Source organism: Aspergillus fumigatus, chromosome 5 (assembly GCF_000002655.1).
Source record: "Aspergillus fumigatus Af293 chromosome 5, whole genome shotgun sequence".
Classification (NCBI taxonomy): Eukaryota; Fungi; Ascomycota; class Eurotiomycetes; order Eurotiales; family Aspergillaceae; genus Aspergillus; species Aspergillus fumigatus.
This window is the reverse complement of record NC_007198.1, coordinates 1-55885: the sequence shown is the minus strand read 5'-3', so window position 1 is coordinate 55885 and position 55885 is coordinate 1. Positions and strand designations below refer to the sequence as shown.

Sequence of the window (55885 nt, the reverse complement as noted above, 5' to 3'; positions counted from 1 at the left end):
CCTGAGCCTCACGTACGGACCCGTGGTGGCTATGTGGTGTGACGCCTGTACTGGTGGGTCACATGGCACACTGATTAGGGCAGTTCTACTCATCTCTGTTGAGCAGGGCCCTTTCTGGGCCACCACTGCCTGGATATGCTACCAATATTGATCGCGCAAAAACCATATACTTGTGGTCAAATGCTCTATTCCGTAGGTCGCGCTCCTCCGTTACATATACTCCTGGACAGATTAGGGTTACAGATATTTAGGTTCAATTTGCCATCAGGGAGCGTTTTCCAGCGTCAAATCCTCTTTCATCGCGCGTTTAGTGTGCTCTCGAACAAGAAGGAGAAAAAATTATCGCCATGCCGCCCCCTGGATTATTCGGACGTCTGATCCAGAATAAACGCAGACTACTCTGGGAGAAGAGAGAGGGGGTGGATGCCACCCTCATTGTGGCCGATGTGAAGTTTGGGGTTCATAGCATGATTCTCGGGGCAGAAAGTCCTATACTACAATCGCGCTTTCAGGCAAGCCTTCGCAAATCAGGGCTACGGGAGATTATCATCGAAGAAGCGGATATACACACGGTGTGGAGAACTCTGATGCTCATATACCTCGGGTACTACTCCACAAGCCCATGCCCAAAAGTTGCTACGTCAGGTGCGTTCATATCCTCGTCCCACAGTGCTATACTAACAAATAATGCAAGACACACTGCGAGGTGAATCTCTTCATGCATCGGTATACTTTTTGGCTCAGCGCTGGGGCTTATCACAAGGCCTGCAGAAGCTAGCTCTGCGAAATTGCACCGTTAAAGGTCAAAGTCATAGCAGATATACACGACGGAGGGAAAGGTTAGAGGTATTAGATCCTCACTAAACTCTACATTTATCTGATGCGAATGGACTGTTCACTATCGCGTTCTCCTTTTTACTACGGGGTATTATCCTGTTCTTCCTCCTCAGAACTCGTCTGGGTGAAATTTGGCCGAACGCTGTACGAGACATTGCAAATGTAGAATCAAATGAAACTTTACGGGCAGTAGAGCAGGCCCGCAATCTGAGTGATATATTCGTCCTCTTCGTGGGAGGCAATTTCCGTTGTGATGTCCTTCTATCCTATAACTATTGATTTATATGAGCACTAGACCAACACAACTGCGGAACGGCCTGGTGTCTTTGTATCGGCTTGACATCGTATCCGTATAGTCTTCTTGTTACACAAAGTAGTTTCAGCCTACGAGGTGGAATATAGATGGCATTTGGTACTGACGTTTCAATGAACCCATGTTACCACAAAGGGCGAAACAGTTCAAAATATGTATAGTTACAGCAGCAATTGATTCCTAAGATTACGCCTTAAGAGTCAACGCTGTATATGACCCGTCTTTACGAGGCTCGGTGGGAAGAGAAAGAACTCCATCCTCTACATATGCACTAGTAGCTGGGAAGCCCGTCTTCTCAAATCTTGTCATACATGAACTCACCCGCTCTGCTGCTCCGATGATCAACTCCCGGGGACTATTTAAGATCGCGCGAGGATGTTCAACCGTGTGGATATCCAATTGACCTCGGGATATCCCTAGCTATTTGTGTAAGCTCAAGAATGCTGTGCCCAATAGTACGACACACTTGCATGTGCCATTTGCTTGCCCTCCTTGACTAGAGTTGTTGTTTCATGCTGGAGCTACAGTAGCATCTGGTCAACATATCATCAATGACAATGTCAGCCTACTTTGTGGGCAATGTTCGTAAGATAATAATATTTCTCGAAACCATTTTCGAATGTAGAATTAAATAGAGTGAGACTATCATCTGCACTGTTACCCTAGGAAACCCTGGTAGAACAAACTGGAATGTCTGATGAGCCACTTCCTTTCCATCAGGCCAAAAGGTGCTATAGGCAAAGGCTCTGGAAGACAGGCGAGGGTGCTGATGCATCCATTATCATTGGCGGCTTCAGAATTCCGGTCCACTCTTCGATCTTGGAGGAAGAGAGCCGATATTTTTAGAGCCAATTTCGCCGGAGTTTCCAGAAGAGAGGCAGACCAGAGTTGCATTTCGATATTAAAAATGTCAATACGGTGTGGCGAACTTTGGAACTTATGTATCTCGGAACATACTCGAATGAGCTCTGTCCCTCATCTTACCTTTCTGGTAGGTTCCTGTTCTCCTCCATGTCGCTAACCATACTAACAAATACCATAGACGAAGCAAATGAGCTTGCGCTGCATGGGTCGGTATACAACCTGGCGGTGTCCTGGGGATTACCGAACAACCTTCAAGAGATTATCTTTCAAAATTATAAGAATACAGTCGAGAATACCTGGCAGCCTCTCGCCTTTCTGGAGTCCGTTAACATAATTTTCAGTCTTCTGGGGGAGAGCGGTACGGTCCACGGACACGGAATGTCTATTATAACCAGTGATTGGTCAGACCCAGATCGGCTACGAGAAGACAGAATCGCGCAACTCGTTGTCCAGCAACTCGAAACCAGGCGCGAGTCTTTTGAAGACGATTCATCAATAACGTTGTGCCGGTCACTGCAGAATTCCCCCGTATTACTGAGGTTATTTTTGCAGCGTTGGCTAGTATCCCCGGCCCAGGCACCAAAATGTACCTGCCAGGCGTGATGTGCTTGTACTAGTTAGTTTCATTATGGTGACACTAGGGTTATGCAGCTTCCAGACGCTTAGCTATTCGCTTACTGATAGTATACCACCTTTAAAATTTCGAGCAGCACCGTTTTTAGCTACAGTAATTGCTGTCGGGTTAGATCATCATAGATTTGTCTGCCGGTGGACAGTCTACACTCTCCCAAATCGTTTGCCATTACCTTGGTCCAACGACACCGCGACAGGTACCGATTGAGTGGCGATTTGTTTGTAGAGTGAAATTGAGCCTCTATGCCTAATTTGACAATAGAACAGATATTGTTCGACGTATATACATGCTGGTGAAAACCGCCTTACTTAACAACGCAATACGTACCATTCGAAGGGGAGACACAGAACGGGTTCAAGACATTCAAGACATGGGCGGAAAGACAATGTTTCATGAGAGTAAACAGGTGCCCATAATGTATAAGATTGGACAGGGTAATCCCAAAAAACCAAGGGGAGATTGCGACGTGTGTTAATAGACATGAATTTAAATTGGCCTCCTCTAACAGGGAGCGTAATGGAGACGACGGTGGGTAACACGCTCCATAAAAATAGATGCACCAAGAAGAGGCAGGCTCGGTCTAACACCGCGGTGTACCTAGTTGAGAAGCTTATTTTGCTGCCTCTTGTTGCGTTTAGGGCACAAGTCTGAAGCGGAAGTGCCTAAGCCATCCCTATGCCTCGATTGATTGGTGCAGTGGAGTTGCTCTAGGAGGGGAAGGGAGGAAACCGGGAGGCAGAGTTCTTTCCCTGATTCGCGGGGTAGTCGCTGCGCTTTGCGGCGTACGTCCAATTGCCTCTCTTCTTGCGGTATTGTAGCGAAGGTCTGCGTTGGTGGATGAGGGCGTTTCTCTATTTCCACCTCGTGACATGTGAGTTTGGATTTGAGCTTCAATCATCGACCCCACATTTATCGTCAATTTTGCCATCTCATCGGCGATACTAGAGGCCACCGCCGCTGACAGTTCTGTGGAAAAGTCTGCAAATCTCCTGTCCACGTAGGTCTGGACTCTTCCAAATAAAGCGTCCTCATCGATCCCCTGCTGCTCCTGTTGCCCATGGGGCAATGCCGTCGAGGCTCTACTGTCATCTAGTAACTCCAATTCTTCGGCGTTGTCGGGACACGCTTGGTTTGTATACCAAATCCTTTTTGCTTCGGTCCTAGCGGGTATGAGCTGCCCATCCCTTGCGCAAACTCGGCTGATGAGCAACTTTCCCTTCTTGTCGCCAACACCGCGTGCTCGTTTGAATTGTGACGTGACTAAGAACACCGGTTTGTCATATCCTTGAGCGTATATGACACATTCGGCCTCGGAGGTCAGTGATGACGGCGAATCCCCATTCTTTGATAACCGTGTCAAGGGAGCTACGAATTCCAGCCGTAGAAATGTGTAATTCTTGCCGTCCCTCATCCCTGCTGGATCCGTCGCCGTAAAAACACATCTCTCTTGTCCTGTTTCCTCTGATATCCTTTTCCATTCGTCAATTTCAGTTGGGTAGTCACTATACCGTACCAGCTTATGCTGATACAACGTAACAGCCGCACCGTCCTTCTCTTGCTGCACTGGAATTTCAACAAGGTAATAGCTAATAGGAGCCGACCGCCGCCTGTCCGTTCTTTGGGTCTTCTTCTCAGCCATAATCGCGCCGCTGTTGGGCAGCGGATAAGTCCACCACGGCCAATCGTGTGGGTCCCCTTTTGTCCAGGGAATATTCTCCGTTTCAAACGCTTCAGCAGTTTCCCCGGCAGGAAATCTCCTTCCCTTTCCGTAAGTACGGACGCCGGATCTCGGTTGCAGTTTAGGTGAAGCCACGCCAGGCGCCTTGTCTTCGGATGAAGCCACGCCAGGTGCTTCCTCTTCGGGTGATTCCTCTTCTGGTATTTCCTCTTCTGGTATTTCCTCTTCTGGTATTTCCTCTTCGGGTGAAGCTGCGCCAGGTGCTTCGTCTTCGCGTGATTCCTCTTCAGGTTTTGTTTCCTTCACTTGCGCTGCTGCTGCGCCCATGGGTGCCGCTGGCTCTGATATCCCTGGTTGCGGTGCGTCACTAACCTCAATGTCCTCTGTTTCAAGCGCAGCAGGACTGAATGAATTCACCTCTGAACACTTTTAGCACATGAGATGTTCAGGACGAAAGTCAGAGCCTTACTTTTGAGCGCTGCATGCGCATTGTCAATGTTCGCTTTCTCTGCTAGCTCAAGAATCTCCTGCAGAAATTTCTTTGCATCTTCGCTCGTGCCTTTGTATTTGGGCCCCATATCCAGGACTGCAGATTGCCCTTCGAGTATTCGGTTAACTTCGTTCTCTAGATGCTTTTTGATCCTGTCGTTTTGGTTTTTAGTCAGGTCTTGGGTCGCATTTTGTACCCCAGCAGGCAGACTTGCTGGCTTCCCACCCTGCCCAATATGTTCGATCAGACCGGCATTCACGAACTTCGCATAAGCAGCAGTAAGGGGATATTCGCGAGGCGCCATGATGTGATACTGCTTGGTAAGTTGTAGCTGATTATAGGACGATGCTTTTTCTGTTGTTGAAGTTGCGAGTATACAGGGGGACACGGCGTATATTTATGATCGTTGTAGAGATTTGGATCGGTCTTAATGCTGCTTATTGTACGTCCGGTTTTTGCGGGCATGAGAAGATTTATGATTCGTTTTGACTGCAGTGGGAAGGAAAGAAGCAAAATCTATCAGAATGTTGTGTTGGGGCTGCTAGTAATAGTGCAGTTGTTCTTTATGATGCCCACGCATTTCTCGGCACCTGAGGTCAACGATCATATCACAAATGGCTGTCCAGCGGTTACGAGGACGTTTTAGCGCATGTTCCAAGGGAAGAAAATGAATGTTTGCTAGAAAGCGTACTGTGCGGACAAGAACAAAGAAAAATTGTAGAGAAATGAATTTAAACAATAATACACAGCGAGCCCATGCTGATCTATGATTTGGTACGGCTTTGTCTTGACTGACCCTCTTCCCATTCATTCAATCCCTCCGAAAATAAAGGGGACTTGGATTGGAGGGCTCCGATTGTACTCGGCTGTGTTTAAAATATACTGTGCATGTCTCAACTGATCTACAGCTCAATAAGCTTTCTAGGATCACTGGCCCACCGGCTATCGGTCCTGCAGTTACAGCAATATGTTCCCACTGCACGCCCACCACCTGTAGTAAACTGAGATTCCAGTCTTCACTGAGTCTGTCGCGCACAATACAACGACATATGAACTAACGTGATGCTATTCCCACACTACTGTCAAGCTTTCAAAGGCGGAATATTTCATTCAAAATGTAGAATATACACCATAGATATGAACAAAGTTCATAGAGACAGAAATACGGATAATATCATGAAGAGTGACCAATGTGGAATCGAGTTCGCTAATCAGCCAACTAGATAAACAGTAACAGATTCGCTTCCTCCAAGAGGGCGACAGCGCCCGATGGGGAGCATTAGCAGACACATGCAGGACTTCTTGGAGGTAACGAGACCTCCCTTGAAGTCGTCCATTGAAATGATAAGGTCAGAGGAGCAGAATCCGAGCCGTATACCGTACCGTGCTCTCATGGTCGGTCGCTGAAAGGGTCCTGAAATTTTTCCGTAGCTGCTCGGTTCATTCGGGTACGTAACGCAATTGGGGACCCCAAAGGTCTCATGATGCCTTCAGACGAATGGATCGAGTCGCATAATGCGTACGCAGTGGCAATAAGGGAACCACCAGAGGAAGATATATCGACTTGTAGCCATCCTTCTCTCACCCGGTGAGCGGTCAAAAGCACCAATGCACCGGGAGTCAAGGCGCTCTCGTCTTTGTAGTAGTAGGTATTCACGTTGCGAATAGGGCCACCAAAACTGATTTGCTGTATGGCTTTGCTGAGGAGCATATTGAGGAAAGCCCAGTCTCCAGTGGAATCCCTAGTGGTAGGAAACCGGACTTTGGTTCTGAAGTAGGAGTCTGTGGCATCATGAGGCTCTAGAGGTTCAAACATGAAGTCCGACGAAGTGCTGGGAGCGGGAAAAAGAGAGATCCGAGCAGGTTTCCGTAGATTTTGCAATTCAGGTTTCTTCGTAAAATCAAAGTTCACAGTTCTAGGGGATGGGAGATCTGATTCGCTTCTGTGAGACATAGCTTGTTTGACGCCACGATAACTTGAACTTGTAGGATCTAGCTCGCCTTGGGAGTGAAGGGATGAAAGGGTGAAAGTAGGAAATTTGATAAATAGCCGAACTGAATGGGAAGTTGACAAGGATTTCCTTCCTTTATGTGTCGAGAGGTTCCTTCTCGATTAACGAAAGTATTGCTACTAGCATATGGCCTGTGCTCTTTCTGGAATAATATTGAAATAATAGGAAAGGCTATTGGTTAGGGTAGGTATGAAGAAAAGGCGTTATTGATTTTTTTTGACAGACACCTGTTCAATCGACGCTGTTGAGGTAGCTTACCAGCTCAACAGGAAACCACCAGTGGGTGTGGCGCCGTGCTATAGTGTGCCTATTACGGCGACCGGAACTCTCCTAACGGCGACGCACTCATTTTAAACATGGTCAACGCGATCTTTGATCAATCCCTTGTGGTTAGATAGTGCTTTCCCCGGTTTTTGAAAAAGACCTTGGGCTGTGATCTTCTTCCATTAATACCCTGCCGGTTACACTTTATTTCAGTAACGGACTGCTAAGAATACTATCAGATAATGACCATGTTGGAGGCTCTTCCTCTTCCTATACTCGAAACCGTACTGACTCAAGTGAGATACCCTGTAACGATATGCTTTATTGCCTGGCTAATGCGGATCTAGCTTGATATTCAAGACCGGTGGGCGCTCGCGCGAGTCTCAAGGGCCGTGAATTCTTCCGTGCTGCTAATCCTTTATTTCAACTTGCGGATCCAAATGCCCCCCTGGGATCCTCTTTTCGGCATTCGCAGTTTTCTCCACCACCATGGAGAGGGAAACGCGGGGGAGCGACTGAAGCTGGTCAGGCAGCTTGAATTTGCCGGCGGCCTCTGGAGAGGATGCCATTGTTCGCGACTTCGGATCGTATCTCACAAGTCGTACCTTTTTTCTAAAAGCCTGGAGCTCAGCATAAAGCCCATTTTAGACGGACTTTGCGTGGGAAAATTAGAGTCCTTTGTGTACGTTTGTGTATTCTCCACCAGAGACTGCAGCATTCGAGCTGACTTTGCAGTTGGTGTTTTGCCGAAATTCCTAGGGGTATACTAGGCATTCACGGATATATCCCAAACTACCAATCAGGCATACGGAGCTTGAAATTGTTGGCGCCCGATCAGGGTTTTTGTGAAAAGAGAAGACATGGCATGTTTCTGGAAGGGAACGTTGATGGGCTTGTGAGATTGAAGCACTTGAAGTCTCTGAGCTGGACCGGCATCCACAGCCTGAGGCAGCTTAGAGTACTTAGTGCATGTGTCAAGCAGAACGCCGCGCACCTAGAGACCCTGGAACTTGGGTTTGCAGAGCCCGCTCAAGTTGATTCTGCGTGGATAAGCTGTTTGCATGACCGATCAGCATTCCCTAATCTGCGAAAATTGTCCATAGATGGATTATTGTTTCTTCTGACGGACCACGAAAGTGCAACCGCGTCTGCAATATCACTCCCAGGGTCTTAGAACTCAGGTAGATCACTAAGCAAGCTCACATAGTACAATAAACTACTCGAGCATGGACAAACGACTACAGAGCACGGACTGGATCAATAAGAGTTCGCCCGCGCAAGCTCCTAGTGTTTCTTTTACGGCCCTAATGTTACTAATTAGCCTATTCTGTCGATTTAGCCTTGTTAATGGCCCTTATGAATTGGCTACCCGAGACGATACTGTTTGCCATCTCCTTTTTCAGACCGACTGACTACCAGACCTTACCAATCCAGCAGGTTTCATCATCAAAATTTGGGGTTTCAGAAAACCGACCCTCAACCGTCTGTCCCCTTAGATACCGCGATTTCACGCACCCAACCCGCGGTTTGTGTCTGGCTAGGACTACTATGATACATGTATGACAATCCAAGAGCATACACCACTATGATGCTAGTGACCTGCGACGCCTTTTTGAATACGGGCTGGCTTCAACAATCCTGAGGGGTTTTGAAGTGGTATGCTATCTAATACTTGCGGGCAAGGTGCAAGAAAGCTGCGCGTCAGGCGTAACAGCGAATGCATCACTAGCTAAGAGTTAAGTAGCATTTAAGGAAGGAAAGGACCGGTCTTCCAAAGATATTGGGTCTGAAACGTATATGCGCAATGATGAGACATGAGCAAAAAGCATATACTGCCAGTGAGCGTGAGATAGACTTGATACGAGAAATCAGCTGGCACCGTGGCAGAAATCGTTTCTACCGAGCTTGCTACCAACTACTTAAAGAGTTGCAAGAGGTCGTTAGCGAAGTCACAGATGTTCTTCTAGGTCTATATCATTTCAACCCGTCACCCTTTGCCCAGATTGATTATAGCCCTGTAACCGACATCGCTTTCAGGATGCAGGAGATTCTGAGAACTCTGAGTGACCGAGAATCAGAAGCCCTCAATGCTTGGAACGATCTCTGGACAACGGAGGGTGAATTCGATGTCGAACATAAGAGAGCATGATGTTTGAACTTGACTGATTGATAATATAGTTTTCTATCATGTATTCTATTGTACACAAAGCTGATCTTCCTTAGGTGATGTACACATGTTGCGATCTTGACTATTCCCACTCCATTCCCAATAATGTACAGTACTACACTCATGGCTACTTCGCGATTATGATGGTTGCGTAGGAACATTGCAGTGCTGTTCCATCGCATCGGTCCTCGCCACTCATGAAGCGCTACCGTTTGTTCAGCAAATTGTATGTAATCGGTACAGATGCAGAGACTCACACATGTGACGTAGGGACCTCACCGCCGTCACTGACTCTGACGTTTGTTAGGGCGACAGTAAGCCCTCTAACCTCATCGTCCTCCCTTAGCGACTGTAGGCTGTATCTGAGACGTTAGTATTGGGCTCGTAGCATCGCTCCGGAGCGACCGATGCCGAACCTTTCCCTCAAGGGCAAGATTTCTGGGCCCACGAAAGACCCTCCATTTCTGTCTCCATGAATGGTACTAAGGCGGCGATTTCGTCTCTACTCCAGCAATGGGATCTCCACATGACTCTCGTGGGTAGCGGATAGCGGGCAAGTGGCCGAAATTAGTAAATGTCCGAAAGAGAATCTCAACGATTGATTAGGATAAAACTTTGCTGTAGTAAGAGCAACCTCAGTGAAGCGGGTCTTGGAATTGCGCTCTGTTCGTTTCTTTCACACTCTGCTCCCGACCAACCATAGTAGTTTACAAAATACGCAGCTCTTGCGACGGTTCAACTGGGACCGAGGCCAGCGCAATGTGGCTTGCTAAGCCAGACCCGTTTTGGAATAGTATGACGGCTCTACACTGCGATGAAGGTAAGTTGAACATTGACACTAGTGTAGCGCGGTTCAACGTCCTGGAGCCACTCCGGCGTCTCGACCTGTACCCACATCCAGCACCCCAGCTGCGCCTATTATACATACTATGAGTATGCTTTAAAACAAAGTACGTAATACGACGCCCAAGTCTCTCACACTGGTCAATAGTGTGCAGGCTACAGAATTTCCACCGCATAGGAGAATCTTTCTCAGCATAGCTGAATTCTGGCCGGGATGTATTTTCCGAAGTTGGACCTCTGGGCAACAACACATGACAAGAGTAGACGTGCTATCCCCGGTGACTGTCGCAGAACTCTACAGCTTACGTTTGGCTTGGCGACCAAAGTGGATTCTGTAGTGATCTCCGAGTTTCTCTGCGCGAGTCAGAATCAAGCACCGCACGCTTTTTGACCCGCTCGAAAAGAAAAAAACAACAGCCAAAAAAATGAACAGAGACGGAAGAGCGACATTCTCTTTCGTTGCCATTGGAGCTCTTACGCAGATTCCACATACTCACAGGTGCACCAGGTGCACATCTTGAATATAATCCACTTGACAACGCCGATACCATCCAAGACCGAATTAGATCAGTCTCGCTTCAACACTAATTACAATCACAGCTATTAGCTAGACAGGGTAACTACCGTTCGGATTAGAAAAGACAGGTGCAGCTTCCCTGGCGCCAATGACCTCGGGCTTATAAGAAACTTGAATTATGGTTAATTTAACGGGTACCAGGCAGACGTGGCATTCTGAATAGGTATCCTGCTCGCTTGCCGAACCCCTCCAACAGTACAAGCGTCTTCAATACCAATCCAAAAAGATTGAGAGGGTAAGCGCAGGCTTAATGTAGGCCCCCGGTACGGTAAGTCGCTACGCTTCTGGCTACCTCCGCAAGCGTATGTGCGACGGATACCTTTGTTTGTTGGGATGCCGGAGTGATAGGCATGAATACAGTTCAGTACCCCATCCCTCGTGGGGTGCCTAGGAGCTATACCGTCATCCGTAGCTAATCGACAGTCTCGCTTCATCTCGGCCTAAAGCGACACGCGATGGTACACTTAGCCTCGGCATTTCACACGGCCGCGGGGGGAGATATGGGTTTTCAGTCCAAACCAGTCCGTTGGGAACCCCCGGAGGATGAGCAATGCTGGCGCCGTGGTGGGGGGACGACTTGAGACTCGCCGTCAGCAAACGGCAACATTGCCTCAATGCGGGAAGGTTGGCAGCAAGGATAATAAGACTGCATTCGATCCCTCTATAAGCTAATGCTGAGTATCCGTCGGTAACCTTGTGGTGAGAGATCCCGCATATGCTTACACTAACAAAGCAACAGGTGCAATTTCGTACGTCAAGTCAATAGACCCTAGCATAGGCACAGTCACTCGGAGCCGAATGGCGCTCGCGACGAATGTGCTGCGTGTTACATGAATAGGGGTGCGCGATTTACTAGGAGGGCTTTAACAGGGACTCACATGCAGATGAGGACCAAAAGAATAGTAAACCTGAACTTCTCAGCTCGAGGAAGGTGCAACTCATAGATAATCGGGGCAGGTAACGCGATTAGAAGAATGTCCGAAACGATGTTTTGAACTGCTACCGCTATGAATATGGCTGTTCGATCGATGCATTTGCCCGCCAAAGTGACGTTCCATGACTTCGAGATCGGCCGGCAAGCAAAAACAAAACAACACACTATCGTGGTTGACCCAACAATGGTGAGAGCGGTAACCCCTAATAGAGCGCGGCGGAGCCATTTCTTTGCAGTCATTAGGCGATTAAGGAAAATCAAGTGGCTGACCCTAGCTAGACATAGGCCTGTTACAAACAGACATGCGGCGGCAAGAAAGAGCTGATTGTCAGTCTGCTTTAGCGTTGGCTTCAAGCACAGACGAGGGGTGGAAATCATACCTTTTCGTATGTATTTATGGTACTTTCCGCCAGGTACCGTATGTGTTTTCCTAGCCCAGCATGATTGAGAGCATCTGTCCGTTTAGCTTCCTGCGCATAAAACCAAAGCTTGGGCCTTCCGCGACGTACACAGAATCAATGTTTGTGTAGCAGTGCATAAGACCTATCGGGAAGTCAGCTTCAGTTCCTCCGCTCGGCCCGACAGTCGCGTACCCAAGCTGTTGACAAGCACACTAGAATCGCTGTCCCTTTAGTGCGTATCCCACGGAGTCTCCGCATGGCAATGTATGCATTGAGCACGGGAAACGTACAGTCCTCGATGTAGAGCTTTTTGCATGCATGATACTTGGCCCACAAACGTAGCGTCAAGCTGGCTGCACTCACTATTATACCCACAGTTAGTACAACCTGTATGGCGTGATGTAGATGTCTCGTCGGCTCCGTGAGGTCTGTCCCTGCCGCGACTGCGGAGATGCTTCGATGCCTTGAGAGGAACATTTTAACAGGCGAACGACGCGTGACACGACGCAGGAATCACTCACAGCAGAATATCGCAGCCTTTAAATCTCTATATGAGTGCACTATAGCGCTTATTCCATTATTCACTCAGATAGCAACGGACTCTTCGTGCGTAATGATGTGCTTAGCCATGTTAAACGCATGAATTAAAACTTTCAGCGACAATATCTCACCGATAGATCCGTGGAATTGCATCGGATGGTAAAGCCCCTTTTAGTGTCTGCCTGATCCTCGGTCCGTTCAACCAATTGGTAAGTCTAATCGACTCTGGTTTTGGAGGTCTCGTGCAGTCGGAAAGTCGTGACGAACGGAGGATCAACGGCATTCGTCGCATCTCACAATTCACAGTTGAGGAGATCTCGCGCGATTCACAAGCCAATGGGTGCACTCTAGGCTTGCAGCTTCTGGACATGCTGTCTCTTCCCAATTCTTTTACCTTTGGACGACGACAGTTGATCGCCTGAAGATCTACCTACGATCAATTTCATAGTTCTTGGTATTTTATAGATGCTGCACAGCATTTATTGGGCCAGCCATCCTCAACCTCGTCCTCTGCTTGGAGCGGCCTTCAGTGCGCGCATGTGCTTCAAATATGTCCCGGGTTTTTCGGATGCGGGATTCCACGGGACATAATTTGTTGTCGTCTTCGGGCAATCCAACTAGCCTGGACCACGCTGTCGTGTACCAAATGGCGCCGTCGAACGGCTGACTGCTTACAACTGAACCATATCTGAACAGTACTGATCGCCCTGGAGACTAGACAAGAGCCCTCCCTCGATAAAATATATATATGTGTAGGCGCGCAGGGACTTAGGTTATGCTGTCTTGATAAGATTTCTCATACATTCTGCTGGGTTTATGTCCGGACTGCGCAAATGGCCCATTCGGAGTTTCATTTCGAACCGTTCGAGCCACTTCGCGAGGGCATGCATGAGACGTCACATCATGGTACAGCAAAGATACTGATGCTTCATGGTGTGTATTTGATTTACCTGGCTTGCGTGCATCATTGACTGCCTTTATTGACCAAATTGATATAGGCCATGGGCAGTCGGGCAAGAATTTCTATTACAAAACGAAGCATTTTGTCGGTCCTCTTCAACAACTTGCCCTGCAGGAGAAATTTTCAGGTGATGTGGAGCTGTTCTACCCAGATGGTCCTTGGCCTGCTCCTGGAGGTGAGGAATTGGATGTCCGGGCATGGGGTTTCGGTGATTTTGAACACGGTTTGATTAAAGGCTTGGATATATCCATCCTGAAGATTTTAGACATACTAGATCTGTACGGGCCTTTCAGCGGGGTAATGGGATTCTCAACCGGGGCGGCTGTTGCCGCAATTATTGCTTCTATATTGGAGCGGCACGAACGGATCCAGATGTTCATCGGGGACACATCCACGAAGGCAAGCTAGTGCAAGTCTTCAGGGATTTCGGCAAACTCACTGACGCGATGTAGATTGCTCATCCTCCACTCCAGTTTGTTGTCTGTTTCAGTGGCTTCAGACTTGGAAATCTTCAATACGGTTCCCTTTATTCCCCCAAGCTAGAAACACCGTCTCTGCACCTCATTGGTGTACTGGATGCAATGATAGCAGGGCATTTAACGGAAGACTTCAGCGCACAGTTCATGAGTCCAAAAATACAGCGATTTTTTGGTGCTCATTATGTTCCGAAGACGGACAGGACAAATCAAGCTGTCGGCAAGTTCATTCTTTATTGGTGCCGGCAGTCGCTATCAAGGTCCCGTACATACCTGTTGCCGTGGAACTCCATTTAAGTAATGGTAGAACACGAGAAATTCTGATGCAGCCCAAATACAAGGATCCAAAATGACTCTTTGGCACTAGTTCGTATAGCTCTGTTCCGCCTATCCCTTCCTTTCCATTCCTCGTTTATACCCACGCACCAAGTACCAGCAAAATGGCCGTAGAAGCATAATGATCCGCATCGGAGGACGTCGTAATGGTGTATGCCTACTGACCGCCGGCGAGCACCCTGGCTGGTAGTCAACCTGTCCCTCAGTTGAGCTAAGGAGACCGAGAGCTATATGGGGGAGAAGCCCTAGTGCTGGCGGGCCAAAGCCTGGGCCGTACACTCGTCGGTTCGCATTTTACGTGGACCCAAACGAAATGTATGAACGGTTTGGATCCTCCCAGAACTGGTTGCTTATCCAAATCCTTCGGCGCTTTCTCTTCCGGTGCCGCACTGCGATGAGAAATATACCAAGGAAACCACAAGTCCCTCCAGCAACCGCCCCTACCATCACACCGATGGACCTCCCAGACATTCCTTTGTCAAGCTGATCGGATGCTGATGAACTTATGCTGCCTGAATATAACCTGTGTGTTGAAGTAGTGACAGTGATATGGAGTTGCTGGCTGTGAGCAGTAGTCAGTCTCTGTAAGCTCTGAAGTAATGGTGTCGTAATGTGGCCTTGCGGCACCAAGAAATCCGTCTGCACTGGTTTGTCCGCATCTGTTGCTATGTTGATAGAATATTCCGCTGACAATGTACCGACAATCGCCGTCGACTCTGAGGCTACCACCCGGTCTTTGAGGAAAAAATAGGCGTTGTCCGCTGGTGTAGTAATTTGGAGGGAGCCTGACCCAGTCTCTACGAGAGAGAGATTAATGATTGATTTCACTCCAGATTGGCCTACGAGTGAGGGTTCTGGCGTAAATGTCATTGAAAGCCCTCCCAGTACCCCCGCGGTGAGGCCCACACGTTGAGTGGAAGAGGGTTGTTTCCTACCGCTGGGACTTGGCAATATAGATGCCTGGCCTAACCCCGCGGCAGAGGGCGAATGAGCTCCTAACTCAACATTCATATGTTCCGTCCCCTGCATTGTACTTGTCGCCGGAATTTGAAGTACAAATCTGCGATCACTCGGTAAACTGCTGTCCGGAATTCCTTTGGAGCGAGTGATGGGTATATTGTGTCCTTGGGCGCGCGTTCCTCCTGTCGTTGTCACTCCTCTGGAAGAGCCGTAGGGAACGCCTTGACTCAGCTCTACTTGATCAGCATTGGACTTGCTTGTCTGTTGATGCACCTCGTACACTCTAAATTTGGTGTCCCGCCAAGACGAAGAGTCTGAACCGTCCGTGGATTGCGAGACGGAGTATGTGTTGGTATTTGGTATGACATCTCCAAAAGCTAGTGATGATATGTTGGAGAACAGGCTAAGAGGCTGAGGTAGCTGTGTTGGCTGACGCAAGTGCCCCAAGGCCGTAGAACCAATCTCAACATTAACAGACGTGGGCGCTGGACGTATATTAGTAGCACCGGTGCCACCATTGTGGTGGTTAGTTTTGTGAACTCCCGTTGATATGGAAGACAGACGAGGTAACTGGGTGCCACCGGTCACGCTTTTGTCTTCTTGGCTAAAATCCACATGTGAGTGAAATTCTGATAAAGCCGGTGGCGAAGCTTGCTGCCAACTAAGAGGAACTAAGGCAGAATTAGATTCATAAGAGGGTTTTTTTCAATTTGAGCTACATTTGGTATGTACCTGAGGTGGAAGATAATAATTCATGGGTAAAATCGTTCAGAGACGTTGGTGACGAAAAGCAGATTTGTTCCTTGTGAGCGTTAGCAATGACCAGCTTGCGGTCTTTCGTGAGAAATCGGCTGGATCTAATAGCGCTCGCACTGACATTCTGACATAAGTAAATTGGTGCAGGCGTTGGTACCTCATATAGCGGGAACCTTGGCCGGGTCGAATGTGAGATAAGATTAGGCGTGCATATCTTGCAGACAGCCAGAGTTGTAGACCAAGTGCTGGGTGTCTCTGCAGTCATCGGCTGCAAGACCTGAATGCTGAGTTCAGCTACAACGATTTTGAAACTAGCCAAACACCAATAGATACGGTGCAGCACCATTTCAAGCTTACATGCCTGAACGATGCGCCACTGTAGTCCTTCCTTTGAGTAGAATCGTCTCCAAGGGAGAGAGTGTAGGTTTAAATACCCTTCAGCATCTCATAGCTCAGCACTGTAGGCTTTGCAAATGCACAGGGTGCTTGAAAATGATGGGTGACAGTATCAGCTGTGTTTGCGGTTATAGCTTCAAAAACCAAATGCTTAGCTTAAGACTCAAATTACTATGGTAGGCCCGGAATACTAAACTTGACAACGTTGTCCAGGACAAACCCTATCTATGACTAGCAATATGAACAATTCTGCGGTATCCTTAGGAGCCAACATAGCACCGGTAGTCTAGTGAGATATTCATAAATGGGTACAGCCCTGGGGTCATACCCACAGCAGCGAGGTAAGTTTATCGCGCGTGCCTTAAGCGAAGGCGAAATGTGGACAAAATCAAGAATTTACCGAGGCTCTCAACCTACGGATAAAATTGACAGTTTTGACTAGATTATACAAGGATTCTGCAACGTTGACTTTACCGAACCATTAGCAATATTGTAATTGCCCTGTGTCCATATTCCTCATATAGAGAGGGCCCACGAAGATATACTACAGTATACTGAGAAAAGCCCGATCTGAGTCAAGCAGACATCATACTGAGCATAGGTTGAACTCACTGATATTAGCACATGAATTTTTGGATTGTCAAAGGGGTATAAAACCATGACGACTTTGTTATTCTGAGGGGTGGCGTAGGCGATCAGGTTGGGGCCTCGTGGCCACAAAAAAATTGAACGTTTCAACCCGAAGATAATTCAATCGAAGTTGGACTGTTGTCTCCACTAATCTTATGACTCACAGCACATTGGTGCCTGCCATATAGAACCACGAAGCGGACCTCCATATCGGCCTTCGGCAGATTATCAACATAACTCAGGTATTTGATGAGCACGGAATCACAGCCTGAACCAGCCCACCAATGCCAAATCGGGGCGGAAGTTGGTCAAAAGGGTTGAAACACACTCTACCAGCTTGGTCAGAACAGTATTCACCCTAAGCCAGTCTGGGGATTGTATACTTTCTTGGCGGCTGTTGCACAATTGGTGGGTGGGGTGGGAGGAGGTTTAAGCCTGGCCTCGGTCCAAGTTTCAGAGCTAAGGTTGACTACATTTAAAGGGTCCGAAGTTAAGAGTTGCGGAAAACTACACTTCGCTTGCCATCAGTTGTAATACCCCACCGGCCGGACACCATGGAAAGTGGTTCTGAGGAAGAAATTGACATCCAGTACACCGACTGGGAATCTGAGACGGACCCAACGGCTTCGGAGTCCGACGAGGCGTTCATTGTTTATGACGACGAACCTATTGAGATGGAAGACTACGACTCGAGTTATGTCCCTACAGAAAGCGAGGAAGTCGCCTCGTTCACTACCGTCTCAGACTATGGAGAAACATTCAACGAGGTAAGATGACCCTTCCTCGCGGGCTTGCCAGCTACTTATGATGTACAACCCAGAGGGACTTAGGTGAATACATCACAGTACTCGATGAGCGTGAAATAGAGGGTAATGACGGTAGGATGACGGAGCTCCTGTTGAATTTCTGGGCCGAGGAGCGTGTCGCTGAGGAGATCCGAGATCTGCTTCACGTTTCCCGCAATGGGCCAGTTGGATGAGCCAATGATGGGCGCTTAAAACTGGTTCGAGGCTCATTTGCGGAACTCGCAGTTTTCCGACCCGAGATCGAGCGCACATACCCGTCTATTGTACTGGTGAATGGTCTGAGAATTCATATGGTATATGTCCAGGTCTCCCCGCGAGAAATGGGAATGGAGAGTTAAAATATGCGGTATTATTGCTTCCGAGCGGGAAGACACATTTGCGCAAGGGCAACTTCGTGTTTTATGAATATTTTCCGCGTGCATCGTAATAACTTCTTGCAGCATTTCAAGTGCAAGGCACAGTGCCTATGTAGTCATTCTCCAAATCAGTTGAGACACTGTTATTCATTTCCCGCCGTACTGTCAAATCTTTAGCCAAAAAAATATTTATCTACTCTACTGCAGAATGAGATTTTGAAAATAATAGGCAATAGATATTCAAATTCAGTATTTACAAAGGTACCTGGTGCAATAGCATCTTCATGTCTTTCGAGGGACGCAGCTACAGTTAACTCATTTTCCCAGCACACTGGTTGTTAACCAAAGGCGTCACTCTAGACACTGTATTTCAGTATCCATCTAGGGGATCTCTATCCTCTTTCGCTTTTTATATCTATCTTTATTGCAAAATAAGGTTCATTATAGGCATATGAAGCCTTTCCAGCGCTGTGATAAAAAGTAGTGCGGAGGTATATTTGTGGTCCATAGTCCCCCCTGTGCTTGATATACTCACCATCTTCCAACGATGACCGCGAGTGAAGGAACCTAAGATGCACTGATGGCCTTGTTTATCTATCCACCCTCATACATACTGAAATAATGCCACTCAATATCTATTTTCCATCGTATTTGTATACGGGTTTTAATGGGTTTTAGGTCGGCATGGGATTCAGGTATCCAGTCGTACCGCGAGGTGGTCTGACACGTAGTGGATGGACATATACTTTCTATCCTCTTTCTTCTCATGGTTGTATATTTGGAGTGCTTTGGTCATGGTATCAAACTTCCCCTTACTGTAAGCTGGTTAGGAAGTGGAAACGATCACAGGCCTATCGCGAGGCTCAAAGTTTGCTCAGGAAGGTTGGAACGCCATAGTTGGCTTACAGTACAATCTGGTGTAGCGATAAATTCAACGAAGGCGAGGGGGTCACCGTATGATTTATCTCTCTCTCTCTCACACACAGAGACTGTAAAATCTCACGCTTGGAGTTTGACATTCAAGGGAAAAACCGCCCAGCGCATCGTCATTTTTCAGCTCATGCCTGTGTGTGACTTCCAAAAATTTCACCCCTACCCGTCGAACATTGGATGCCCTACGGACTATAGCCGGGCAACTCGCTGCCCGCCGAAAATCTGCATATAAGGATCTGATTCAACTACCTAGCAGACCCTGCCGCAGTCTGCATTGAACTAGGGCGACAGCTGTCAACATGTGACAATCGACCATATCCTTCTGAACCTATCTACTCCTGACCTCTCGCCGCCGAGGCCCAGAGAACTATTGACCGGTTTCAAAGGTTTACCTTAATTTGAACATGGAGAGCATTGTGACTGGCAAGGACTGGGTCGCGCGGGAATGGCATAGTCGACAGCCGCTCAGGGTGGGGTGCTGGTCGCTCTGGAAGGGAGCGGCTATCCGTTATTATCCGTTACTTTGGCTTCCACTTGTTACAATAATCCCTTGATATTCTCCGTCCCCGAAGATGAATCGGACTATTCTTAATCCCAACCTTGAACCAATATTCACGACAGGAAATATTACCCATGATATGATACGGATAGCATATAGGAATTCATGTCCGTCCTCAGGAACCGTGGCAGGATCAGATCTCGTAACCTAGTAAGGGGTATCTTAGCCCCTATCAGCAGGTGGCTTGACGGCGCTGCGCACTGCAGACTGTTATGGAGACTTGCAGGATATGTAGTGGATGAGAGGGGAAAAATTGCTCCTTAGATGCTTATGCACCATCGCAACACCAAGCAGAAAGGTAGCAGCCATTATGGTGGGTCCGACTGCATTCTGTAACGCAAAAAGCCCGATAAGGCAAAGATCCATAGTATATATACCTACAAAAAGATAGTTGACAGCTTCCCAGTAGAGCAAACCAGAAGTTTCCTTATCGCTTTCGAGCACGTATGTTGCTTGATAGGAATAGAGGATTAGGAACACCTTGAACGTCAGCAGCCCGATTGGCAAGATGAGAGGCGACAAAAGGGAAAATATAATGCCTGCATCGCATTTAGCTCTCAATCCGCATAATTTCCAGTGTTCAGTTGAAGTCCTTCATGATATACGCACATATGCAGATCAAATTGGCAAAGACCGGATAGACTAAGCTCCAACGGACACGCTTCATGGAGTGTTCCGCTTGGCCACGTCGCAGGCCCCTCCAAAGGCCGTCCGGCAGCTGGAAGAGTATAGTGCTAGTCTGTACGACAGCCTGCAGAATCAGGTAGGAAAAAAAGTAGTTGCAAGACTTTGGCAGGTTTCGAGCAAGGATTAAGGGAATAGACTGGAATCCACTGACCAGGTCGGGGATCATGGTCGTAATGCCTTAAGAGATAGAAACGACCAAAAACAATTGTACGTAAAGAAACGTGAAATAATGTCTTTGGATCAATGTTTCGACCGAGGAGCCTTCGAAATGGACGAAGAAATTCGATAGAGCGCAGATGATATAAGGGAAGCAGTACATCAGCAATGAGAGCGCTGCTTGAGGAGCTAAGCCTTGTATGGCGCTCACTTGCCATTCGGAGAGATCTGCTAGATCGATGCTTATAGTGTCCAGATAGGAGAGCTGTGACAGCAGGCCAGTCATTGCTATTGGAACTGCCCACACTATTTCCAGGACGTTCAAAATCACAGTGATGCTTATGCTGTGTATAGACCTTTCCAGTCTGCTTTTAAAGATATGTCGCCTGCCATCATATGCTTTATCACTAAGGATATGTGCCTTCATCTTGAATGGCTCGGAAGAGGTAGTCGCCTGTAGTACGAGGTGTGCAGTGAAAAGGCTGGAGAATCGAATTATAGCAACGCTTCGCAGTTTTCTAGCTTCTGCCCGCACCCTGATAACTTGCCATCGTAAATGAGCGCTTGATACTATTACTTGTATCCAACTCTTCAGGTGGGAGATTGGCAATCGCCGTCGTTGAATTGCGGTATTTCTGGCTAAGTCATCGCGCTTCTTCAAGAGTAATTCCAGCTCAGTTTTTCTGGCTGCATGCATGTCTTCCCCGGGGAGGATAACCTCAGTCGGACCCTCGTTGAACCGTGAATAGAGATGAGCCAACAGCTCTCCGTTCCACAGGTCTGGAGGAAGTTCAGTGACAAGCACGCTCGTGACTGCCTGCAGTCGGGAAGAACGATGAAGGTGAGCCTGTCGGATTCGCACGATGACCTTGAATTCACGAAAAAGGACGTAGCATAGGTGCACGTTCGCTAGAGTTGCAACCAAGGCTGTGATCCAATACCTGCAGTTCTCTCCGTTCGTGACGTTTGCGATACTAAACCTATCCAGCCCAGAAGTGCTCTGACTTCTAGAGGTGTAATTCACAGGCAATAGTACTGGTAGAGCCAAAAGAGCCATCGGGAAGAGAAGCTTCAGGGCTGTGTGTAGCAGTCGCAGAAACAAATAGCAATCCAGTCCGTATTTGCAGATGAATATTTCGTCTTCATCGAGAAAGCGTCTGAACTGTCCAATCCATAGTACATGTCTCCGCATTGGGGCTACCTCATCGTCCACCAAGCATCGCGGCTGACTAACCGCTCCAAATTGTCAATAAAACATGCTTTTCAGACGAGATGGTTACATGACCCACAAGAGATTGAGATTCTTATCCTTTAGGTAACTAAACAAGCATACCGATAGTATGGAGACACTGCCATAGACAAGGAGAGTTAGGAGAAATGACTGAGACGAGAGTCCCCTCTCCCTTTGCGCCTTCCCTGCGGCATGTGTGACGGTCTCATTGATAGCAGAAAGATTCATTGCAATAGCCAAGACGACCACTGGATAGGTAGTGAAAAAGGGGTGTTGGAACTGAGTTCGTATCAGAGAACTGGCAAGAATCGTTGCCCACGGCCTCTATAAATGCTGATTTCACATCGCGAAACCATCAAAGATGTGGGCGACTTTTTATGCTGCCAATTTCTCTACGCTAGAGTAAAACGACCTCATGAAGGTAGGCGACGAGCCGGTAAAATGACGCGGGAGGAAAAAGAAATGTCCTCAGAAAAGTGTGAACCTTGCATGGGCGACTATCGTTGATTACTGCCTCATCTTAGTATAAAACCAGAGAGCTGGCCGCCACTAGTCTTCTCAGATATAGGTCGCATTGCGGGAGGGTTTATTGTGTCTTCTTCCAATAGTCATAAAAGATGATAGGCAATCTCGCCTTGTTAACCTGGCTTGTGTTTTCCTTTTTGAAGTTTGGTTCCTGTTTCTTTATTGACGGCGAACTCAATCTATATGGATTCTCTCCGTATCCTGGCGATCGGACTACAGAAACTAACACACTGACTGTCAGTGTTCACGGGCTGGTCCATGCTACAGCTAGCACGTTTACGCATACGTCAGCAGTACCTTCCAGAACTATGTCTGTAGCCGATTCAATATCCTCGACAGCTCCCTCTTCAAGCATTAGCGGAGCGTCGAGTCTGGGATGGCATCCCGTGGCTATCACACTCACAAAAAAACCGACTCCCCACTGGAATTATAACATAACTGTGGCGAAGAGTTCTGCCAAGTATTCCAGCTCTACTACTCCGACTTTGACCGTGAGCACGGCGGAATCCAGTACACGTGAAGCCTCCGACATGGAGACGAGCGGCTTCTGGCAAGAACAGAGCACACCAACAACAATAACAGCCCTTTCTAACAACACCATGATATCATCTAGCGCTGATGGTTCCAGGTCTCCGCTTATTTTTTCGGCGGTCATGCTATTCGGTGTCAATCTTTTGACTGGAGTTCTTTTGTGACTGGGTAGTTAAGTAACTTGTGCTTATCAGAGCTCAGCACTGTGACTTTGTTGAGAATCCATCACTGGGAGTTTCCATATAAGCTGTTTTTGCTTCTGCGTCCCATGTCATAAAATACCAAAGTCTCCTTCCATTCAAGTTGACTCGAAGCCACCCGTATGGGGGCCAATCCCTTCGCACTAACTTGTAGATCTCGTTTTTGTCTTCCATTGGATCGAATAGGATTCTAGTATCCGCTAGTACTCTGACAGTTGCGATCGACTTTTGTCTGAAAATGAGAATGGTATTGTTGCCGGCAGAGACCCCGTGACCGTATTTGTATCACCAGCTGAGACGATGATCATTGTGGTGTTACTTTGTATGCTGATGTTGGAAAATGAGCTTGATGGATGGGGACGAAGCTCGTGAGACCCGGTTCGATAATTGGTCTGAAGCGACCCCTATTCTCCAGGATAATTCTCTGTATCTGGTCATCCGAAACAGTCCCCATTTTCTGCACACATCCACTTCCATAGCGGACTATAGTTCTATCACATCTTTCGAGGACAGAATAAGCTGTAAGGAATCGCCCCCTTGATATATTTCCCTAAATCGATTTGTCCCCATTGCTAACTTTTATCCAATGACCACACTAGCCGGCATCATCGAGAACTCTCGAATGGGAGTGTACGTCACGTAGTGTGAGGCATAAATATGCGCAAAAACTTGGGATCGCAATTGAAGTGATGATTCTGTAGAACCACAGAGTGTGGACAGGAAGGAAAAATCCCTTGCCTTTTGGTCAGGGCAACTTGTTCTAGGTGAAACTGAGTACAACGTCACTTCCGCTCGTTGGGTGCGATTGTGGGTCGGTTTTTGCTTTATCAGCCGAGTGGTTGCTCATGCGGGTGACGAGAGGGTCGTTATCACATGAGAGATGTCCTGCACGGCAAAACGACCGCCTGAGTCGCATCATCCAATAACTATGTGCTCCCCAGCCAGTTCCAGTCATAGGCTGCCAATGGATGGCATTCTCCCACAGCGCTCTAGTATCATAGTTTTACCCTCCCAACAGTGGCTATTTCCACCGTACAACCCACAACCGAACAGGACCGGCTTAGCAGAGGGAACTTGCGAGCGTCTGCTTAAGCCCCAGGATATACCCACCTAGGCAACCCACGTGGAAGTTCAGGAGCCGTCTTGCTGCGGAGCAGACCTGGTTCTATCAATTGCTAACAGACCCTAACTATGAAAACGGAGTGACCCAACGCAGTGACGTCATTATCATTTGGTGCCTCCTGAGCAGAGCCCATTTCAGATCCAAAATCTACCCCATATAGTGTCAATTCTGGTTTAAATCTGTGACGTCGATACTGGCTCAGCCTTATTGGAATTCATTCCAACCCATGGCCTCCCCGTATACCCTGAGACTTCCAGCAGTTCCCCCTTATCGAACGTTTCGCAGATCCCCAAACCGTTTTTGGTATTATTTACTTCCTCGCATTGAAACCAGTTCCTGCACTCCGCGGGCGCATATGGATTTGCGCAAACAAGTTCCAAACTGCGAATCTAAATGTGACCAATCCAATTAGACCCCAGCGCTTTCAGCTGACCTTTTATGCCACAGATTGCGCCGTCATTTCCCTAGCTGCCAGCCATATCTAGCAGCTTCTCCCACTTAAAGAGTCATTTTTTGCATGGTGGCAATCCATTTCCCTCTAGCAGTTTTGATAACTTTTCTTTTCGATCCATGCTTTTATTGTACCACAATTACCTGAAAGTGATCCTCAAGCCGCCGAGCCCACAATTCGCGCCCCCGATAAAGGGGGAGATCGACTCCGTTATGCCCGTGCGGCTCGTGAAAGACAATTGCATGACATCTTCCCTCATGGGTCTTCCATTCGAAGCGACGGCCAGACCCCAGTTGAGGCGTCAAAGAGAATCCTATACTCAGTAGAAAGGATTTCCAGCTGCAGAATGTTGTCTGCCCTTTATCATCTAAAAGACGGTTCCAGAAATCTTTATCCTCTTCTTTTTGGATACGAACCAGGGGTAAGCTGGGCGGCTCAACTACGGTTGATGCCGTGACGGCCCTGCGCAGGGATCTTGATGTATGAGATTCAACTTTACGTCCTCTTGCCCTTTTCTTCTGGGTTTCAGGCACTTCTAAGTCAGTCCGTTGTGTGCTCCATGCGATAGAAGAAGCATCGGATCCAAAGGTAGGCGCTGCTGGAATCGGAGCCTCACGCTGGATAATAGCAACGAGGTGACTGGGCGTCACATTATTACGCATGCACTTATCAATAGTGTTCCAAAAGTTGCGGTGCCGTTCCTCCAACGATTTTGCTTCATCAGAAATGGAGATGTTGAGTTTGTTCACTTTGCGGCCCAGATTTTGTAGTGTACTCTCAATAAGCAATATCCATGGGCGCTCACGTTCAAGTCCTGAGTTCAGCGGCTACCACCATTCTCTCGACGCAATCTGCTTGAGGATGAGAACCGATAGAGAGACGCTCAATCAGCGAACCTCATATGGGCGCACCGCGAAATTTCACCTTCTCATCCCAGCCTACAGCCCGCTCGTCATAGACCATCCTATTGTCTTCCATGACAGTCTCCTCCCACTCACATTCATCGGGCAAAGACATCGACAAGCTGATTTTGTTTGGCTCAAGCTTTGTCATAGGCCACAAGGGCTGGACCTTAAGTTTGTTGGGCTTTTGAGATCGGAAGAAAATCCTGTCGAACGAGCTGGCACGTTGGGCTTTGCAGCCTGCTGGACCATCGGTATGGCATGTGGCGTTGCGGGTATAGTGTTCCCTCCGTGCATTCCTGCTATAGGACCCATTGTTGCGTCAAGTGCGACAGGGGGAGTCGCATCATTATGGACTGCTCTTGCAGCAGGGATTTACGATGATAGTAACCGTGAGGAGACTCGTGTTCTGGGAGATCCGCTATTTTTCGCTGAGTAGTGTTAGAAAGATGAACCCATGCTGGTGCGTCCTGTTTTCCGTTGTTCATCCTTATAGCTTGTTCACGCCTTATCCTAATGCTATGGTTTGGACTCATGGAAACCTGAACAAATAGCCAACCTCACCGGAGTTCTATAGAGTTTTGATGAGTATGTAGTCACACCTCTGAAATGTCAGGTAAATTGAAACTCGCTGCTGGCGTTAGTACAGGCCCGAAAAGATAGCCTAGGAAGGGTGGAGATCAAGACACCATGTCTGTTAAAACTAGGAATACTGCGTGCGCCATAACATAGCTTGTATATCTGCTCGAAGTCCTCGAACTTGAACTACTTAGAACTAAAGCTTTAGCGCTTGGTGCCCATGGAAGGCCTTATGAGTTGGGATTTACTGGGATAGGCGCTCAACTGGCAGCGGGAACCCCGGCAAGTAGACGCTCTGATGATCTCTGCGATTGCAGTCAACAAGAGCATACATACATCCACTGGCCTAGCCAATAGGCGATTACTGATATTGGGCTGCTAAGGAGGAGAAGCGTGATTGAGCTCCTTGCGGATACATTTTTTCTATGTCCAAATAATGTCACCATACAATCCAAAACACAATTTGACCTATTTCAGCCCTCTTCTTTCTTTTGATTCGCGAATGTCCTTCGAAAACTTTCCGGCTTGCAGGCTCAACTCACTATGGTCATTCAGTACGCCAAGGTGAATACCACAGCACAGAAGCGGCTAGCACAGGGCACTAGCTAGCTTGGTCATGAGCTTGCTTATTTATAGCGGCTTGTGCTTCTGCTGCCCACTTCGTTAATTCTTTTACGTGATTCCACACCGCTGATGTAATGTCACGCGTCTCGCTTGACCCAGAATCAGTATACAGGTTCGTCACATGCTGTAAATGAAACCTGCAGCTTTACCTGGTTGTCTCTTTCTCCCTTCATGTGGGTAAGTTACTCACCAGTTAAGGTAGACCTTGCGAGGACATAGCTTACCGCTCAACTTCTAGGAACAGGGCGCTGTAAAAGTATTAGACAGATACGGAATCCCGAAGAGGGTAATAATGCCTTATCTCTGCCTTGACTCTTGGTACACTTTTAGCATGTCGTTTCCACCACCATCAGTATGGTCTTACCTAACAATATCGTGTCTGATTTGACTATATTAAAACCATTAACCCATTGCTTCGTTCAAAGAATGACCTCATTTCCTTACCGGATATCCTCCGCAGTCCTCCAAGCATATCCTCAGTCCATGATCATTGAAGAAATCAAATCCGGAATACTCACACAATCGCCTTCTTTTCAGAAGACGGGCTTGAACCTGTCAGTTCCTAGATGTCGAGCGGACGCGAGGAAGAGAAAGGTAAAATAGGTTTTTCACCTACCTCTCAGACGAATCGCCGCAGAAGCAGTTGTCCACTTCAGAATGGCTTTCATTCCCATCTTGAGGTTCGTCGAAAGCAACAGCCTTGATGTATTCCAGCCACGGATTATTGGCGATAGTTTTCGACATCTTGACGCAGTAATTGACAGCCTGGTATCTTCAGGAATCCAACTTCAGTGCAGAACTAGCAATTTACAAGAGGCCCAGGTCTCATTTATATGTTCTTACGTCGCAGGTAAGGAGACATTCCCTGAGACCTATATGCTCTGCAACTCACAGGAGTGCACTTGACATACTCTCTGTGTAAGGTGGGAGTCGAAAGTGACGGGCATTGCTCCACTTCTGAAATTGACAGCACATCACTTTACAACCCCCACCACTTTTAGGTTGGTTGACTGTTTACAGCTGTTGAACGGAGTATCAATATTAATAGTTGAGAAAAAGTTGTTGATCGGCCGTATCATTAAGACAACTATTCACCAACAGCTCTCGTGAATACGTACGTAACTTAGACCGAGGATGGTTGAGAACTATCCAAGTCCTGCCAGCTATTGATCAGGCATACTCCTAGCACCATTTCTAAATCTCTTGATGACTGCTTCTTCTCTCGCAATTCCCAAAGACATTCATTGCTACGTCAGGTTCCGTATTCGCGCTGGAAGATTTTCCCGCTTAGGGCTGGGTATGCACGCCCACATTCAGAAGGTAAGTCTGTATCAACTACTGCCACTACAGTAAATGCCATATAATCAGCGCCACTTTAATAAGTAAGCAGGTAGACAGGTGAACGCTGGCTAGAAACCATTATGTCTACCAGGATCAAACAATAAAAGCCCCCACTGATATGCTACATGTACGGCAGATTCATAACCACAAGATACCTCATAGTAGTTAAGCACCATATTCAAACATTTGCACATCCATACCATTTCCAGCTACTACCAAGATCCCTTCACTCAAAAATCTGGCTAGCGGACACCATCTCTTGCCAATGATTTTCTCGATGTAGAATTAACCATGAATGGACATTTTCTTTTCTTCATTCGTCTAGTCCAATCGGCCGCTCAAGAAGGCGGTCTATTGTTTCAACTCCCTCATCAAATTTAACTCACATAATTTCGGGCTTCTGTAGTCCTTGATTCTCTTTTCCTGTTCCGTGTACCAGTAGTGGAGCTGTACACGTGCTATTTAGCGCAGCATAAGTTTTACTTTGACATCTTCCTCAACCTCCGCTTACATCATATCCATAGAGCACTATTCACCAATGTCTTCCTCATAAGTCTCCAGCCGGTTGACATGTGGCCAGAGCCCGCCTTGAAGCCATGCATGGAGACTGCTTTTGGTGAACTCTGCCAAGTCATGCCTCAGAAGTGATTAACCCAGTTGGACGACCATAGAGATACCTTCGAGTTCCGCCAGAGAGGTATTAGAGCCCCTGTAAGCAAACATAATATGGGTTCCTCACAGAATATAAGGCTTCACCAGCTTGTGACTGGCAGCATCTATTACAGCAAACATTTGTCATCAGGGGAGTCAACAAAAGTGTCGAAGGCACAAAAGCCAGCTTCATCATCGTGGTTCGTGCCGTTGCAATTAATACAGGTGATTGCAAAAACGGTGCCCGGGTCCTATGCTCTTTCCAGTGTTTTTAAGTGGGGTGGTTAACCATAAATAGCCGAAGCTTGGCGGTAAATGATAAGTTTATTGGCTGATTGCTACAACCCTAACTATTTATGGTCTAAAGTCCCCACCTCGAAAGAAACAAAGAGCATAGCAAACCGGGCACCGTTTTTGCAACCACCTGTACGATCATGCATTAACGCTACTGAATGGTGAGAATCTCTCTGAAGAGTGTCATCAGAGCTTTTGATAGGACGGTGGAGTCCGAGACCATGGCAACTATTCGCATCCATCGCGGGAATAGCACTGTTGCTGCCTTCCGATTCAGCAGAAAGACATGATAAATACACCTCTTCCTCGTAAGCATTCAAAAATTCAGCGGCCTGGCTATCATATGTCGCCAGGAGTTCCTCAACTGTCGATGGAGTAGAGATGCTTGTGGAGGATAGTACGTCCATGACGAAGCTCGCATAATAGTTCCTAATGAGAATCCCTGTTCTCAGTAGAGAGACTTAGAGGAGCAAAGTATTTCTGTCATACATAATGAAAGGGATACTGATGCCCACGCTGGCAGAGTAAAGACTGTACCACAGCATCTCAAACCTGATCGACCCTCAAAGCTATATTTGTCACATGCCTAACCAAAGACTTGGAGCCCGAGAGCCAATCGAGCTTGATATTATTAGCACAATGAAACTGTATTTACCCCGGGCCAGCACCAAGCCAATGGAAATACTACTCCAGGGCTAGCCCGCATTAAGCAGGGGGAGTCTAAGTTAAACTTACCGCTAGCACTTTCGAAGGACAATGCACCAAGAGGTAGCTGTCATGGTCAATCTAGAACGGTTCAGCTCAAGTTGACTGCTATTCCTTTATGTTATTGGTTGGTGAGACCGGGGGCAGGAGCAGAGCCTGAAGAGCGAGTCACTACGTAGCGGAGCATGTTGACAATTACATTTCTCTCTCAGAAATCATCTACCAACACTATGTTCCGTATAGCAGACCTCTGTTATCCTTGTGTCAACGTTCTTGGCGGCTCGATTAATCGAATCGCCATGCGTCGCGCCCACTGTCATTGTCGTCCTAAGGCGGACACCGTACTTGCAGACGAATAAGGGAATGAAAATCAAGACGCAAGAAATTATTGCGAAGAGACAGCTCGCCCACGTCGTCCCCAGTTTTTCATACATCTGCAAAGTGAAGAGGGGGAAGACTGCTCCAAGTGTGTACCTTGACACCCCATTGGCGGCAATTGCTAGATACAAACATTTTTTGTAAGAATTTTTGTATGGACGAACGCAGAGACTGCTTACCTGACGCAACGACTTCAGCTGGATAGATATCTATAATGTAAGCGATCGTGGAAAGCTATGTTTTTTAGTCTTATTCTTTGAACAGGTGGAAGAGAGAAGAACTTACAAAAAGGGCAAATGCGCCACATCCCAGCGGAATGCCCGTGGCAACTAGATTTACCCAGGTGCCTCCTGGTCGGCCTGCAAGGGCGAACCTTTCAAAGAGTCAACACCTCTCCCTTAGGTTGGTCCAAAGGCGTCTTCATCTTGGGCTTCTATCTTACCATATCTCCGCGAGACACATGAGCAGACCACCAATCACGCCCGCATAGAGGTGTCTCTCAGGCTGGAAGACCTTGCCTGGTAATTTCTCTTCTGATGAGGTCGCGGCTTTCTCCAGGACCACCCACAAAATAATCGCACAGAAGTTGCCAACGATTTGGCTAAGGAGGCCTAGACTTGCCTGCCGCGTATCAAATCCATAATCCAACATTAAGACGTGTTGAAGACTTGAAAAGTAGCTGAAAACAGTAGCGTAGCTGAAGGAGGTGTACACAGTTAAAGATAGTATGATGTAGTCAGTGAAAAGTAATCTTAAAGGCAGATAAAAAGATCGTGCCGACAGTCGGATTTCTTCCCAGCCATTGTTAGCATCATGAAGTGGCTGTTCTCCTGATGTTTCTCGCATCACAACGAACATCAACCACAAGGGCAAGCAGAAGAAGACCACCATCCACTGTGTCCATCTCCAATTGGCATGTCGGATATGAAGCACGTAAGCTCCAGCGGTCGGGCCCAAAGTGAGAGCCAAGAAGGGAGCAAGAACAAAAAGCAAGGATGCAGTTGCTCGCTGTTTCCCTCTGGGCCAGATGTCGGCAACTGTTCCTCCTCCAACAGCGATACCCACCGAGCAGAAAAAGCCACTGAAGAACCGACAAGTAAGAAGTATTGCAAAACCTTTAGCAGCTGCTGCCCCCGCGGAAAACGCGAGCACGAAAGAAATAGCCGGTATGTAAACCCATCGTCGGCCATAGGCTTCAGAAATTGGCGACAGCACAAGAGGTCCAGTGGCAAGCCCAAGCGTGTAGAGGGTAATGCATAAAGTAGCCTGAGTTCGACCGACGCAAAAATCCGCCATCACATCAGTCACTGCTGGTTCCAGAACCGATGCTCCAAAAGTGCTATTGATGCTTAGTCTAGCGAGCCACTGTAGAAGTCATTCATAAGCACCACATACCTAAGGAACGCCGCAAGACACGGCACTACTGTATGAAACAATTTTGACTTAACAGACCAAATTTGAGAGCCTCCTCTCATTTGTTTGCTGCACCTCAACTCATTTTCATCATTTGTATGATCTGCCTCAGAAAGCTTCTCCACTTGGAGTTTGTTGGTGGGACACTTCATCCTATTCACAACTGGTTGTGGTCACTTCTGTGATGAGGGTAGATGGCCGTAGTGTGTGAATGCGTCTAAAATTAAAGGCACCAAACTGAAGCGCTGAGTAACTAGGAGTTCCATTATATATAGTGGAAAATATTTATTCTACACCAATGGCCTAATACTTTTTATGGTGACTTGAAAAGTATCCCTGGTGTATCCAGATTGGTCTATCTTTGCCTCCTTTCCTCTTGAGTAATGATCTTTGTAAAGGATCGTTCATCAATCTGACTTCCAAATGACAGTTAGTTTAACGTTTACCGTACAGTAGAGCTGTACCGTTCTACTTCATGCAAGCTTGATTGAGTCAGCTCTGGTCGTCGTTGAATCTCGCAATTGAGAGCCCCATAAGCTTTCTACTACGATCTAGATTTACATCTTGACGACTCCAAGCAGTATTACGCACATGTTGTGCTGGAATAACTATAAATTACGGTAACGCCCAGATGTCAAGACAGCCCAAGTTCATCTTCTAAACAGCCTATTCTTCTATTGCAATTCTAACCGATAAATCAAGAGATCGAACGAGATTCAGGCAATATTCAACCCAAACGCGTACTACAGAGATGGCGCACCACACTCTAGGGACTCGCTGTAGCGACCTGACAACTATCCTTGTTCATTTCATTGCACTTTTGCGTTCTAGCCTCTTGTCAGGAAGCGCTTTATACAACTTCGTGACCCTTCCACTACCAGAAGTGCAGAAGAAGCTGTCAGAAATGAACGTTATGCTCTTTTTCCTTCTCGCGGCTATATTATTCTCTGTACTTTGCCTACGAAGTCGGATCCTGGGAAAATCGCCTGCTCTGGAAAAGGCCTCGGTAATCATTCTAATGGCTGTTTCGACCGCCTTATTTGTGCATTCGGAGTTTCACGATAGAACGTGGTGGCGCCTTTGCTATTTCGCACTTTTGGGCACCTCTGCAACAAAAATCCTTTCCTTATTCCTGGACTGCAGAACAGAGATTTTTTTCAATTTTGCTGCTGCTTGCGTGGGATACGGAACGATCACCATGCTCCCGGTGGCTCACGCGAAGTTATCGCCACTGGCTAATCATACAGCGCTAGCGTCTACCTTTATCAAATTGGTGGCTATGAATACTTGTGGGGCCCTGATTTACGTCTTTCAAGTGCCGGAAAGGCTGGGGGAACTAGTCTCCAGCAAACTTTTGCTGCACTGCATGGTTGTCTATTCGGTAATGGTGCTGACAGACAACATTTTGACCTCTTACACAAATGGGCATGTCTGATCAACTGAATAAGCTGATACGCAAGGAGTTCAAGTCGACCATTGACGCTATATTCACTGCTGGCCGAGAAAAGTACTCTCTGTATCGGAATGGCGGGGGAAAAGTACATGGATGACATCGCATGCTGACGATGTTCAAGTTGCAGTGACTCACGGCATTTCTTGATGATGCCAGATGTGCAATCCTTATCTATCTTCTTTGATATGTTTCTGTTAGGGTGGACCCTACGTAGCAGAAAGAAATCCACAATTGTCAAGTAGCGCATAGTGTTTACTGTGTTCCTGGGCGCATCAGATCAAGGCGATGAGCCCACAACTATTAGATCATTCAATCAATGGGGTGTCCGGATGACCATGTTTAGCCCTGTACAATTTACGGTGCAATATGGATCCCCAATATGCAGTCCTATAGTACGCTCGTTCCTCCTAAGAACGGGTACGATACTCTATGTATATCTACGCCTGTCGAACGTACTCACACTTCATCACCTTGTCGGACATACCACGTTTACCCGCTGGCTAATACTCCTTCGATCTAACGTAGCTTGTCATCAACAAGTTTCCGTCCAAATCTGGTACCGTAGAATACTTCCGAAGTATCTGACATCTTTTACTCTGTCAAGATGTATACGTAGTTAATGCCATCATCTTTGGCTACGGACCCGTCCTCATAAGAGATCTTGCACTGGGTTAGTTAGTCATCGGAAATTTTACACCGCACAACAATCTCTGGATAACGGAGAAGCTAAGCCTTAGCTTAACATTTCCCGTCTTTGACCTCTCATTTTCTGTGGGGTTATACTAGGACATGACCGACGCGTGGACGCCCTTCGGACGACCCGGCGGATGAATGAGTTCACTAGTCTGGTATGACCCTTTCTTTCCATCCCCTGGTGCTCCTTGTAAAGTACGTAGTAATCATGAGAAGACACTAGGAACTTAGGCGCGGAGTACTGTAACAGAACAGTGGGATGGCCGTCCAGTTAGATCAACATTTTCTTCAGGTTCACTAGACTCCACCAGAGTCGGTACTGTTCCCTCCAATGTTTTGACTTGGTAAGAGGACCACAACTGGGAAATTCTGGGTCCTACATTGCTACTGCAACCGGCCATCATGGTGATAACTGTTGAGCACTAAGAGTGGGCCCGCGGGAGTTCGCAACCTGCTGCTTGCCCCGCCGTATGATCCACTCAAAATAGTGCAACAGTGCAGTTGAAAAGCGTGTTGACCGATGCAGACGGCAATTGAGTCTAATGCACTCGGCCATGCCCAGAAATAGCATGGCCGAAGGCCCTTTCCCGGAAAATCGATACACAGAGGATAAATAACTTAGAGTATCCCCCGGCGGGTGCCATTACCTGTTATCCCTGTGCTGCGCTACAAAGTCCTCGACAGCAACTAAGGCCGTCTTCTCTCCTTTTTACTTGTGTGGATCAGGTATGGATCAAGAATTTGATATCAAGGTGGAATGTGACGACTCTCCAAGTGCCCAAGGGTGCCTAGGTGGTCCCATAGAGGATCGTGATCGTCCTAGCGATAAAGAAGGCGAGGATAATTCGGGCCCGGGGGAACAGTCACGGATTTACCTCAACGTTTCACCAAGTTATGTCGGAGACTGGGATGCAACAACAGCGTTCAGAGAGCTATATCAGAATTGGTCAGTCAACTGTTCTGTCTTTGTGTAGACTACTGACCGCAGCATAGGAAGGACGCAATCATCCACTCATTCAACCTGCATCTCAGAGATTTTAGGCCGTTGTACCAGGAAAACGGGGACTTCATATCAATTACTGTGCCGGAAATGGGCTCCAATACAAATGCATTGGGATTCATACGGTACGAGAAGAAATATGGGCGCGTCGTCCTCGTGAACGCCTGCGCTCAGCTTCGGACCGAATCGCTACAGCTAGGACACACATCAAAAAAAGGCCAACTCCAGTTTGCAGGGTGCCACGGAGAGGGACTCAAACTTGCCGCCATGGTGATGTGCCGAGAAGGCTATAGCGTCAGCATTGAAACTGGCAATTCTCATTGGAGCTTTGTTTACGGAGGGCCTTCAAAAACTCGATTTTACTGCAATATAGGTCCGCTTTGTGTGGCTACACCCGAGGTCAAACTCAATCCTGCTCAAGACATGGCTTGCTTTACGTACCGTACTTGGAGAGATGTGTGCGTGGAGGTCGGACCGGACAGTGAAGGGACGGGAGGGGGTGTATCCATCGAGGAGTTCAGACAATGGCTGACAGTATCCCTCGATATCCATGGCCACTCGTACCCTGAGTCTATCATCGAAACTGACCAAGGTGACCTGATTATTGACCCGAGATTTCGCGGTAAGACCTTTCTGAAAGGGCTTCTACTCCCAGCTTCTGTTCTAGAGGCACGGCCATTCGAGCTTAGTTACAACTTCGTCCAAGGCGGAGTCAACCGTGACAGGCAGCGATTAGTTAGTCGGTATGAACAGGCCGATATGGTGCGACGAATCTGGGAATCTGCTATCCGCGAAAACGAGGCCTTGACGCTTCCAATTTATGTTAATCTACTGCGGAACTTCCCCCGCGCGCCAGACGTTGAGCTCGCTGATCAGCTTCTGGACCATCCCACGCGATTTCGTATCTGGAAATATCTCATGAAGGAGGCAGGCGATGAAAAATTCTACTTCTGTCAAAAGACTGGTAGTCAGGTAAGTGAAGCTGAAGTAATACGTTCTTAGTTCGAAAGGCGCTGATCGCATCTAGAGTGTTGGATCCATAACCAAGAGCCTGAGAAAAGAGCCGGCGGCGTTACCGGACACTCTGTGGAATCTACTAAGAGGCGTTACGCCAATCAGAACCGCTTACGAAGAGCAGATCGATATGTTCCAGAATGCCAACGTTTGCGAATGCCACAGAACGCTGTTCGCCGTAACGATCAGAAGGGCTCTATGGGCATCAATGGCTCTCTGCGGCTATCCTACAAACATTCAATTTGTTCACAGTGACAACAGCCAGATTGACATGGTCTTCGACATGGGCTGTCGGACTTTGAAAATTCACGATCGATGGCTGGATCCTGGTGCAGTGCATTATCAATCGCCTTGCCGACCTGGAATGGAATACGCGTTGACGGCATGTGGGCCGTTCTTCTGCGACCATGTCGTCGAGGAGCTCTTCGCAATGGTGCAGGGCGAAATGTCCAGAATTTCACCATCCGTCATGAATCATAGTCGTCGCCACAGAGAAATTCGACTTGTAAGAAGCAAGCTTCGCATGATGCCACGTGATGTGTTTGTTCGAGTAGGCTCTATGCCAGGTACTTTGCGAGTATCATGGCAAGACGGGGAAACAGCATCTTTCCTGGAATCACATGGCTCACACGCAGCGTATCATGTCATTCTTCACGAGGAAAAATGCGCAGGCGTGATGGCCTATCATCTTCATGGTGATAAAGGTAGGTCTGCCTGACATATGTTACGAGATTGAAGCGCTGAAATCGATATTCAGTCGACATCCGAATCACGCATGCCCCCTGTGGCTGTATGCAAAGATTTACGCCACAAAATCAGAAAAGTGTGGAATTCGACCGGCTTGACATCCATAAGAAGTATTTCCCCATGATAGCCGCGAACGAGCGAGCAGCTTTCTTCGGCCAGCCTACCTCACCTATTCATCCAGCCCGCCTGCCACAGCCGCCGTTCTATACGCGTTGGGATGGTACGACGCGCAACGATTCACTTCAGCAGGTGCAAAATACGATGAACCCGAATTTGGGAGGAATAGTCGCTACATCGCTCGGTCAAGCTACTTATTATGACGCCAGATCACCAAAGAGGGCTTTGCCACCTTTGTATCCCAACGACCGTCGGATAGCATAGAATTTTAAAGCACGAAGGGAACAGTCTAAAATGGGGTTGCCCTAGGCAAATACGCCGGATAAATCTGTCCTTCTGGTCAAGTAAGGATATATGAGGTATCCGACCCAAGCCCCATCCGGTCAAAGAACTGATACTATGTTAGTATATATTGGATTAGGATACCACTGTCTGTGGATATGGCCTAGACTGTCAAGCATGTCGTCCAGTAGTATCCTCAGCCTGGGCAAGGTTCCGATAGCTCTTCTCTAAATCCAGAAATAAACTTGTAGCATTCCTAACAACTAGTAAGATCCTCAAGCCTCCCCGCATGTAAGCATTTCCTTAATTTAGGCCCAATAATGCACATGATTTGGCACATATTGACACGCGAGTACTACAGTCCCGTCATCCTCCCAGCCAGTCCTTTCTTAAGGTGCATAAGCCACCGTCAACCGCTTTTCGGCTACAGCACCCCCAAGGCTAAGGCTTCATTCAATCGGTTGAGGAATGTTTAGACGTTTGCCGGTCCCAGAACAGTGAAGTGCTCGCCTGGCACGTGAAAGAAGTTGATCCTCTGCCTTGAGAATCTCTCCAAGAAGACAGACGTTGTTGCCACTCTTGAGGTGTAACATTGAGGAACTCGAGAGGGTCGCAGTGGAAAACGTCCATATGTGCCACTGATCCTTGTGGCGTGTAGTTCCTGCCTACCTCTTGCGGACTAGGGGCGACGTCGATCCATTGCTCTGGCTTGTCATTATCGAGCGCTAAAGCTACGAGGCGAGCTGGGTCAGCTACCTTGATCAAGCAGGCGGTTGCCTCTTTCTTAGGTAGGTGGTATAGCTGCTGAAGGAGGTCGCGGAATGAGGCTCGAGACAGAAGGCCCAAGAAGTAAGAAATGTTCACCAGACAATCGGTCCACTTGACCTCCTGCAGACGTGCGCTTACATATGGAGGACGGTTCAGGCTAGCCAAGGATTGAACCTGATCTTCTTCCTTCTCCAAATCTTGGCAAGCTCAAACGCCAGCATCCCACCATAGGAGTATTCAAGTATAGCGTGTGGGCCGTGCGGTTGAAGCTCCTTTATTGCCTCATAATAAGTGCGGACGCATTCATCAATACTTGTGAAGTATATCTCGCCACATACGAATCCGCGAGCCTTGAAAGCATAGACGGGTTGATCATTAATAAGCCTGGCAAGGTTGATAAATATAAGTGCTTCGCCCGCCGCGGCATGCACAAGCCATAGAGGAGACTTTCCACCCTTGGGCTGGAGGGCCACTGCCGGGATATACTGGTGACGCTGCTGGCATGCCTCAGCTAAACCTCGTATGGTGTGGTACGCCATGATAGTAGGAAGAGGAATAATCTCATCAGGCAACAGTCTCCTCTGCAATCGATAGTGAAGTTGAATGAGGTTCACTGACGTCAGGCCCAATTCGAGAAGGTCGGTATCTATCTCAATATCATCTCGAGATAGGCAGAGGAGTTCCGCCAGCTCCTCTACAAATAGCTTGCTCAATTGGTGACTGAGGCGGTTTGAATATAGTTTGTTGCGAGTACGTTCAGATCAGGTTGTCACTTTCAGTCTCCTCCATATAATTGGCCACTTGCAACTCCGCGCTGCAAGGTAGAACGGGGGAGCTCCGCCAACGACGTTCGTTCCGTGGCATGCAGGGGAAGTATGTACAGTCGCACGTTTGTGATCATCATGATTCGGTGTGATATGGCGGTCATTGTTTCATACCTGGCTTTTGCATCATTGGAGTAATAGCTATGCCTTTGCGTACACTGGACGCCCTAAGCCGCACAATTATGTCTCCAGTATATCCGCCTGGATTCGTCATGCGCCAGAGCGTCACTGGGGCCCATAAACAGCAGCATGCTACTAATCGTCTGATAGCCAACTGTCATCGCATTTGCAGCTATCCTGTTACTCCACATGCCCGACACCAATTCATTGCAGTTCGCTTTGTCTGCTCCTCCATGCTGCGGATTTCTCTGTTCAGTGAAAACCTCTGCCTCGCCTTCAATCTTGTTCGGCCTGACCAGACACAAACCGTTACGTGGGAAGAGACATTCGAGATCCTCAATCAGAATTGTACCGTGACGGGTGCAGCCAGAGTAAGAAGGGTGTATAATGACAGAGCGGCTATAAGATGAATCTTGGATGTTTTCCCTGGAGATTGACGCTGCGGCCACAGAGCAAGGACGGGTCCTTCCTTGAGCTGGCAACATCCGCTGTTGTCAAAAATATGTATATTGTCAAACCTGCCATCATCAAGCATTAAGTCATACGTCTTGCCAGTATCAGGAAGCCCCTTTATTTCCCGGAGAATGCCAAATTCGCCCTTTGCATTCTATCTACGGCGCATGGATGCTTGAATGTGGCAGGTAGGTCGGGTTTATACTGTATACAAGAAGGGATATTCAGGATATAGCCTCATAATCTAGTATCAGAGTTACACTGCATACATGGGGATTTAGCCTCAACTGCAGGATATTTAATGGCGAACAGTGCTCCCCTGTTTCTCCTGCTGTCTTTCATACTTCAAACCACGTAACGGAGAATTTGCTGCGATGGCGGCCCCTCACATTCCGGGTATGGTCAACGGTATTTGCCCCTCCCTGTCTTGGGCCAGTGTGATATATAGGAATGGACCTTGGCGACGCTGCCCCGGCTATAAAGTCATGACATGAAACAAACTTTTAAGACATCCCCAATCACAGTACACTCTTGATTTTATTTCAACCCAATCCCATTCTTTCCTAAGACACAATGCTCTTCTCCCGCGTGACCCCAGTAGCGCTGCTCGTCGCCCTCGCGACATCCGCCCTGGGTGAAGTAAACACCAAGCAGGCTATCGAGGGTATGAATACTCTGCAAAAACGCGTCTCTAAGGCTCGCGAGAGCATCGAGGGATGGGACGGTGGCCTTTTAGGCGTCATCCCCATCGCCAGCAAAATGCAAGGCGTGAAGAGTTCCACTGCCGACACACGCAGGACCATTGAGCAGTCTGATGCATTTGGCGATGAGGACCAAGATGAAGTTCTGGCAGCATATCAGCAATTGCAGCCCGAAATTGTGGGAGCGCTTAATGCTGCAGAGCAGAAGGTATGTCATTCCCCTCCCTATTTAATGGCCCGTAGTGCTGACCCGACCCAGGCGCCGGCTTTCAAAGATGCGGGAGTGGCCTTCGTGGCGAGGGCTATGATGGATGATCTCAAGAGTGAGAAGGAGAAATTCAAGACAACTATGCAGGAGAAGGTGCCTGCTGAGAGGTACCGCAGCACTGAGCCCAAGGTTGCTGAAGTCAATGCTGCCTTTGATAGCGCTCACAAGGCGCTCTCTGCTTAAGTGGCTGGTCTAGGCACTGTGCCTGTAGAGCATGGGAAGTCGGCTAGGGTATAATTACTGCGTTATCGTCCTGGGACTTATCTTGCGATCTATCTAATTTGAGAGAATCTCTTTGGATCAGACTTACATGTAGACTTCGTCTCTAGGCGCTGCTGGTGTATGAGTAGCCTGAGGAAACGACAGCAGAAACTGTTCGGGACCAAGTTCCGGTGGGCTGTCCTGAAGGCGACAGCGAAGACATGGCAAGCGTACTACTGCGGATAATGTAGAAATTTGAATGCATACGTGGCATGCAAGGCTTCGCATTCTCCAGACTTGCCGTGTAATTGTTCTGACAGGCGGAAGAGAATGGTTCTCTCATACACAAAGATGTGATCTGATCTTCCTCACTTCATTAACAAGGGTCTGTCCGGGCCAGAAGAAGATGCAATCGACGAAATTAGAGGGGAACCTCAAGGAGCTAAATTTTCACGGGACAAAATTCTATATCTTGACGTAAATCAGAAGGAATCGACATTTAATCATCCAAATAGAGATAATATATAATATATAAGTGCATCTAATCAGGAATGGCGTCGTGACAATGGGCTCGTAGTTTTATGCACTGGAGGAGACCAAAGTCGAGATTCGGGAGAAGGATTCTGCCCACTTCCGAACCATTGTCCGGCAGGCACAAAGACTCAACTTCATCTAATGCGACTTCCAGAACGACTGTGAAACCATTGACGACACTGAGGAAGCTGACTGCTTTGCAGATGAACCACATAATTTAATTCTAATCTAGGCTCCTCCACGCTCAGTTAACCAACCCTGCCACAAAAGCGACCTGTTCTAATTGCGCACTCATTTGGTACATCACACTCGGCAGACCCAACTAAGTGGGCCTGTTATCCATGGGCCGCTAACAGCTTCCCAGAGAAGATTATCGCCGCCACGACGACGCAGACATTCATGCTAAGTGCCGAGCTCGATTTAAGGCCAGAGATTCTTTTGGGAATCTGAAGGCAATAGGCCAGGCCTCCTATAGCATTCAGTGCCGAGTATTTCACAAAATCATCTGCGATTCGCGGTTGATTCGGGCGCGGACTCATGATTGCATGTATAGCCGGGATTAAACATAGCGATCCATAAGACAGACATACTGCGAGGAAGGTTGTTTTCTTTTGCCAGAGGCACAGAAGGAACCAAGTACCCAAAACAAATATGGCGAACATGTAAAGGCCCCGGGCCCATCGGTCGGTATACTCGAAGTAGACGAAGGAGGCCGTTGAGGTAGCTATCAGGAGTATAGTCGCTGTTTGCTCTAGGCTTGAAGACTGCTGCACTAATTGGTTGAACAAGCTCAAGCCACAGAATGCCGCTGCCGTCATAAAGAATAGTACAAGGGCAAAGGCACTCGGTATCTCGCTCTGCGCTTGAAGGACCGGGAGACGGAGATAGTTGCAAAGAACGCTTGTGGTCAACGAAATGAAATAGACACCGCCGAATCCGCGGACAAGAATGAGAAGCTGATCACATAGCGCAGCTGATGAAAGGCCCGCCATCGTCAAGTGGTACAGCTGGATGCAATACCGGTGCAAATGTTTATACTTCTAACTTCTTTCCTGAAACCTCATCCGAAACGGAGCTAAACCGTAAATAGCAAGTCCATGGAATATCTATCTTCCGTGTATTTTACGACAATGTTATATAACTGTAATCCGAATTAATGACATACGGACATACGTATGGATCCCGTACGGGCGATCCATGGGCGGCTGGGACTTGGAACTTTGGGATGGAACCTTCCAAGTTGGAACTTGGAAGTGTTGGTGTAATGACAATACAGACAAGCTCATTACGAAATCTTGAAATTTCATCCTTTTTCCCGATTTCAATTACATTTCATGGGAGGGTCGGTTGCTTGGTCATACTAAGCGGTGAAATTCCGCAACCAATTGAAACTAACTTTGTCAAATTCTGCCAGCCTCATTATCTTATCCAGCATGCCTGAAGTAACTGGTAGCAACCAGAGTCACAAATATATATCTTCGCCCATAGATTCTGTAGAAGTAGCAATCCCACTGTCAACATGGCTGAAAATTCTGCTGAAACGATCCACTATACTGAGATTGAGCTTCAAAAGTGCTTTGAAATCATACAGGGCAATAAAAAGGTACCATTCAACACCCTATTCTCTGCAAATTATTGATATCTCTAGGTCCCACAAGCAAAATGCCTGGGGTGCTCTAAAGTCCGCGCCAAAAACACCACTCGTCAGAGCGAGCATGTAAAGAAATGTAGTAAAGCACAAGTATTAATGGATCCTATGATCGGGAGCGGAAAGAAACAAAAATCGCTAAGCTTCCCTATCTCTGGGTCAGGCAGGAGCATTGATCATTTACTAGCCCAAGTGTGTTTTACGGGAGCGAGACCCTTCAGTCTCTTTGAGCAGCAAGAGATACGAGACCTTATCTATGCGTTAAATCCCTTATACCAAATACCCTCCCGCCACCGAATTGCTGATGATCTCCTAAAGGAGTCCTATAATGGGTTACATAGGGAGGTTCTGAAGGAGCTACGGAGAAGTCAATTCTTAAATATTACCGTGGATGAGACCACAAATATACGATCCCAACGGGTCATTGTAATGACGGTTACAACGCCCACAAGATCATGGTTTCTTTATTTGAATGATATGAAAGATCAGACTCTTGATGCTCCTACAATTAGTGACTGGATACTCACGAGGCTTCATGCTCTCCTTTCCGAATTGGACAAAGACGTTGACTGGAAGAGGATCAACTCGATATCAACAGATACTTGCGGTGTGATGAAAGCAGTATGGGGAATCTTGTCAGAGAAACCAGAACTTAAACATGCCTTTATGGTTCCCTGTGACTCCCACGGTCTGCAACTGATTATGAAGGATATTCTTGATCCAAATTCTTCGAAGATCCCAAAGGTAAAAGCCGTCTTCAAATCAGCTCTTAAAATTGTGGTCTTCTTTCATCAATCTCCTCTTGAATATGCGAGAATGCAAGCCAAGCAGAATGAGAAATGGGGTCATAGAAAGGCCTTGATTGCCTCCGTTATTACCCGATGGGGGACTCAATATAGTATGCTTACTTCTCTCTTTGAGAGCCAGGACGCAATCTGTGAATGGGCTCTTATTACACCTACATCTTCTGCTATCAAGGCAAGAGAAGTAGTCAAGACTGCCAAGTCTCATGGATTTGGTGGGAGTTAAAGGAGTTAATAAAGATTCTTAAGCCTTTGCATATTGCTCAGAAGGAATCTGAAGCCCAGAATTCTTCAATGATGGAGGTGACAGAACGGTGGTTAGCTCTTCATGAAAGTCTACAGACGCTGTCTAGCCAGACATCCTTTAAAGATGATTTTTATTCCTACCTGGAGGGTACTGGTTGGCAGAGTCGAATACTACGTCAACTAGAACCACTCCACTGGGTGGCATATCATCTTGATCCAGCAAGAGTCCCTGGCAAGCTGGATGAGAGTTCACGACGCCGTATAGAAGGTGCTCTACGACCACTTCAAAATGAAGACAGAAGCTCCTCTGCGTGGCATGAATTCCTTGCATTCCGACAAAAAACTGGTGCTTCCTATAATTCTGCTTGTTGGGAAGCCAAGTCTCCGTCACTCTTTTGGCTTGAAGCAGTAAGTCAGTGCCCTAATTTAAACGGACTTGCTAATATGTGTGCTTAAATAGGCAGAATTTGCCCCCATCCTTGCTCCCTTTGCACGTCGGCTTTGCAATACTGTTGCTAACTCTGCAGCAGCAGAGAGGGCATTCTCACAGATGAATCTACAGCATACAAAGACCCGAAATCGACTTGAAACAGACCGTGTTGAGAAGCTACTCTATATACAGATCAATAAACGGCAGATTCGGGCAGAGTTACCAACCACAATCACACAGGAGATGCTTCTTGAGGAGGAAGACGAAGAAATAGAGAGAATTCTGCGACGCAACCAAGTCCAAGAATATTTGTCTGAGGTGCTTAATACATCAAACCCTGCACTAGATACTCTGTCAGAGCCAGTATCAGAGCCAGTATCGGAGCCGGTCTCAGAGTCAGATGCGTCGAATCCAGCGTCGAATCCAGCGCTTATATCAGCTCTTAGCTCGGCGTTAAATTCAGCTTCAACTACTGCAAGCCCTGCGCTCATATCTGCTCTCAACTTAAGGCTTAATTCAGTCCTCAATTCACCTTCAAGCCAACAAGATTCAAGCCCGTTCTTACTACTAGGTTTGAATCCAGAGGGATCATCTGCCTGGAGAAGGATATTGGCTATTTCTTATATATAAGATGGCGCAAAGGGGCGCTCCACACTGATACCTAGATAGCATCCATTCTACTAATAATTCTTCCTGTGTAGGAGATCGCCGACAGTTATTTGCGCATTTCTTCAATTAATATTGGCATCCATGAAGTCATTGTAGAGGGTTGACTTAGGCACGTTGAATATCTCTGCAGCATGGTGATACTTTGAATTTCCTGCTTTTTCAAAGATGATATTGCTAATAAGATCCTCCCCTCTTGATATACTAGATTTTGAGAGGTTTGACATGATTTTTGTGGCATGGTAGCTGTTTTGATAGCATCGAAGGTGTAAAAACATTGAAATGTGATGGAGTGTCCGGCTCGTCTGGGAATTACGTTAGGGGTCAGTGAGTTAGTGGTTCCAAGCGTTTACCTTAGAACCTTCTAAATACACGCCACTAAGGGGTTCTAATTACTTCATTATTAGACATACTGGATCTAGCTGCGCTACACACTGCACTAGCTAGATCTAATGAAAAGTATATCATTTTAGTTGATTTGGATGGCTTCAAATGTTCAAACGCGTAGAAATCAGACGAGGGGTGATCGGCTCGCAGGGGGGTGGTTGGTCAGCTCGGCGGTGGATTGATTACATTAAGACCGGGAGTTGCTAGTGAGGGCGGCCCCCGTCCATCAGGAACTTTTGTTACACTCAATAACTGGCGGCCTACACCTATCTGGGTGGGACGTGCTACTATTTATTATTGCCTACTTTAAGAGGAGTTTAATATTCAGGTAACTTACCTACTACTTCCAGTACCTTCTGCTGGCCCGTCTTTCCATTTTTGGAGGCAAGTACCCACAGGTCAACCATTCGGCGATCGTGGTTCCCGCTAGACAAACTGAGGAAGGCTTCGCTCCTCTTCACCGAATCCGAAAGACCCCAGGATATGTCATCGCTGCGCTGGAACTCCATCGCCATGACATGTTGGACCGAAGCAAGATGACCTCGGCCATCCCAGACAGTAACTCGTCCTCTTCGCCACGAGGCCACAACCAAAGCGAAAGGGACTCGTACAACCGCAAGAAGCGCAAAGGCCCCCGTCTCGCCCACCGTAAGTCCAGGACCGGATGTCAGCGATGTCGCGCCCGACGAGTAAAGGTACGGTGGATCCATTGCTACAAAATCTGTCCTGACTGATGTAGTGTGATGAATCGCGACCTGTGTGTCGCGACTGCCATCGTCATGGGATCCCCTGTGTTTATGACAGGCCCGCTGAGGAGGGAGCGATCCCCCCCTCAACCGGGATCCAATCTCGCCCACTCGAGCCCAGTCCATCGGATCCCAGTAATGACGCACATATGGAGCTGCGCTTGCTGCATCACTTTACTCTATTCACCAGCGCTACTATGCCCGGCGCCCACCTGAAGCGTATCAAAGACTGTTGGTCGATCGACGTGCCCCGACTCGCATTCAGTTACAAACCGCTCCTGCACGCCGTCTTCGCAATCGCTGCCCTGCATCTGTCCAAAGTCAACCCAGACGAAGCTGGCTTGCCGGACATCCACTGCAATTTCCTCGAGCAGGCTTTGCGCGAACATCGACTCTGTATCGGCGGCATAACTACGCAGACCGCGGATGCGGTGTGCTTTACGAGCATCCTGTTACAGATCGATGTATTTGCTACTTTACAAAGTCGTCATGTGGTTTCTTACGAACAGGTAAGTGAATGGATGCGTCTAGTGCGCGGGTCGGTAGCCGTCTTTGACGCGGCCATGGAGATTGTGAGACATAATACTCATCCCCCGAATATCTGGTGTATTATTGATACCTTTCCTATGCCCTTGCGGACGAGTTCTGATGCTGGATCATTTTCCTTCCTGCTTCCGACTGTGCCCGACGACGAGGATGACGAGACGGCGCTAGAAGCATATCGAGGGGCCGTCGCGCATATCAACGCCACCTGGCTGGCCATGGAAGCAAAGGAACATCCGCAAATCAGCTGTCGCCGGCTCATGGTCTTCCCTTTGTTCGTGACAGCTGGGTTTATTGACTTACTCGAGAAGAGGAGACCTCGCGCTTTGGTGGTTCTAGCTTACTTTCTAGCCTTGTCCGCACCATTACGTGACATATGGTGGATCGGAGACGCTGCACACAAATACATCATGACTCTTCAACCGAGCCTTCCTGCCCATTGGGAACGTCTAATGTCCTGGCCAGTGGAAATAACTATATCTCATGGCACACATCAAACACAACTCGCTATCTAACCACCTCTGTGACTCCCGCCCGAAGCAGCGCCTTCTCGATCACAGGCATCCTAAGCGGCACCAGCTCTTTTGTCTGCTCAAACGTCTCGCTGGCCTCTCGCAAATACGCTGCAAACGTCCCTGGTCTGATATCCGCGTCGTGGTTCTTCGGACTGTCCCATATATCAGCTAAGTACTCTCGGCCTGCAGTAACAAGGCCATGTGATAGCTTCATTGTCGATGACATGCTCAGCACACCTTGGACAAGTGCCTCAGCCTCCTTCACTCGCGCATTGTCCAAACCGTCCTCGCCGCGTTGCAAGTCCAACAACTCATACTGCTTCCTCCCATTCCAGTCCGTCAATCTCTGCGCCCAGTACGCTTCTGTCACACAATCAAAGAGCAAAACCTTCTCTTCGAAGAACTTTGGTCCGTCCCATCCCGTTTTGGAGTCAACCAGGTGCCTCAGCCGTTCCAGACAAAAGACCTGGGCGAGGTAATCTGCGAACTGCGCATACATGAACGGTGGGCGCTTTCCGTTCAACGAGGGCGGTTCGTAGACCGGCAGATGCGCCAGCAGCGGGTGTGAATGCATCCCCGCACAGCTCGTTGCGCCATCCCACAGCGTGCGGAAAATCTCATGCCAATACTTGATGCAGACACTTCCCCGCCGCGCCGCAATGAACCCGTTGAACAGGAAGGATAACTCGGGGCCCATGGAGACCTTGAACGCCGCCACCTCGTACGGAGTCTCGGGATCTTCCAAGGCATTCCAGCACAGGGCGTCCAGCGACCGGAACAGAAGCATCCCGACGTCCAGCCACACTCCGCCATAGAGGTAGAGTAGCGGTAGGCGGATAAGGTCAGAGCTATGCTGTCCTACATGAGGACCCGTCATTGTTCGATTCCAGAAGACATCTGTGAGCATTTCTCGTGGAATAAACTGGGACACATGGTTGGGTGAGCCCTCGACGAGGTCTAAGACTCGGACTGTCCATTTGGGACTGAGCCGTCGGACCCAACTAATGACATTCCGCTGGTTCCATGCAGGGCTGTTGGATAAGCCTTTGTCCCAGAAGGCCCAAACATTGCGGGTGTCTGAATCGGTGACGGGCTTGTACATTTGGAGATCGGATAGAATATCGGCGTCAGTGAGGCGGCTACCCCTTTCTTTTGTTGGGATGGCCATTTTGTCTGCAGTGTGGTTTAGAAGCAATTGTGATTTCGAATTCACCCAGGGTGGACGCAAGAGAGTTGATATCCACTACATTCTACGATACAACATAGCCCTACAGGAGTGTTGGAGATATGTCTGCTTCCCGATTGTCTCTATCGAAATTAGACCAGCTCTTGTCTATGATGCCATACTTACAGCGCGACAGGGATACTCGGTCTCGGTTTCGGTCTCGGTCTTGGGGCCAATTCCCAGCTCTGGCGTCTCATCTAGCCATCCTTGTCGTGATGATGCGGCATAATCACATATTGAGGGACCAAAATAATATAAGAGAGGGGTTGTCCGTGTTGGCGCCGGTGAGATTTTGGCGGAGGATTCTGGCCCCTGTCAAGGCTTGGGCAAGCTTGAGCAGACTGGGCAAGGCTTGAACAAGGGTGTTACCAATCATATTAAGTAGTCTTCAAGCCATCTTCATGTGAGTGCTCCCTGATTGGCTACCTAACTACGTCTAGCGGCCCCCTGCAGTCTCGCCAGACACGCATATGCCTGTATTCCACGACTTCAGTGCACCAATTCCACAAGCACCCCATTCTTGTTCGACAAGTTCAAGCCAATCTTCTCCGTCCACGGGCGCACATCTCTGTTTTCAAGCCGTTCAAAGGTCTGAATAATCCGGATCGTCGCGTACGACGCCTCGAGCAGCGCGTATTGTTCTACCACCCTCGCCACTGCTATCAGCATCGTCGTCACGAACAAGAAAGGCATATATGGAAGGGATTATCACTCACGGCCTAGACACACCCTCGGGCCCGCGCTAAAGGGGATGTAACCCAACGACTCACTCTTCAGCCCCTCCCATCTCTCGGGCCGGAACTCGAGCGCATCAGCCCCAAATGAGCGCGTACTCCGGTGGCTGCCCCACGAGGCGAAGATGACTCGCTGGCCCTTGCGGATGAGCACACCCGATTGCCCGTCTGGACCCCCACCCGCTGGCAGGTAGGTGTCCCGGTTGGCGGTGCGGGCGTTGAAGGGGACCGGCGGATAGACGCGCATTGCTAGAGGTTCAGTCAGTTTGCAAGCTGGTGTATTTTCCAGGTAAGTACGCTGACCCACCTTCGTTGAAAACGTAGCGGAGATAAGTGGCCTTCCTGATGTTGTCGTATGTCGGGGGCTCGGTGCCGATCGTGTCCAAGATTTCCTGGCGCAGCTTTGCATACACGCGCTCATGGCGTGCGAGGAGATAGAACGTGGTGGACAACATACTAGCCACGGAGTCTGTGCCCGCAATCAGTATTGTGACAACCGCGTCACGGACAGCATGGACGTCGTTGGTATTATCCAGGATCCGTGACAGGAGACTCTGCGTTCGCTTCTGACGCTCGTCGTCCACTGTGGCTGCATTGGACTGCTTCTGATACTCCCTCGCCGTCATTTCCTTCCTCACAACCTTCTCCACATACGCCTTGACAGTCTCACAAGCCGCATAAAAGTCCTTGCGACTTAGGAGATAATGCAACGGGCCCAGAAACCCGTCCCGCGCCATAATCTTCTTGGCGTACATTAGCGCTTCGGCCACTTCTTTCTTTTCCAGTGACTGATCCTGTTTGAGCGTGTCCAGCCCAGTTCCCATCGCAAACGCACTGTTCACATCCAGTACCAGCTTCAGAAACAGCGGCGCCAGGTCCATGGCCTGGCCCCGCGGGATCTGCTTAATCAAGCCCTGGAAGCCATCCTCCTGCAACTGAAGATCAAAGATTTTCCTGGTTGCCGAGAAGATGTCCGCATACAAACTTCTGGCCTCTTTCCACTCCGCCCCGTCCACAGCAAAGATGCCGTGCGGCGTAATGGGGGCGAAGAGGTGGGCGCGTACATCCGACGCGTCAAAGTCGCTGAACCTATTGATTAGGACATGCCTAATGTTTCGTGGGTCGCAGGTGAAGTACACCCGCTGGGTGAGGATGCGCGAGGCGTAGGTGTCGCCGTAGCATTTGAAGAGGGCGGAGACGTTGCTCAGCGCGGTTTCATTGAGCAGGTGTTTGGTCGACGAGTAGATCTTGACCAGACCCAGGATGTCCCAGGGGCGTTCAGTCTTTGGAGGGCAGCAATTGTGCGCTTTTACGAGCTGGGATAGGATTTCGCGGGTCCGGTAGTGGTTGATTGCCAGCACGATGGTGTAGTGAAAAAGGGCGGTGAAGACGGCTAGGCCAAGGGCTGTATACATGATGGCAATTGTTCCATACAGGGTTGAAATTAGGCAGGAGGAGTTAAATTGGGTAAATGATGTGGTGGATGTGAAGGTGGATGTTTGTAAGTTTATATAGCCTTTCTGCCCTCTCCCCTGTCCGGATTAGGGTCGATATCTGTATGGTACTTTCTTTTTGGTAACAGAGGAAAGCCGACAAGCTGCGGTATGGGTTTCGGCTGAATCTGCTCCATTTCTCGTGAGTCATTTACGGATGTTGGGTGCGATAAGGGAGCCTCCAATAGATGTCCAGATAGCACTGCATAGTCGTAAGCTGATGTGGTGATGATTCAGCACCCTCACTATTAGCCTGATGTAACCCTTCGTATTGGAAGAATTGTAATGATTAGGCCCTGGCCTGGAATGGAGAAGAACCAAACTTACAGGCTAGCCCCTAATGATGGTACGCTTACGCAGGCGATGACAACCAGACCGGTCTAGTTCTGAGGGGAACGAGACGGACGGTTGATCGAGTACTTAAGGGTCTCTGCTCATCACCCTGCTTCTTTTGCTCGGTATCACTGACCATGGCAACCTTGACGACTACGATGGCCACTACGGCAACCATGGCAACTACAGAAGCCAGCAAGCCCCTCGAAGCCCAAGCCAGGACAGCCTTGACCAAAGCAACCAACTACGCCTGGGAGATCTTCTCCAACCGCCACTGGTGCGGCGAGCTCGAGTCTAACGTGACCGTGACCTGCGAGCACATCTTCTTTCTTTATGTTCTCTACCAACACATCGACCCCGGCGAAGGCAGCCAATACCGCCAATGGCTGCTCTTGCAGCAAAACTCCGACGGCTCCTGGGGCATCGCGCCCAACTACCCCGGCGACATCTCCACAAGCGCAGAGGCATACCTGGCCCTGAGAATCATAGGAATGTCCACAGACAGCCCTGAGCTGTACCGAGCGCGAACCTTCATCCGGGCCGCCGGCGGGCTCTCCAAGATGCGCATGTTCACCCGCATCTTCTTCGCAGAGTTCGGCCTGGTCCCTTGGACTGCCATACCCCAGCTGCCCGCAGAGTTTATTCTTGTCCCAGCTCACTTCCCCATCAGCATCTACCGCCTTGCCTCATGGGCACGCAGCAACGTAGTCCCGCTCCTCATAATCGCCCACCACCGACCCCTCTACCCGCTTCCCAACGGGCTACACAAGCAAAACCCGTTCCTGGATGAGCTCTGGCTGGACCCGGCCACAAAGCCCCTCCCCTACGGCTCCTCAGACCCTACCGACCCCGTCGCTTTTGTCTTTACCATACTCGACAAAGCCCTCTCTTACCTGGGCGGGCTCCGCCGCAGCCCTACAAGAGGTTACGCGCGCCGTCGCTGTGTCCAGTGGATCCTGCAGCACCAAGAGAAAGCCGGCGACTGGGCAGGTATCATCCCGCCTATGCACGCGGGTATCAAGGCCCTTTTGCTCGAGGGGTACAAGTTACACGACGAGCCTATCCAACTCGGTCTAGCAGCCATCGAACGCTTCACCTGGGCCGACAACCGTGGCAAGCGTCTCCAATGCTGCATCTCCCCCGTCTGGGACACGGTACTCATGATCCGCGCATTGCAAGATACTCCCGCCTCCCTGGGCATCAAATTGGACCCTCGCATCGCCGACGCCCTGGCCTGGACGGCCGAGAATCAGCACCGTGGGCCCGAGGGCGACTAGCGCGTCTACAAGCCCAACATCCCCGTCGGTGGGTGGGCGTTCGAATACCATAACACGTGGTACCCGGATATCGATGATACGGCCGCGGCCGTTCTCGCCTTCTTGACGCATGACCCGGCCACCGCGCGATCGAGACTCGTGCGCGATGCGGTGCTGTGGATTGTAGGCATGCAGAATGCCGATGGCGGGTGGGCAGCGTTCGACCATGAAAATAACCAGCTGTTTCTGAACAAGATCCCGTTTAGCGATATGGAAAGTCTTTGTGATCCGAGCACGCCGGATGTGACGGGGCGGACGATTGAGTGTTTGGGCATGCTGCGCGATTTGCTGATGCGTCCGGCCGAGAATGCCGAAAATGGGGAGAAATATGGATATCCCGATGGAGAGGGGGATGCGGCAGCCGACGCGCACCTCCTCCAAATCATCAACACCGCCTGCGCCCGCGCAATTCCCTACCTCATCCGCTCTCAGGAAGCAACGGGCACCTGGTACGGCCGGTGGGCGGTCAACTATGTCTATGGTACATGCCTTGTTCTGTGCGGACTGCAGTATTTCAAGCACGACCCGAAGTTCGCGCCGGAAATCCAAGCCATGGCGGCTCGTGCAGTGAAGTGGCTAAAGCAAGTCCAAAACTCCGACGGCGGATGGGGTGAGTCCCTCCTCTCGTACCGCGAGCCCTGGCGGGCCGGGTGTGGGCCTTCCACGCCCTCGCAGACAGCATGGGCGCTTATGGGTATTTTGACAGTCTGTGGGGGCGAGGATCGGTCTGTGCAGCGTGGGGTGAGGCATTTGGTGGATACGCAGGATGATACCTTGAGTCAGGGTGACGGTGGGGCGGCGGCGTGGACAGAGCGCGAATTCACGAGTACGGGGTTTCCCAACCATTTCTACATCTCGTATACGCTGTATCGAGTTTATTTTCCTATTACCGCGTTGGGGAGGTATCTTTCTTTGATCGAAGGAGGCCAGGAGAAGAAGAAGAAAGGTGGTGGCACTTAAATCTGCTGGTCTTGTTTGGTTCAAGCTTTTTGTCTGGATTGCCTGTTTGGATTTAGTTCGTGAACCCTTGCATGAGGCGTCGCAGAGGATTGGCTCTGACTGACAAGGATTCTCGGTCTCGTTTAGTAGCGTCTCGGCCCTGCGCCTTGGGCCTCTTGGCTGGCATCTTAACTATATGGCCTAGAACTGGTTGCCTAAAATGGATTATTTGTCTACCTTTTACTCTGCCCCAATCCATCTCCCCGTATCTCTCCTAAACCTGCACTGCACCAACATCACCCATCTCCTACACTGAATGAGTGAAGATGACATCCGGACTCCTCATCGCGCAACTCGCCCTCTACGCCCCCCTAACACTTCCAACTCTCTACCTCCTCTACCGCCATGGCCACCATGGCCTCCTCGCCTGGCTCTACCTCCTTGCCTTCTGCGTTCTTCGCGTAACCGGTGCCGCCATGGGCCTCAATGATCCGCATAACGCGGGCTCCCGGATAATATCCAGTATCGGGCTCTCGCCGCTGCTGCTCTCGATAGACGGGGTGTTGCATGAGGCGTATGTTACCCAAAAACTGACCCAACGCACCGAGCCCTATTTCCTGTCCATTCATCCAGGAGCAAGAGCCAATGCAATATCTCATATGTGTCTCATTGTGATTTAGGAGAATCTACTGTTTATCCCCGAGCAAACGAACCGAATGGACGTTCATGGCGCTCATCCATGTCCTCGTTGCGACGGGGGTTGCAATGGTCGGGGTTGGTGCTGGCGGGTTGTTGGGCGATACGCCTAAGCCCAGTGATTTATCCAATATCAAGGTCGGTATGGTGCTGTTGGAGGTTTCGTGGGGTGTGCTCGCTTTGTGGGGGCTGTGGACTCTTTGGAATGGGACGGGTGGGGGGAGGAAAAGTGCTAGAAACCAAGGTGCACAGGCGGGCTTGGCCGCGAGGGAGGGGTGGTTGGTATGCTCATCCCCTTCCTTTTTCCAGATAGATCGTTGATATGATTGTCTGGTCTGGAGACGGAGAATGGTATATGCTAACACAAAGATGCCTCGAGACAGCTCCTAACCGGCAACCTCCTCGCCCTTGCCCTCGTCGAGATTTCAGTGGTATACATGCTTGTCGCGGAATTCACACAGCGCGCGGATCTAAACCCAACGACAGGGAGTTTGGCTGTTCGTGTTGTGTTGGGGTTTTGCCCCGAGTTGCTCGCGGCGATTGTTTTGGTGTTCGCTGGGTTTGTGACCAGGGGGGCGGGTGAAGTTGGTGCTGGTGAGGCTGGGCTGGGGTATGGGCAAGGGCGCCGACACAGACATGCTCATGGCCATGGAAGGCGCTCGAGCCCGAAACATGGGACTCGGTCGCTTTCGAGGTCACATTAGCCTTCGCATTCGCACTCTGCTGGGCGGAGTGGGCGGGGATTCGTATCGAAATGGGAGGTTATCTCCTTTTGTATGGTGCGCTATATGCTGCAAGGCGCCAGGCGTTTTACAACCAAGTCTATCACAGTTCCAGCGCTTAATATGTGTATTGTGCTTTTATTGTCTCAGCCGGAGCCCGCGACCTATCTACTCCCCGATTTGCATAAGTATATGTCCGAGGCACATTTGGTGCTCTCAGGAACTTGCACGGAGAAAGTTTCAACAGATACCGGATAAATCGGATACTTAGTTGAATCCTGGCCCTAGTTCGCCCGACATCTGCTGTAGACGATGTAGGTATCCCACAGCATGTTGTTTGGGGATACAGTTGGCCGGCCATGACAACAATACTGAGCCTCCCTGTATACTCAACTCGTGATAGCTGCTTAACCAATCAAACTCCCACGATATACAGAATACAGTGTGGACTGTTACATCGCGTCAATTTAATCCCTGACTTTTCGGATTGCGGCGCAGTCCAGTGCACAAGCCATAATCTAGTTGGTGTGCCTTGTGGGACACCTAAGTCATGCATATTGGAGACTTTTCAGCTTCTCTAGCAGAGCACTGGAGCCCATACATGCCCTGGGCAATGAAAGAGGGAGGTATCTCTCAGATTTAGTACAATGTCAAGAGAAAATGCGTCTAAGGATCCTGCGGGGCTTGCTAAACGACCATGTGTTCCACGTGTTGAAATATAACGGATACAATATATAGCAAGGCCAGAAAATATTGACCTGCTACTAGAAATTAGCCATTCTCTAGGACGTCTCTGTATGCAAATTGGCTTTCAACAAGATCGGAAATAGCACATACAAGTCTTGCGGTCTGATTATAAACACTTTACTTCAATATCATGCTGCGTATTTTATTATCCTGGTTCAGCAAGCATGGGCAATATCATAATCTAACTAGCACAAATCCTACTGGCAGCACCAAGTGTAAGCGATGTTCTTCTATGCGAACTAGCGTAGCACGGACTTTTTTTTGAACACTCTAGCCTTGATACTACTGCAGGTTGATCTCATTATTGGGGGAATATTAGCGGCCTGCCCTGGGCGACTCGGCTTAGAGGCGCATGCTTAGTAGCTCTTGGCCCAAGCCAATGCAGAGCCGAAGTCACCCTAATATAAATACCTTGACTGTTAGAGACCTGAATCATCCAGTCACAAATGAACCTGAACACTTCATGCGAATACCTCAAATAGGCCAAAACATACTGTGTAGGTCACCAGGTGATTGAAAATGTCTTTTATCCGTGCGGGGCCCTGTTCGGACCTCGTACCCTACCTTGGCAACTGAGCCGAGCATGTCCCTACGCCGCCGGGTTGCCTGATACAGGATGATTCCACACGCTCCATACCAAGTACCTAGTAGTATGCAGTAGTCCATTGCACTGATGTGGACTACACACACACACACACACAATTCATTAACGCCCGGCAGCTCAGCCGAAATGCCAACTATCACTGATGTATCAATACAGGTTCTAATGTACATCTGCTGTGTCTCCTTCGGGCCCATACATAGATCCCTTCAGTATATGTCCTCTCAGCTGTCAACATCATAGGAATCCCTGTGGGTTAGTATTTATGTTAATAGACTGGCTTGAAGGCGCTTCTTCAAGTGTTAGGGTTAGGGTTAGGGTTAGGGTTAGGGTTAGGGTTAGGGTTAGGGTTAGGGTTAGGGTTAGGGTTAGGGTTAGGGTTAGGGTTAGGGTTAGGGTTAGGGTT

The 55885-nt window shown here is 48.7% G+C and overlaps 16 protein-coding genes across 16 annotated transcripts; 9 read left to right on the top strand and 7 right to left on the bottom strand.

The window, feature by feature from the left end:
* Nucleotides 1-3321: 3321 nt before the first annotated feature.
* On the bottom strand, nucleotides 3322-5120 carry AFUA_5G00230 (uncharacterized protein; the record flags this gene model as incomplete). Its single annotated transcript, XM_743224.1, has 2 exons — nucleotides 3322-4745; nucleotides 4796-5120. 2 exons carry the CDS (start codon nucleotides 5118-5120, stop codon nucleotides 3322-3324), a joined length of 1749 nt encoding a protein of 582 aa, XP_748317.1.
* A 1086-nt stretch (nucleotides 5121-6206) lies between these two features.
* AFUA_5G00220 (uncharacterized protein) lies at nucleotides 6207-6770 on the bottom strand (the record flags this gene model as incomplete). The annotated part of the gene is made up of 1 exon (XM_743225.1): nucleotides 6207-6770. The coding sequence occupies one exon, from the start codon at nucleotides 6768-6770 to the stop codon at nucleotides 6207-6209; it is 564 nt and encodes a 187-aa protein (XP_748318.1).
* Nucleotides 6771-8896: 2126 nt separating this feature from the next.
* On the top strand, nucleotides 8897-9460 carry AFUA_5G00210 (uncharacterized protein; the record flags this gene model as incomplete). The annotated part of the gene is made up of 2 exons (XM_743226.1): nucleotides 8897-9209; nucleotides 9426-9460. The coding sequence occupies 2 exons, from the start codon at nucleotides 8897-8899 to the stop codon at nucleotides 9458-9460; spliced, it is 348 nt and encodes a 115-aa protein (XP_748319.1).
* Nucleotides 9461-13387: 3927 nt separating this feature from the next.
* AFUA_5G00200 (uncharacterized protein) lies at nucleotides 13388-13923 on the top strand (the record flags this gene model as incomplete). The annotated part of the gene is made up of 2 exons (XM_743227.1): nucleotides 13388-13487; nucleotides 13553-13923. 2 exons carry the CDS (start codon nucleotides 13388-13390, stop codon nucleotides 13921-13923), a joined length of 471 nt encoding a protein of 156 aa, XP_748320.1.
* A 3700-nt stretch (nucleotides 13924-17623) lies between these two features.
* On the top strand, nucleotides 17624-18048 carry AFUA_5G00190 (uncharacterized protein; the record flags this gene model as incomplete). The annotated part of the gene is made up of 2 exons (XM_743228.1): nucleotides 17624-17836; nucleotides 17890-18048. The coding sequence occupies 2 exons, from the start codon at nucleotides 17624-17626 to the stop codon at nucleotides 18046-18048; spliced, it is 372 nt and encodes a 123-aa protein (XP_748321.1).
* Nucleotides 18049-19933: 1885 nt separating this feature from the next.
* AFUA_5G00180 (putative DUF221 membrane protein) lies at nucleotides 19934-21263 on the bottom strand (the record flags this gene model as incomplete). Its single annotated transcript, XM_743229.1, has 3 exons — nucleotides 19934-20262; nucleotides 20333-20546; nucleotides 20604-21263. The coding sequence occupies 3 exons, from the start codon at nucleotides 21261-21263 to the stop codon at nucleotides 19934-19936; spliced, it is 1203 nt and encodes a 400-aa protein (XP_748322.1).
* Nucleotides 21264-22414: 1151 nt separating this feature from the next.
* Nucleotides 22415-23017, top strand: AFUA_5G00170 (putative extracellular serine threonine rich protein; the record flags this gene model as incomplete). The annotated part of the gene is made up of 1 exon (XM_743230.2): nucleotides 22415-23017. One exon carries the CDS (start codon nucleotides 22415-22417, stop codon nucleotides 23015-23017), a length of 603 nt encoding a protein of 200 aa, XP_748323.2.
* Nucleotides 23018-29938: 6921 nt separating this feature from the next.
* On the bottom strand, nucleotides 29939-31397 carry AFUA_5G00160 (putative MFS polyamine transporter; the record flags this gene model as incomplete). The annotated part of the gene is made up of 3 exons (XM_743231.2): nucleotides 29939-30272; nucleotides 30364-30474; nucleotides 30544-31397. The coding sequence occupies 3 exons, from the start codon at nucleotides 31395-31397 to the stop codon at nucleotides 29939-29941; spliced, it is 1299 nt and encodes a 432-aa protein (XP_748324.2).
* Nucleotides 31398-34388: 2991 nt separating this feature from the next.
* AFUA_5G00155 (uncharacterized protein) lies at nucleotides 34389-36802 on the top strand (the record flags this gene model as incomplete). Its single annotated transcript, XM_001481430.1, has 5 exons — nucleotides 34389-34606; nucleotides 34654-35282; nucleotides 35328-35632; nucleotides 35688-36179; nucleotides 36494-36802. 5 exons carry the CDS (start codon nucleotides 34389-34391, stop codon nucleotides 36800-36802), a joined length of 1953 nt encoding a protein of 650 aa, XP_001481480.1.
* Nucleotides 36803-37273: 471 nt separating this feature from the next.
* Nucleotides 37274-38127, bottom strand: AFUA_5G00150 (thioesterase domain-containing protein; the record flags this gene model as incomplete). The annotated part of the gene is given in 2 exon segments (XM_743232.1): nucleotides 37274-37745; nucleotides 37763-38127. 2 exon segments carry the CDS (start codon nucleotides 38125-38127, stop codon nucleotides 37274-37276), a joined length of 837 nt encoding a protein of 278 aa, XP_748325.1.
* A 1431-nt stretch (nucleotides 38128-39558) lies between these two features.
* On the top strand, nucleotides 39559-40137 carry AFUA_5G00145 (mannoprotein; the record flags this gene model as incomplete). Its single annotated transcript, XM_743233.2, has 2 exons — nucleotides 39559-39894; nucleotides 39946-40137. The coding sequence occupies 2 exons, from the start codon at nucleotides 39559-39561 to the stop codon at nucleotides 40135-40137; spliced, it is 528 nt and encodes a 175-aa protein (XP_748326.2).
* Nucleotides 40138-45387: 5250 nt separating this feature from the next.
* On the top strand, nucleotides 45388-46572 carry AFUA_5G00135 (Zn(II)2Cys6 domain-containing transcription factor afumD; the record flags this gene model as incomplete). The annotated part of the gene is given in 3 exon segments (XM_001481429.1): nucleotides 45388-45564; nucleotides 45609-46490; nucleotides 46510-46572. 3 exon segments carry the CDS (start codon nucleotides 45388-45390, stop codon nucleotides 46570-46572), a joined length of 1122 nt encoding a protein of 373 aa, XP_001481479.1.
* A 93-nt stretch (nucleotides 46573-46665) lies between these two features.
* Nucleotides 46666-47841, bottom strand: AFUA_5G00130 (glycosyltransferase; the record flags this gene model as incomplete). Its single annotated transcript, XM_743234.1, has 1 exon — nucleotides 46666-47841. The coding sequence occupies one exon, from the start codon at nucleotides 47839-47841 to the stop codon at nucleotides 46666-46668; it is 1176 nt and encodes a 391-aa protein (XP_748327.1).
* Nucleotides 47842-48387: 546 nt separating this feature from the next.
* On the bottom strand, nucleotides 48388-50047 carry AFUA_5G00120 (cytochrome P450 monooxygenase afumB; the record flags this gene model as incomplete). The annotated part of the gene is made up of 3 exons (XM_743235.2): nucleotides 48388-48539; nucleotides 48615-48881; nucleotides 48940-50047. 3 exons carry the CDS (start codon nucleotides 50045-50047, stop codon nucleotides 48388-48390), a joined length of 1527 nt encoding a protein of 508 aa, XP_748328.2.
* A 548-nt stretch (nucleotides 50048-50595) lies between these two features.
* Nucleotides 50596-52767, top strand: AFUA_5G00110 (squalene hopane cyclase afumA; the record flags this gene model as incomplete). The annotated part of the gene is made up of 2 exons (XM_743236.3): nucleotides 50596-51612; nucleotides 51736-52767. The coding sequence occupies 2 exons, from the start codon at nucleotides 50596-50598 to the stop codon at nucleotides 52732-52734; spliced, it is 2016 nt and encodes a 671-aa protein (XP_748329.2). The 3' UTR covers nucleotides 52735-52767.
* Nucleotides 52768-52961: 194 nt separating this feature from the next.
* Nucleotides 52962-54412, top strand: AFUA_5G00100 (uncharacterized protein). The gene is made up of 3 exons (XM_743237.3): nucleotides 52962-53287; nucleotides 53394-53691; nucleotides 53793-54412. Exons 1-3 carry the CDS (start codon nucleotides 53040-53042, stop codon nucleotides 54111-54113), a joined length of 867 nt encoding a protein of 288 aa, XP_748330.2. The 5' UTR covers nucleotides 52962-53039; the 3' UTR covers nucleotides 54114-54412.
* Nucleotides 54413-55885: the final 1473 nt, after the last annotated feature.

Bases quoted from the DNA above. Each gene is read 5' to 3' on its own strand.
- AFUA_5G00100 (XM_743237.3), top strand. From the start codon at position 53,040: ATGACATCCGGACTCCTCATCGCGCAACTCGCCCTCTACGCCCCCCTA. The intron at 53,288-53,393 runs GTATGTTACCCA...ATTGTGATTTAG, and splicing joins GACGGGGTGTTGCATGAGGC to GAGAATCTACTGTTTATCCC. The intron at 53,692-53,792 runs GTATGCTCATCC...GCCTCGAGACAG, and splicing joins CCGCGAGGGAGGGGTGGTTG to CTCCTAACCGGCAACCTCCT.